The sequence below is a fragment of the Amblyraja radiata genome, chromosome 2 (genome assembly GCF_010909765.2).
Source record: "Amblyraja radiata isolate CabotCenter1 chromosome 2, sAmbRad1.1.pri, whole genome shotgun sequence".
Taxonomy (NCBI): domain Eukaryota; kingdom Metazoa; phylum Chordata; class Chondrichthyes; order Rajiformes; family Rajidae; genus Amblyraja; species Amblyraja radiata.
The window spans coordinates 37,405,003-37,476,603 of NC_045957.1; the positions used below are offsets into that span (position 1 = coordinate 37,405,003).

General features: G+C 50.9%; 1 protein-coding gene across 1 annotated transcript; it reads right to left on the minus strand.

Annotated features, from left to right (window-relative positions):
• Positions 1–1,251: 1,251 nt before the first annotated feature.
• tonsl (tonsoku like, DNA repair protein) lies at positions 1,252–35,898 on the minus strand. The gene is made up of 26 exons (XM_033039307.1): positions 35,831–35,898; positions 35,167–35,262; positions 31,471–31,613; positions 28,982–29,165; positions 27,763–27,892; positions 26,007–26,178; positions 24,688–24,802; positions 24,101–24,246; positions 23,314–23,466; positions 22,256–22,381; positions 19,240–19,420; positions 18,037–18,095; positions 16,745–16,834; positions 15,718–15,790; positions 15,107–15,270; positions 14,284–14,417; positions 13,375–14,236; positions 12,023–12,129; positions 11,199–11,355; positions 9,907–9,985; positions 8,883–9,190; positions 6,541–6,712; positions 4,559–4,734; positions 4,376–4,449; positions 2,923–3,056; positions 1,252–1,755 (listed from the first exon to the last, which is right to left on the minus strand). Exons 1-26 carry the CDS (start codon positions 35,859–35,861, stop codon positions 1,556–1,558), a joined length of 4,266 nt encoding a protein of 1,421 aa, XP_032895198.1. The 5' UTR covers positions 35,862–35,898; the 3' UTR covers positions 1,252–1,555.
• Between the last annotated feature and the right edge of the window lie 35,703 nt (positions 35,899–71,601).

Sequence of the window (71,601 nt, forward strand, 5' to 3'; positions counted from 1 at the left end):
CCAACCAGGAGCATAGCTCCAGACGGCATCGCTCTCAGGATCTCAGGACCACACAAGCTTCTCCACCACGTCAAGGTGACAATCCACGGAGAACCAACCAATCTTAATGTTTATCTAATTCTGCAGTCTCCCGCCTTACTACATTGGCGTGGCCCCTCTGCTCCGGCTGTAGATTCATTGGACAGTGAAGGAAATTATCAAGAATTTACTGCTGGGCAAGTGTGCCAAGGAATGACAAATGGCGCTTAATTCAGTCAAGTGTGAGGTGCCGCATTTTGGGAAGTCAAACCAAGGCCATGAACACTACATAACACTAAACTGTGGGAACTATGGACTGTTATTGGTCGCACTACTTTTTACACAGGTACTTAAAAAAAAAAAATTTACTGGATTTTAAAATGTTGATCATATGTTATGGATGCGTAATGTGTTTACAGGCGTGTTATGCTGCTGCAAGATATTCACTGTTCCATTGTCCGTGGAAATGACAATGAAACACTCTTGGCTATGGAAAGGCAAGGCCCTGGGAGTGAAGAGAAAAGGGATCCAGGAACACAAATACATAGTACAATGAAAGTGGCATCACTGGTGGACAAGGTGATGAAGAAAGGATTTTGGACACTCTGGCCTTTGTTAGACAAGGATTTAAATATAGAAGTTGAGATGTTCTTACATTGGCATAGACGTCGGTGAGGCTGTGTTTGGAGTAATGTGTTCTGTTTTGGTCACTCTGCAAAAGGAAGGGTGTCATTTCTTTTCAGGGTACAGAGAAGGTTTACGAGGATACTGCCAGGACTCGAGGCCTCAAACTATGGTGAGAGGTTGGGCAGACTCGGATTTTATTCCTTGGGATAAGGGGTGATCTTATAGAGGTGTATAAAATCATGAGGAGAATGTATAGGATAAATGCTGTCTTTTTTCTAGGGTACGGGAATCAAGAACTCACGGGCATTGGTTAAGGAGGGGAAAGATTTAATAGGAACCCGACGGGCAATCTTATCACAAAGGGTGGTGGGTATACAGAACAAGCTGCCAGAAGAGGTAGTTGAGGCAGGCACAATAACAACATTTTAAAGACAGATATATGGATAGGAAAGGTTTGGAGGGATAAGGGCCAAACACAGGCAAATGGGCCAAGCGTAGATGGGGCATCTTGGTTGACACGACAAATTGGGTCAAAGGGCCTGCTTTCGTGCTGTATGAGGTGGATGGGACCCACACGGGTAAACTAAAGATGACAGTAGACAGATCGGTTGTAATGTCTGGTTTAATATACAAAGTACAAGCAGTTACAGGAGCAGCACTGGTGAAAAGCAACGGTAAACAGACAGGAGGGGTGGGAGTGGGAGAGAACGGGGGAGATGCAGGAAGGAAGGACCAGAGTGGTGGAAGAGGGGAGTGGGAGGTGGGGAGTGAGGGACTGAGTGGGAGGGAAGGAGTTGAAGAGGGAGGTAGGGGGTGAAGGGAGAGCAAGGGGGTGGGTGAATGGTTGGAGGATTTGATGGGGAGACTGGGTGAAGGGGAGGGGGGAGGGTAGGGAGTGGGCGGGGAGGGGTTAGCTCTGACCACTGGGCACTGCCCGTAGCAGGCACTTGTGCAGACGACACAGGGCCCTGCCCCGGCCCCCCAGGGCACTGCGCCAGCTCCCCGCCAGCCTCTCCATCTCCCCCTTGTGCAGCCCCGTGCTGCACAGCTGCAGCTCCCCCACCCGGGGGGCCGTACCCTCCGCCATGGACCACTCCTGGACAGAGGCACCTGCAATCGAGGGAGAGAGGGGGACGGTCAGAGAGCAGCACTAACCCCAACCCCGTCCTACAACCCCGACCCCATCCTCGTCCTTCAACCCCGTCCCCATCCTACACCCCCGACCCCTTCAACCCCATCCTTCAGCCCCGACCCCGTCCTACTCCCCGACCCCTTCAACCCCATCCTTCAGCCCCGACCCGTCCTACTCCCCGACCCCTTCAACCCCATCCTTCAGCCCCGACCCCGTCCTACTCCCCGACCCCTTCAACCCCATCCTTCAGCCCCGACCCCGTCCTACTCCCCGACCCCTTCAACCCCAACCTTCAACCCCGACCTACAACCCCGACCCCTTCAACCCCATCCTTCACCCCCGACCCCTTCAACCCCATCCTTCAGCCCCGACCCCGTCCTACTCCCCGACCCCTTCAACCCCATCCTTCAGCCCCGACCCCGTCCTACTCCCCGACCCCTTCAACCCCATCCTTCACCCCCGACCCCTTCAACCCCATCCTTCAGCCCAGACCCCGTCCTATTCCCCGACCCCTTCAACCCCATCCTTCAGCCCCGACCCCATCCTACACCCCCGACCCATTCAACCCCAACCTTCAACCCCGACCCCGTCCTACTCCCTGACCCCTTCAGCCCCGACCCCATCCTACACATACGACCCCATCCTACACCCCCGACCCCGTCCTACAACCCTGACCCTCACCCCCAACCTTTAACCTGATCCCGTCCCTCACCCCCCAACCCCGTCTTAGATCCCCGACCCCATCCTTCAACCCCGACCTCGTCCTACACCCCCGACCCCGTTAAACCAGACCCTCAACCCTGACCTTCAACGCAGCCCCCCTGAACCCCAGGCAGGGAAGGGAGGGAGCAGGGTAGGAAGGGGGGAGGGAGGGAGAGGTGCAGAGGGAATGGAGGGAGAAAGGCCGAAGAGGGCCAGAGAGGGAGACGGAAGGTGGCGGATTGAAAGTAAGGAGAGTGGCAGGTGGAAATGAGGGAGGAAGGTGGGTGGAGGAGAGGGACAGAGGGAAAGGCGAGTGGGAGAGAGGGATGATGAGAGGGAAGGATGGGGATGGTTTGCTGTTAGACAGCTGGGATCCTGACTCTCCACACCCCCACCTGGCCCTGTCCTGGCAGCCCCCTGGTCCCCACCGCGCCCCAGTGTACCTGCCAGGCTGAGGAATTGCAGCCCAGAGCTGCGCACCCGCACTGCTCCCAGCAGCAGGTCCAGGCCTGCGGTGGTGAGTCCAGGGTTGGCGGAGAGATCCAGGGCCTCCAGGGAGCGGCAGAGGAGCAAACACCTGCACATCACAGAGACAGTGTCACCCTCTGCCCAACTCAGACCCCGCGGCCCCCGTCACCATCCTTCCCCCACATGGTGTGGGCCAGTCACAGGCCCTTCCACCCAACTCGTCTAGGCCGACCAAGATGTCCCATCTAAGCAAACCTCACCTACCCACCTTTGGCCCATAACCCTCCAAACCTTTCAATCCATGTACCCGTCCAAGTGTCTATTAAATGTAGTGATAGTACCTGCCTCAACTACTTACTCTGGCAGCTCATTCCATACACCCACCACCCTCCATTTGAAAGGTTGTCCTTCAAGTTCCTATTACATTTTTCCCCTCACCTTAAACTTGTGCCCTCTGATTCTTGCTTCCCCCACCCTGGAGAAAAAACTAATTCACCTTATGTATTCCTCTCATGATCTTATACACATCTATAACATCACCCCTCAGCCTTATGTGCTCCAAGGAATAAAGTCCTAGCCTGCCCAGCCTCTCCCTGGAGCTCCGGCCCTTGAGTCCTGGCAACATAAATATTCTCTACACTCTTTCCAGCTTAATGGCATCTTTCCTGTAACAGTTGACCAAAACCGAACACAATGTTCTAACTGCAGCTTCCCCTCCCTCATCTGGTACGCCTGTTGAAGGCTCGTGTGATAAAGGCTGTCTGCACCACCGTGTCTATCTGCAGTGCCATTTTCAGGTACTTGTACTCCTAGATCACTCCTGGACTGTAGTAAATGTGTGCGGAATGAAGTTGAGCTGTCGGCGTTGGAGAGAAATGCGAGAGCCACGGTAAGATGAGTCTTGGGGTGATGAGGGTGTGAGGGGAGAGGAGCTGAGACACACTGACGCTGGATGATGCTAAAGTTGCCCCTCAAATCTTCTTTAAATCTTGCTCCTCTCACTACACTATGCACTCTAGTTTTATACTCCCATACCCTGGGAAAAACACAATCCATCCATCTTACCCACAGCCCCTCATGATCTTGTACGCCTCAATCAGCTCACCCCTCAGCCTTCCCACTCTGTCCTGTCTTTCCAATCTCTCCCTATAACATAAGCCTTGGACTTTGTCAATGGAACTGGTACGCTACAGTGCTGAGAACTATATTCTGCACACTGCATCTTCCCCTTTGCGCTGCCTATAGTACTTGATTGTATTTATCTAATCTGCTTGCATAGCAGGCAAAAACAAAGCTTTTCACTATTCTGAGACTTAAACCTAAACATCCAGACACCCTGCACCCTCTGCAGCGTAATGACATCCTTCCTCTAGCTGGGCGATTAGTAAAGCACACTGTAGTGTGCATGGTATTGAAGAGGGAGGTTACCTGGAGAGATCATGGAGAGAGTCGTCCGTCAGGCGGTTGGCCGAGAGCTTCAGGTGGGTCAGGCAGCATCCATCCTGGCGAAGGGGAGAGGGAGAGAGACAAATTCCATTAACGGGTCACCAACTGCTGAATATCATTCCTGTTTTCGGGAGGCTGGATCCCGATGAAGGTTCTTCCACTCACCTGTGACAGGTACCTGACGAAGTGCTCGACGCGGAGGGTGTCACCGCCTGCCCCCCCCACTGCCGACAGGTCCAGGTGAGTGAGGGAGCGGTGGGGGAGGCTCTGCAGGATCAGCTCCACCCCCTGCCCTCCCAGCGCATTGTGTGACAGGCACAGTGTCTTCAGATGCAGGGAACCTGTGGGGAACAGGAGCAAGGGGGGGGGGGTCACTGGCGACAACACTCTCACACCCACTGACCACTCACATTCCCACGGACCACTCACACCCACCCCTCACACACAGCTACGGTCCACTCTAAACCATCATCATCATCATCAGCGATCACTCGAAACAAGTAGGACTGTCCTTTAGGACGCCTGTGCGTGACTTTGTTTAACGTGGGGAGACTGGTGCACACAGCCACCACACGGTCCTCGACAGATCTGGGCCAACCGGACGACCGGAGACCCTTTTCTGCTGCAGTCTTCATCTGCCTTCCCAGCCGTTGTGACGCTCCATTAAGGTCAGCCATCATCCTCCGCCTGTTCCATCGTTCAGGTCTTGGTTGGATTGCTCTTTGTCAGAGACCTCCCCCTCGACCTTACCGCCATGGGTGACCCAACCAGGAGCATAGCTCCAGACGGAATCGCTCTCAGGATCACACAAGCTTCTCCACCACGTCAAGGTGACAATCCACGGAGAACCAACCAATCTAAACCAATCTTTACAACACAGAACAGACAGGGATGTCCGTGTTGAACATGATGCCGTTAAACTAATCTCCTCTGCCTACACGTGATCTATATCCCTCCATCTCCTGCATATCCATGTGCCTGTCTAAAAGCCTCTGAAACACCACCATCCTATCTGCCTCCACCACCATCTCTGGCATAATGTTCCAGGTACCCACCACCCTCTGTGTAAAAAACATTGCCCCACACATCTTCTTTAAACTTTCCCTCTCAAAGCTTTGCCCTCTGGTATTTCCCATTGCCTTCCTGGGGAGAAGGTTCTAACTCACACGGCTCCCAGATCACCAAGGCATCGATTTTATCAACCTCACAAGGTCCCGACTTGAAACATTGACCACTGGGTCCACACTGACCATCGATCACCCGTTCACACTAGTTCTATGTTATCCCATTTTCTCACCAACTCCACGCACACTAGGGGCAATTTAGATGACCAATTAACCTACAGAACCGAACATCTTGGGAAGTGGGAGGAAACCAGAGCACTTGGAGGAAATCTGCGCAGTCACCGGGAGAACGCGCAAACAGATACTACTAGATGTCAGGATATAATCCGAGTCTGCTGCTATGAGGCAACAGGTCTCCCAGCTGTGCCTCCCTCTAATCTGGTCCACACATGCAGCAAATGATCCTGACCTTGGGTGCTGTCTGTATGGAATTTGTACGTTCGACCAAAGACTGTGTGCATTTCCTCCCACATCCCAAAATCATGTGGGTTTGTAGAATAATTGCCCATAAGCTCTGCTACTGCCCAATTCATCTCTATCCCTATATTCTGCACTCCGTATCAAAGACCTATCCCACCCCGGTCATTCCTTCTTCTCTCTGCTCCTGTCCAGCAGAAGATACTGAAGCATGAAAGTGCGCACCACCAGACTCAGGAACACCTTCCCCTCTGTTGTCAGGCTTCTGAACAGTCCTTTCATAAGCTGGGGTACCATCTGATTCACCCCTTAAATCAATTTGACTTTGTGTGTCCATTTGTGATGCGCTACAATGCTGAGAACTATATTCTGCACCCAGCATCTTCCCCTTTGCTCTACCTACTGTACTTGAGTTTGGCTTGATTCTGTTTATGTATAGTTTATCTGATCTGTTGGGGTAGCGAGCAAAACAAAACATCACTGTACCATGGTGCACATGACATGAATTAAATGAAACGTAAACCCTCTATTTTGCATGGTTGTGATAAATATGTCACACACACACACAACCCCCTCCCCTCAGTAATGCAACAAGCCAGCCCTCACCTTTCATGGCCTCTGCAAGCTGGTGGCGATGCTGCTGCAGGGAGCTAGTGGTCAGCCCGCAGGCCTGGAGTCTGAGTGTGGTCAGCACGGGACAGCACTCCAGCAGCACAGCCAGGCTCTGCCAGCTGCCCTCCCCCAGCGGGTTGAGGCTCAGGTTCAACTCCCGCAGACTCTGCAACAGCGAGAGGCAGCTCAATGTCAATACTGTGAGAGGGGCGGTACTGAGGGGGGGGGCAGTGCTGAGGGGGGAGCCCAGTGCTGAGGGGGGGGGGGGGGGGGGGGGGGAGTACTGGGGGGGGGCAGTGCTGAGGGGGGGGGAGGTGAGGGGGGGCAATGCTGATGGAGCGCCACACTTTTTAAAATTTATTCAATTATTATTAAAAATATTTATTAAACCAAAATAGTCGTAACACACCCACCACCATAATACACAGTCACCAAATTATCTAAATACTAAATTTTCAAATAACTATTACAATCCTTATTGAGGATACATTCCATCTCCACCCCCCCCCCCCAGGGAGCCCGTGGGCAGCGCGTAGTCCCTCTCTTATACCATCCGGGCGCGGACGTAACCCCGGAAAAGGGGCAGGCAGCTGGCTCGGGCGGAGCCCTCCACCGCCTGGCGCCGTGACTCACGGACGGCCAGCTTGGCCAGGCCCAGGAGCAACCCTACCAGGACATCTTCGGCCCTACCCTCTCCCCTACGCAGTGTGTCCAAAGATGAGGATGGTGGGTGAGAAGTGCAGCAAGAAGACAAGGAGCAGCCCCTTTAGATATTGGAACAGGGGCTGCAGCCTCACACACTCCATATACACGTGGAAGACAGACTCTTCCAGCCCAAAAAAGTGGCAGGCGGCTGGCGAGTCTGTGAACCTGAATAAAACCAGGTTGCTCGGGACTCCTAAGTGTAGTACTCTCCACCCCAGGTCCCCGATGTAGAGGGGCAGATATCATAATCTTCTGGACATCGGAGTGCCCAAGGTGCCATGCCTGCAGCGACGTGGGTGCATATTTGGAGGTATTGCCCCAAATCCCAGACATGGCCTCCGTCTCCGATGCCACTAACCCCCCTGCCATTCCGACTGTAGTTGAGTCGGGGAACCCTGGGGTTGTGCAGAGTTCCTCAGGCTGAAAATAAAGGAGATGTCTCTCCAGGGGAGAGAGGAAGGGGGAAAAAAACAAGGAATCTTCCAGGGCGGGGAGGGGAGTACTGTGGTGGGGGAAGGCTCCCACCCTCTGGTTCAGGCCCTGGTCTCATGCCCTGGAGAGGATTCTTGGGTGGACGGTGATTGGGACCACTTGGGCGCAATGGTGCAAGGGAGATTCTTGTTGGGAAGGGAGTCCCTTGCAACGCCTCCGAGAAAGCCCAGGAGCAACCCACCCAGGACATGACACAGAGCACGCCTGCGGAGTTAGGGACAGTGGGTGGGGAGGGGGTAGGGGAAACCAGCCCTTCTCTCCCTCAGGACCTGGCTCCAGAGGGACTTTGTTGATAAAGTTGGCGTTATATTAATTTAATGATCGTTTGTTGGTAAACCGTCAACATAGGCAGTCTTTGATTGTGTTAATACTCTGTATGTTTATTTTTATTTTTTTATATAATAAATAAATATAATATAATTTAAAAAAAAATTAAAAACAGGGTCTTCTCTGGGCCCAACCTGTGGAGAGCTAGACGGCCCTTCTGCGCACCCAACCGATGGTCTAGACTCCCCGGGTACATCTAGGGAATGCCCCTCTGCTACTGACCCCAGGGTTGGGACTGAGGTGGAGGAGATACCTGTGGGTGGGGAAGAGACAACCGCTGCACAGTGTGGGGCGGGTGAATCAAGCACCGAGGGTGTGTCCGGGGGTGGGGATTCCATTGTCAGTGAGATGGTGATTGGGACCACTTGGGCGCAAGGGATTCCATTGTCAGTGAATGGCACTCCTCGGATAGCGAGTTTATGGATGTTCTCGCTCCCCCCCCCCCCCCCCCCCCCCGACGCCACTCCACTCATTCCCATGGAGGAATTATGCAAGTTTATCGTAAAAACTGAAGGTGCCACACATCGTCCCAAACTGACCTCCCTCCGGGGGTCAAACGTGCCCGGGCTAATGAGGACCCTGCGCCATATGCTCAAAAGAGCGGGAAGGGCACGGTGGTGAAGGGGAACAACCAGCTTCAACTCAATACCTTTCTGGACGACCTAGAAAAGGACATCGAGGTCCAGTGCAGCGTTGTTCCTGCTGAAGGTAGTGGGGCCAGTAGACACTAAACCTCTCTGACGGGAGTTAAGAGTCAAGAGCGTCTAATTTTAAATCGTACAGATACAGGAAAATATGGGTCTGGCACTCACTGGGAAGGGGGGTTGGGCGGACTGGCGTGCTCCCTCGCTGAGCTCCCTCAGGCCGGGGCCATTGATGAGGTTGTCGGAGAGGTCAAGTAGGGTGAGGTTGGGTAGGGTGAGCAGGGTGGCGAGTAACTCCCCTAGGGCGGGCAGTGCCAGCTGTGTGTCTGCCAGTCGCAGCTCCCGGGTGGCCATGTGTAGGCGGAGGGAGCGCAGGAGGGGGACCAGGCCCTTCGTGCCCAGCGGGAGCCCACTCAGCCGGAAGCAGGAGCCGCCTCCCTGCACCTCGCACGCCCTCAGCACCAGGCTGTCCTCAGCTGGTGCGAGAGAGAGAGACAGCAAGATCAACAACCACTGCATTCACACCGAGCCTTAGGCACCATCCAGCTTGCCTCGCCCCTTTCCCCTCGTTCACACTACAGAAGTTCTGTAGGTCTACAAGGGAATTTCACCAACTTCCACAGAACCACTGTGGAAAGTATCACAGCTTGCATTGGGAACCAATTGCAGAGTTGTGGATGTAGCCCAATCCGTCACACAGACCAGACTCCACACCACCGACTCCATCTGGAGCCCACTTCAAGCTGCCTCCAGAAAGCAGCCAACATAATCAAAAGACGTGTCCCACCCCAGCCATTCCTTCTTCTCTCTGCTCCCATCCAGCAGAAGGTACAGAAGCGCAAATCACCGGACTCGGGAACGGCTTCTTCCCTTTAGTTATCAGGCTTCTAAATGGTCCTCCAATCAGCTAGGGTACCGTCTCATTCATCTCTACCCCATTGTCGACATTGGACTTTGTCTGTGGAACTGATGCGCTACAATGCTGAGAACTATATTCTGCACTCTGTATCTTCCCCATTATCCTACCTATTGTACTTGAGTGTGACTTGATTGTATTTATTTATGTATAATATATCTGATCTGTGTGTATAGCATGTAAAATAAAGCTTTTCACTGTACCTCAGTACACGTGACAATAATAAATCTATACCTATATATATTCCGGTGAATAATAAGTGCAGACACTCCTTACCCAGTCCCAGGCTGTGACAGGCTTTCTTGTATCTGTCAGAGAGGGGAGGCAGGTCCCAGGACAAGACAACGGCCAGCACCTGCAAAGCAATCGCATCGTACAACGAGTGAGCCACAGTACAACGCCAGCGGCAGAGAGCGGCTGGTGTATATGGGCGCTGTGCCAGCCATGTATGAATCTATGACTATAAAGAATTGAGGGGGAACTGGCATACAAGAGTGGAAGCTAGCAGAGATATATTGAATGGTGGGGCCGAGTGGTCTGCTCCTGCTATCTGACGGTGGGCGAGTCTGTCCACTTCCTTCACTGCCACTGCCCACGGAACAAAGGCCACCAGACCTCTCCACACTCAGACCCAGTTAGTTCTCAGAACAGTACAGGAACAGGCCCTTCAGCCCACAATGCCTGCTGAACATGATACCGAGTTAAACAAATCCCCTTTGCCTGCACCTGATCAATATTCTTCCATTCCCTGCATGTGGCCATCCAAATGTCTCTTGTGGGTCACTATCATATCTTCACCGCCCCGGCAGCACATTCCACAACCTTTCATAGGTTTGTCGTAACAAGCTGCAAAGAAGCTTCGAGATTTATGAAGATATTGCCAGGAGTTGAGGGCCTGAGCGAGAAGGAGAGGTTGGCTAGGAAGGAGGGTTATTCCTTGGAGCTCTGCAGGATGAGGGGCGATCTTATAGGGGCGTATAAAATCACGATGGGAATGCGGTTGAATACGCAGTCTTTTACCCAGGGTAGGGGAATCAAGAACCAGGGAGCAAAAGTTTATGGTGAGAGGAGAAAGATTTAATAGGAACCTGAAAGGCAACCTTTTCATAGAAACATAGAAAATAGGTGCAGGAGTAGGCCATTCGGCCCTTCGAGCCTGCACTGCCATTCAATATGATCGTGGCTGATCATCCAACTCAGTATCCTGTACCTGCCTTCTCTCCATACCCCTTGATCCCTTTAGCCACAAGGGCTACATCTAACTCCAAGACACAGAGAATGGAATTAGCTGCCAGGAGGTAGATGAAGCATGTATAATTACACTTGAAAGACTTTTGGACAGATATGTGGATCAGAAAGATTTAGATGGATATGGGCCAAACAGGGACAATTAGGACTAGCTTTGATGGGGCATCTTTGGACAATGTAGAGGGAGCTTCACTCTGTGTCTGATCCCGGGAGCATGTGATGGGATAGAGGGAACTTCACTCTGTGACTGACCCTGTGACTGGGTGATGGGGCAGTGCGGTGCGGAGGGATCTGCGCTGAGCGGAGACCCTGGATCTTACCTCCTCGTCACTCTGCAGGACGTGGGTGATGGGATCCAGTGGGTCCAGCAAGGCTCCTTCCTTCTTCAGGCTGAGCTTGGGCCTTAGACCACAGGTCTGGTAATAGCGCTGGCTGGCCTGTTCAGCCAGCCAGGACACTGTGTGCACCTCACCGCTGCTGTGGAGGAGGAGAGAGAGAGAGAGCAGGTTAAACTCACCCAACATCAGCGCCCCCTGACCGCCTGCTCCAATCCGTCAGCAGGCCCGCCCCTCTCATTGCCGGGGACAGGTCTTCACCGCTCCCCACCACATCTTGTCTATGGAATCGAATGTCTTTTACTCAGGGTAGGAGAATCAAAATCAAGAGGACATATGTTTAAGGTGAGAGGGGAAAGATTTAATGCACACCCAAGGGGCAATTTATTATACAGAGGGCAGTTGGTACATGGAATGAGCTGCCATAGGAGGTAGTTGAGATAGGAACAAAAACAACATTTCATAAATTCATAAGTTTTAAGAGCAGAATTAGGCCAATCGGCTCACTGAGTTTACTCCGCCATTCAATCATGGCTGATCGATCTTTCCCTCTCAACCCCATTCTCCTGCTTTGTCCCCATAACCTTTGACACCCATAATAATAAAAACATTAAAAGACCCTTGCCGCTAGCAGCGTGTTCCGGGCACCCACCACTCGCTATGTAAAAACTTGCCCTGCACATCTTCTTTAAACTTTGCCCCTCTCACCTTAAAGCTGTGACGTTTCCACCCTGGGGAAAGGTTCTGACCGTCTCTCATGTCTGTGGGTCCCCATCCCACCGTGCACAAGGAATAATTAAAGGACACACCTGTGTGGAACTGGGATCAGAAAGATGGTCTCTTGCACTGTGACCTTCACTCTAATTAAATGAGGCACTGCGGTGTTGGCGGTCTGTGTAATCGGCAGGGCTGGACTCTGGGGAGAGACAGAGAGCACAGGGCTGGTGACTGGAGACAGGGTAACTGTAGAATTACTAGAGCAGATCAGAGGGCGACTGACTGGAGACCAGGTAACTATCATTACTCAAGCTGATTGGTGAGTTAAGGACCTGTCCCACTTGGCCGTCATTTGCGCGCCATTTACACGACCTGCTAGCGTGTGGGTAGCATGGGACGGGCGCATGGAGTGGTGCGGAGGAGTGTGGACTTCGTCCTGCACAAAATCTTCGCGCGCCACCGGCCTGTCGCGTAACTGACGGCCAAAGTGGGACAGGCCAAAGACCCTGGCGCGGCGCAACATCTCACCTCCAACAGCAGCAGAAACAGGCAAACGATCGCCGAGCTCGGCCTGGGGATCCGGATCCGCCCCCAATCCTACTCCCAGAGCGGGGCCAAGACGATTGGAGATAGACACAAACTGCTGGAGTAACTCAGCGGGACCGGCAGCATCTCTGGAGAGAAGGAATGGGTGACGTTTCGGGTCGAGACCTTTCTTTCAGACTGAAGAAGAGCCTCGACCCGAAACATCATCCATTCCTTCTCTCCAGAGATGCTGCCGGTCCCGCTGAGTTACTCCAGTAGTTTGTGACTATCTTCAAATGACGTCACGCGCTCCAGACGGCTGTGAAGACGCATGGTGACGCACGCGACAGTCGCGTGTCAGTCACTACTGGTCTGTAGCGTAAATGACGGCCAAGTGGGACAGGCCCTTTAGCAACTGGACATTGGGTAACTACAGAATTACCACAGCAGATTAGAGGGCTAGTGATTGTATGCTGGGTATTATCTACTATATAGTATTATCTACTATAATTGACATAATTATAGTAGATTGATAAATCAGTGACTGGAGGCCAGATAACTAGTGAACTACTAGTGGTAATGACGATGTAACAGGCCTGACTAAGATGGCAGTAACGGAGGAAAAGTTGCATTGTCTGGAGTCAGAAGGTGGGGCTTGCTGGAGGAAGGGGGGTAGGGAGGGAGTAGTACAGAGGGAGGGGGTAATTGGAGGGAGGGAGGTAATGCGGAGGGGGGGGTAATGCGGAGGGGGGGATAGTGTGGAGGGAGGGAGGAAGAGGGTTAGTATGGAGGGGAGTAGCAGGCAGTGAGAGGGGTAGTGTGGAGGGCTGGGGGTAGTGCGGGTGGAGGGAGGGGGTAGTGCGGAGGGTGGGAGAGATTAGTTGGGAGGGAGGGGTGAGGTGGAGCGGGCGTGCATTACCTGTGAGATGGAGATATTAGGTGCGGTGGACCAGAGCTCTGGGGTGAGATGATCGGAGTTGCCCAAGGCAGCCCCTCCCTGTCTGGAGCGCCCTGCCGTCCTCCCCACCACCGTCCTCTCCACGATCTGGGTCATCCGCATCTGCCGCGGCCTCTTCCTGGGCAGGGGAAGCCTGGGGGAGTTGGTGGGGTTGGGGGCAGGTCTGGCAGCAGGGTCAGTTTCTGGGACCACTCCGCCCCTCTCCCGCGGCCTCTTCCTGTGCCGTCCATCCCACAGGTCGTCCTCCAGCCAGTCCTCCTCCAGGCACTCAGCGTCTGGGATCAGGGCAGACCGGGTTAGGGCTGGGGTTGGGGCTGGGGCCGGCTCAGCCAGGGTCTGGCACAGGAACCGGGACTGGGCGCTTCCCAGGCTCCTTATGGCACTCAGGTAGGTGGAGGTGGCAGCGCAGGGATCGTGCGATTCCCGCTCCCGCTCCGGGCGGAGAGACCCCCGGCCGCCTGCCGTCCCATCACTGACACTGAGGGTCACCGGGTCCCCCTCGCCGTCTCCCGCCGACCGCTGCCGCTTCCTGAATGGCCGGAAACACTCCAGCGGGAGGTCATCCTCATCCTCGTCCGACCAATCCAGACGGCTCCTTGTTGTCACCTGGGTGGTGGGGGGCTCCTCTACCCACCTCTGGGAGCAGTACCCCACGCCGTCCCCGCCCGAGATCCGGCTGCCTCTCCCTCGCCGATCCTCCACTCCCAGGGCCCTCGAACCGGCCTCAGTGGTGTGTGAGAGCTGGGAACTCTCAGAGTCAAACAGCTCGCTCTCTGCCACGGGGCCTGTGAATGGGCACAGAACAGTCAGCACCTTGCGCACACTCGGGAGTGAAGCTCCCTCCCCAACACTCCCATCACATGAACTTACGCACCGGTGTTGCCTCGGTCATGGGACCCCGTCAGTATCCTCTCCAGGTGCCTGCACTGCTGCCGGGTTTCTTGATCGAGGTCCCTGCGGTAGAGGTGCTGCCATTCCCGCAGCCCATCGAGGGGAGTCAGCCCCTGAGAACGGCAGACAACAGCTCACTGTGAGACCGTCACTCACACCCAAGGGAACAGGAGAGAGCGGTGACCGCCTGGCGGGAGCGGGGGTTGGGAGCCGGTACACACAGTCGGTCCCCATTCCCAAGCTCCCCAATGAAGCAGAGATGATAGAACACAGAACAGTGCAGCACAGGAGCAGGCCCTTCAGCCCAACATGACGCCACTTTAAATTAATCTCCTCTGCCAGCATGTGATCCATATCCCTCCATTCCCTGCATATCCATGTGTCTATCTAAAAGCCTCAGAAACATCAATCACCAATTGTATCTGCCTCCACCACCACTCCTGGCAGCGCATCCCAGGCACCCACTAGCTCGGTGTAAAAAACATGCACCACACATCTCTTTACCTCTCTCATGTTAAAGCTATGCCCTCTAGTTTTTGGCATTTATACCCTTGGAAAGAGTTTCTGACTGTCTACGCTATTTATGCCTCTCATAATTTTTATATCCTTCTACCACCAACCCTGGCATCCCCTCTCCTCCCTCCACCGACCCCGGCGTTCTCTCTCCTCCCCTCACTGACCCTGACGTTCCCTCTCCTCCCCTCACTGATGTTCCCTCTCCCCCTCACTGAACCTGGTGTTCCTCCCTCCCTACTCTAACATTCACACACCCCCACCCACCCCCCCCACCACCATCACCGACCTTGGCATTCCGCACAGACACCGACGCTCCTTTCTGGACCAGCAGCTCGGCGACGGAGAAGTTCCCGCAGGCGATGGCGTCGTGCAGTGGGGTGATGCCCTCGCAGTGCGGCCCCCCGGCATCGTTGACATTGGCCTGGTGGTCCAGCAGGAAGCGCACGATCTCTGGACCACACAACGCACACACGGGCATCAGTGGCACAGTGCCAGCCCTCTCACCCTCACCCCGCTCATCCCCCACCGTACATCCTGCCCCTCACATGCCCACTGTACGCCCCCTGCCCCTCTCCTCACCCCCTCGCTCATGCCCACAGTAAACCCCCTGCCCCTCACACGCCCACTGTACACACCCTGACCCTCTCCCCACCCCCTCGCTCATGCCCACTGTACACACCCTGACCCTCTCCCCACCCCCTCGCTCATGCCCACCGTACACCCCCCACCCATCCTCCTCACTCAAGCCAACCATATACTCCCTGCCCCTCTCAGGCCAACCGTACACTCTCCACTCGTCCCCCCCTCGTTCTCTTCTGCACCCGTTCCAACTTTAGATCTCCAGTTGCTGTTTAGTTTTAGAATCCTGTCGACCTTGTGCCATTAGCAGAGACTCACCCAGGTACCCATGGTTGCAGGCTTCGTGAAGTGGTGTCCAGCCACAGTTATCTCGCGGGTTCAATGGGTGTCCCTGGAATGTAGGTGATGATCAGGGTTAATCAGGAACAAGCAACCGATACCTTGAGTGCGGAAGGTGTGAGCGGTTCCTCGCGCAGTGGTTGTGGTTGTGGGAGGTACACTCCACTCTGTCCCATGCCAACCACTCATCACTTCATACAACACAGGAACAGGCCCATTGGCCCACCTTGCCAATGCTGAGTAAGGTTAGTTGATCCCATTATCTGCATTTGCCCATACATTTTGAAACACTCATCAGGGATCCAAACTCAACCGACCCAGGAACAGACCAACCTCTGCCCCATCTCACCAGCACCCACTGGCTTCCACCCAACACATCTCTAATGGGTAGGAAAGGTTTGGAGGGACACAGGCCAAACGCTGGCAGCTGAGGGGGTGAGAAGGAAGAGGAACCATATTGTAACTTCGTTGGCACTCTATAGAGTCATAGACAGAGTGATACAGCATGGAAACAGGCCCTTCAGCCCAACTTGCCCACACTGGCCAACATGTCCCAGCTACACTAGTCACACCTGCCTGCACTTGGTCCATATCCGATTGGGTTAGATTCAATAGGAATCCAAGGGGTAACTTTTTCATGCAAAGGGTGGGAGGTGTATGGAACGAGCTGCCAGAGGAGGTAGTTGAGGCAGGTATTATTGCAACGTTTAAGAGGCATTTAGCCAAGTACATGGATAGGACAGGTTTAGAAGGATATGGGCCAAACACAGAGAGGTGGGACTAGTGTAGCTGGGACATGTTGGCCGCTATTGGCAAAGTGGGTCGAAGGGTCTGTTTCCTGTAAGACTCTGTTGGTGAGATTCCTTGGTGACATGCTGAACTTCTTCTGAGGAGGCGAGGGTGATTTCCTGTGCAGAGTAACATGGCATGCAGGAACAAGAGTGCACCTTCCTTCCCCCCCCCCCCCCCCCCCCCCTCCTGAGGTGGGTCAGCTCCAGTCTCTTACCTTCTCCACCAGACTCTGGACGTGCTTCAGGTTGTCATCGATGCAGGCTCGGTGTAACACCGTCTCCCCCTTCTCGTTTCTGCGGTTCCACTGTGGACAACAACACGTGTCAGCCCTCAGCAGGGAATGCACCCGCCGCTCAGACTCCCAGCAAGTGTTATAATGCACAGTTCACAACTGCTGTCATACATTTCACCAATTTAGGGCGACACGGTGGTGCAGCTGTAGAGTTGCTGCCTTACAGCGCCAAGAACCTGGGTTCAATCTTGACTACGGGTGCTGTCTGTACGGAGTTTGTACGTTTTCCGTGTGTCCACCGGGTGTTCCGGTTTCCTCCCACACTTTCACAAAAGTTTAGTTTCGAGCGACAGCGTGGAAACAGGCCCTTCGGCCCACTAGGTCGATGCCGACCAGCGACCACCCACTTATACTGGTTCTATATTATTCCACTTGCTGATCTCTGGGGGTCATTTGCAGAGGCCAATTAATCAACAATCCCGCAAGTCTTTGGGATGTGTGAGGAAACCCACGCGGTCACAGGGAGAATGTGCAAACTCCACACAGACAGCACCCGTGGTCAGGATTGAACCCATGTCTATGGTGCTGTAAAGCAGCAGTTCTATCAGCTGCTCCACTGAGCTGCCCTGATATGCAGACATAGGAGTTTCAGGAAGGAATTCACAGCAAAGGACTTTGGCTTTGCATTATTACGGTTAACTCGTAAACAGTTATTCATTTATTGTATTACATAATAATATACAAGTAGACATAAAATATATTGTTATATTTGCTATATTGTTATTTGCTATATTGCTCTTGCTATATTTAAGAGGGAGTTAGATGTGGCCCTTGTGGCTAAAGGGATCAGGGGGTATGGAGAGAAGGCAGGTACGGGATACTGAGTTGGATGATCAGCCATGATCATATTGAATGGCGGTGCAGGCTCGAAGGGCCGAATAGCCTACTCCTGCACCTATTTTCTATGTTTCTATATGTTTATATAAAAATATATATCTGTGTGTTATTGGATAAGCAGGCCCGTTAGGCTGCAGCATGCATTTCATTGTTCTATTCTTGCTGCATATGACAATTAAACTGACTAGGGTTCTCTCTGGTGTTGGGTTCATTCAAACCAGAGATTGGGAACTGAGGCATTTGAGGACATTGCAGGAAAGTGGCCATGAGGCAGCACAGGCTCAAGGGGCAGAGCGGCCCATTGCTGCGTCTGTCTGTTGCGATGCAACAGTGAACCACTGCAGGGGGAATGTAGAGGAGGGTTTAGAATTACTCACTTGATTTATCTTCCTCCGTCCCGAGACAGGCTTATCATAACCTTCAATGTCTTCGTCATCTGAAAGTAGAACACAGCTGATATATCCACACCGACCAACATCACCTCCCCATCTGGCTCCACCCAACACCAACCAGTCTCTATCCCCACCCCTCCCACCTGCTGCAATACTTTGCCTTCCCTCTCATGATCATGTTGTAGGAGCAGAATTACGCCATTCGGCCCATCATGTCTACGCCACCATTCAATCATGGCTGATCTATCTTTCCCTCTCAACCCCATTCTCCTGCCTTCTCCCCAGAACCTTTGACACCCTTCCTAATAAAACAAAAACAAAAGACACTTGGACTGCTACATGAATAGGAAAGGTTGAGAGGGATATGGCAGGTAAGACTAGCTTAGATGGGGCATGTTGGTCAACATGGACAAGTTGGGCCGTAAGGCCTGTTTCCGTGCTGGATGACTCGAACTGATGCGCTGCAATGGTGAGAACTATATTCTGCACTCTCTTCTCCTTTACTCTACCAATTGTGCTTGATTTTGACTCAATTGTATTTATTATTATACAAATAATATGTAATATCTGATCTGTTTGGAGAGCATGCAAAACGGAGCTTTGTACTATATCTCGGTACACGTGACATAAGATCTCCATTGACAGTCTTAGGAATTTCTTTAGTCAGAGGGTGGTGAACCTGTGGAATTCATTACCATAGGCTGTAGAGGCCAAGTCATTGCGCATTTTTAAGGTAGAGATTGATAGATTCTTGATTAGTACAGGTGTGAAGGATTATGGGGAGAAGGGTTAGGAGAGAAAGTTCAGCCATGATTGAACGGCGGAGTACATTTGACGGGCCGAATGGCCTAATTCTTCTCTTGTTACATGACTTATGGTGGAGGCAAATAAAATATGATAATGGCATTTAAGAGTCTTTTAGCTAGCCAGATGGATATGCAGAGTGGGGGGGGGATGTGGATCATGTGAAGGCAGAGGAGATTAGTTTAACGGCATCAAATTCGGCAGGGACATTGTGGGCCAAAGGGCCAGTTCCTGTGCTGTTCTACAGAAATGCCTGAGGCATGGGAACACGTCCTGCCCAACACAACTTGCTCCTGCTCATACATCCGTGCGTAAGAGGTACAGCCAAGCCCTGGGATGGAGGGGACCTGCACTCAGCACGGCGCCGCGCTGGACTGCTCGTACCGCTCTCTGAGAGCTCCAGCTCACTGTCCTCCAGGGGCTCGCTGTTCTCCACCTCCTCCGCCTCGCTCTCCTCCCCGCTCTCGCCGCTCTGCTGCAGCTCCTGTAGCTGGGCCAGGGTGGCGCCGGCCTCGGGGTGACCTCCCTTCTGCTGCACCGAATGAAGAAGCTTCAGCACCTGAGCCTGTGGGCAGGAGGAGATAACGTTACACCCTGAGCACGACAAGGTGTGGCATCTGCAACGTCAACCCATGCAGGACCTTCACAGTGGATGGCAGGGCTCTGGGGAGTGTTAAGAGCAGAGGGATCTAAGAGTGTAGGTACACAGTGAATGGCAGGACTCTGGGAGAGTGTGGTGGAGCAGAGGGATCTGGGAGAGCAGGAACACAGTTCCCGGAAAATGGCGTCACATAGGCTGGTAAAGGCTTTCGCTACATTGGCCTTTGGTCAGGGAGCTGAATTTTTAAGCTGGGATGTTGTTACAGTTGTGCAAGGTGCGGGCAAGCCTCGTTTGGAGTATTATATTTAGTATTTGTCACCCTGCTATAGGAAGGATGCCGTTAAGCTGGAAAAGGTGCAGAGATTTACTAGGATGTTGCCAGAACTTATGGGCCGAGCTAAAGGGAGAGGTTGGGCACGCTAGGACTTTATATATTCAGGAGGCTGAGGAGTGATCTTACAGAGGTGTATAAAATCACGGTGGGGAATAGATAGGGTGAATGGACAAGATCTTTTTCCCAGGGTTGGGGAATCAAGAACCAGAGGGCTTCGGGCCATCCGCATAAACACATTGGTTCAAAAAGCTGGTCAGAGAGTGGGGATCCTGTGAGGAGCTACTAAAACCTCGGACACTCCAAGAACCCTCCACCATAAACACGCTATGACTCAGGAGTGCGATGGGACATTCTCCACTTAACTGTGTGAGCAGCTCCAACAACACTTGAGAAGCTCGACACCGACCCTGACAAAGCATCGGCTGGATCACCCTTCCCCCCCCAAACTCCCAATCCACCCCCCCAACTCCCCATCCATCCTCCTCCACACCCCCCCTTCCCACTCCCCACCCACCCTCCTCAACACTGACACACAGTGGCTACAGAACACAATGCGGTTACTCACCCAGGCTACGCTGACAGCACCTCTCAAATCCACCACCCCTCACGGCCCAGACACCACCACCTGGAGGTTCCCTCCGCCTCACGAGCCGTACTGAGTTGGTCTATCCCCGTTCCTGCATTGCCACCGGGTCTAAATCCTAGAATTCCCTCCCCATCAGCACCACAGGGCCCCCCACCGCAGGATAGCAGCGGTTCAAGGCAACACCTCAACTTCTCACAGGGAAGGCAGTGATGTGATAAATGCAAGATGTTCACTGTTCAAAAAACAGAATCATACAGCATCGAGACATGCACTTCATTCCAAATTCATGCAGACCTGGATGCACTAGTCCTACTGGCCTATCTTCCTCTAAACCTTTTCCAATGCTTGTCCAAGTGCCTTTTAAATATTGTTATAGTACCTGCCTCAAACTCCTCTTCTGGCAATTCATTCCATCCACCCACCACCCTGTGTGAAAACATTGGCCCTCAGTTCCTATTATATCTTCCCCCTCTCACCTTAAATCTAAGCCCTCTGGTTCTTGATTCCCCTACCCTGGGTAAAATACACTGTGCATTCACCCTATCTATTCCCCTATTGATTTTATACATCTCTATAAGATCACCCCTCATCCTCCTGTGCTCAAGGAATATAGTCCTAGCCTGCCCGGCCTTTCCCTATAGCTCAGGGCCTCAAGGCCTGGCAACACCCTTGTAAATCTTCTCCGCACCCTTTCCAGCTAAATGGCATCTTTCGTACAGCAGGGTGATCTAAACTGAACACAATACTCCAAATGCAGCCTCACCTATGTCTTGTACATCTGTAACATAACATCCAAACTTCGAAACTCAAAAGCTTTTTCAACTAGCCTATCAACCTGCGAGGCCATTTTCAGGGAAATATGTACCTCTGCTCATAGTTAAATGAGTTAACTATTACCAGCATCCTGGGATCTTGCTGAAAGGTCAGCAAGGAGGAGGGTCAGCTGCTGTGCACAGAGGGTAGGTTGGGTAGACATAAAAGGCTGGAGTAACTCAGCAGGACAGGCAGCATCTCTGGAGAGAAGGAACCGGTGACGTTTCATAAGGGCATAAAGATAGGAGCAGAATTAGGCCATTCAGCCTATCTACTCTGCCATTCATTCATGACTGATCCATATCTCCCTCCTAATCCCATTCTCCTCATGTCTCGGATGTTTGGATGTTATGTTATGTCTTCTCCCCATAACCCCCGAAACACATACTAAAGGGCCGTGTCTCACAAATCAGAGCTTTTCAAAGAGGTCACCAAGAGGATTGTCGAGGGCAGGGTAGTGGATGATGTCTATGAACTTCAGCAAGGCCTTTGACAAGGTCCTGCATGGTGGCTAGTATGTGATCTAACCCGCATGGAAGGTTAGATCACATGGGATCCAGGGAGAGTTGCCAATTTGATGTAGAATAAGTCTGATAGTAGAATTAGATAGTAGAATTAGGCCATTCTGCCCATCAAGTCTGCACCGCCATTCAATCATGGCCAATCTATCTCTCTCTTTTAACCCCATTCTCCTGTCTTCTCCCCATAACCTCTGACACCTACGCCTATCAAGAATCTATCAATCTCCACCTTAAAATAATCCATTGACTTGACCCCCACAGCCTTCTGTGGCAAAGGATCCCACAGATTCACCATCCTCTGACTAAAGAAATTTAGTCCTTTAATTCTGAGGCTATGACCTCTAGTCCTAGATTCTCCCAGTAGTGGAAACATCCTCTCCACACCCATTCTATCCAAGCCTTTCACCATTCAGTCAGCTTCAATGAGGTCCCATCTCACTCTTCTAAACCTTCGGGTCGAGACCCTTCTTCAGACTGTAGGTTGCATATCAGTTGAGTGTGAAGTGGGCTGTGTCAGAGCTGGGGTGGCCGGAGCAGCATCTTACCTGTAGTGAGGTGATGCGAGCCTGCTCAGCGCACTGCAGTGCCTTGCCGTAGCACTCCTCCAGCTCAGTGTAGGGGCAGCCACACTCTTCCTTGACCATCGCCACGTTCAACCAGGTCTTGCACTCCTGTAACCACGGACAATGTTAGGCAGTCCGCGCTCAGCATGTGCAAAGACAAAACACCCCCAACTCTGTTAATTCTCACCAATCTTGCTCCCACCAACTTGTACAGATGCACTGGGCTACATCCACAACTTATGGAAGGACCGTTCAGAAGCCGGATAACAGAGAGGAAGAAGCTGTTCCTGTGTCTGTTCCAAGCTTCTGTGCCTTCAGACGGAAGGGAGCATCCTATCGGGACGCATCACAGGTTGCTTTGGGAATTATTTTTTATCTGCACTCTTTCGGTAACAGAAAAAATATATTCTGCACTTTCATTTCTCTTTTTCCACTACCTGTTGCTCTCATGTATAGGAAGGAACTACAGATGTTGGTTTAAACCGAAGATAAGCACAAAATGTATCGTATGATTTGACTGGACAGCACACATAATTTTTGACTGCAACTCCGTACACGTGTCAATAATAAACCCAAACCAGACCTGACATCATGTTTACAGAAGTTCCCCTTCTCACTGTATCCCATATTATTTGACCGGGAAAAACTGGTTTATTATCGTGTACTGAGATCACTTGGTTTTGCGTGCCATCGAGGCAAATCATACTGGTCTATTCCAACGGGAACCCCCAGGAGACACTGTCTACAACAGCGGGAATCCTTGGAGACACTGGCTATCCCAGCGGAAACTCCCAGAGACACTATCTACGGGAACCCCTGGAGACTGTCTACTCCAGCGGGAATCATTGGACACTCTGTCTACCCCAGTGGGAACCCCCGGAGACGATGTCTACACCAGTAGGAATCATTGGAGACGTTGTCTACCCCAGCGGGAATCATTGGACACTCTGTCTACTCTAGCAATGACCTCTACAGAATGTCTACACATAATGAGCGGTGAATAGCTGGAGACCCCCACCCCCCCCAGTGCGGAGCCTCACCTCCTTGGGGCTTCCACGCCGCAGAGCCAGCTCAGCCTGGTAGTGTTTCAAAGAGAGCTCGTACTCATTGAGGTCAGTAAAAGTGGTAGCCAGCGAGACGTGGATGACCCCCAGCTCCCGCTCCGGCTTCTGCAGCTCTTCCGCGTGGCTGAGCTAATGGAGGGAAGGCAGAGGAATCAGCAACAAGTGTGAGGGAAACGGGGCTCGAGTGGGGAGCAGAGAGCGTGTGACGGTGTGCGAGAGGGACGAAGGGAACGGCAGGGTGGGGGCACGAATGGGTGATGGAGCGCAATCAAGGGGGGGGGGGGAAATCAGGGGGATGGGGACAGTGACACGGGGGGGGGGGGGGGGGGGGAAGAGGGTTGAAGGGGACAGCAGAAAATGGAAAGAAGGCGGGGGTGGTGGTGTAAGGTTTGGGTGGTGGGGGGCATAAAGAAGACCGCAGAGGGAGCACGAAGGGGACGTTAGCTGCGGGGAGGGGGGGTGGGAAGGGGGTACGGCATGGAGGGGACGGCAAGTGGTTTAGCGCAATGGGGGGGACGGCAGGGGGGGGGCGGGAGTGGAGAGACTCCAGTGCTCCTTTGGGCACGTGGTCTATGGCAGCAGCTCACTCAGGGCTTGTTTCTGTTCTGCACAGCTCGATAACTGTGAATGATAGAACAGGGGTGAGAGGAAGAATGGTGGAATCTTGCTCTACATCGATGTATCGCCCCCCCCTCCCCCCCATGTGCTGACGTTCTGCTCTGGGGACTTACGGCCGGGTTGATCCAGACCCCGTCCCACGTACCTGCATCTGGTAGTAGTCGATGGCTTTTCTGTAGCTGTTCACCTTACAACACAAGTCGCCGAGTTGCTCGCACAGGCCCAGTGCATCCTGCTGCCCCTCCTCACCCAGCTCGGACAAGGCCTCCTCCAGCCGGCATCCCGACACAGCTGCAGTCAGGGCAGGGATGGGTTAGAGTAGGGGAATGTCCGGGGACTTGGCGCGCGCCATGGGGGGAGGCCGGGTGACCCAGTGAGGGACTTGGTTCTCAAGGTTGGGGAGGGAGCATGATCTGATAGCAGACTCTTTTATCAAAGAGTCACATTACTGAGTGCGTCGCTCCCTCACCGCCACTCCCACAGTGCTGCGTTCCCGCAGTACCACCACTCCCACAGTGCAGCACTCACTCTGTTCCGCCCCTCCACAGTGCGGCACTCCCTCACCCCCCCCCCCCCCCACAGTACGGCACTCCCTCAGTTCCACGCCTCCACAGTGCGGTGCTCCCTCAGTACCACACCTCCCTCCACGGAGCCGTCTCACTGCTGCAGCTCCAATCCCCTCAACACCGCCCTTCTCCACTCACTTTGACACCCAAGCAGGGAGCCACTCACCATTCTTGAGATTCCTCCTCACAATGTCGTGATCCGTCTGGTGTTGAGATCCCAGCTTAAACGCCTTCCTCAGTGAGCGTTTGGCAGCCACAAAATCTCCAAGGGTCAGTAAAGCCTGGCACAGGGGAGAGACAAGATAGGCTGCGTAACTAATAGAATAGTGCGGCACAGGAATAGGCCATTCAGCCCACAATGTCTATGTTCAAACATGATGCCAGATTAATCTAATGTCCTCTGCCAGCGCATGATCCATATCCCTCCATATCCATGTGCATATGTAAAAGTCTCTTAAACACCACTATCGTATCTGCATCCACACCGCCACTGGAGCATGATCCAGGCACACAACCATCCTCTGTGCAAGAACCAGAGAGGAGGATAAAGGGAGTCAGTGACAGAGGTCATGAAAGCAAGGGCCTGTACGAGTGTGAATCGGGGTTTTACCTTCCGTGCCCTGAGTGTTGGCTACTCGAGGCAACCCGGGGCACACAGGCTGAAGGTAGCGGGGCGATGACAGGAACGATGGATCGCTGGACGGTTTCAGACAGAGACGATGGCTGGAGACCCTGCAGCAGCCTGGAGCTCGCCTGGATCGGCTCTGCTACAGAAGGCCAAGCATGTGGACTGGGCTGGACTTTGAAAATGGCACCAAAATTCAGCGACTCTTACATTTGGTCTCAGGGAAAAGGTCCATGTAGCCTTGCAGGTCAGTCGCCCAAGGAAGGACCTAGGCTAAAACAGAAGGGAGATTGTCCTGGCCAGAAAATGTGAGCAGCAGCGGGAGACAGCAGCAGGGATAACGACAGGGTTTGTAATAAGTAGCCTGTGACTGGTTGGTCGGTGCTGGGCTGCAGTATTCGGATTGTATAATGGGATGACAAGCCTCGTGTCCTGAGTGTAGGTGGTACTGACACTCAGCCGTGCCTCTCTCCCACACCACCCTGACCATGAGAGGGAAAATAGATCGCCCATGATCGAATGGCGGAGTAGAATCGATGGGTTGGATGGCCTAATTCTGCTCCAATGTCTTATGATCACTGATGCCATCGGGAAAAATGTCTGAAAATTGTGACCTCCAGGTTCTGTGCTAGCTTTCCCCCCCCCCCCAACAACTATCAGGTTCTTAAAAACTACAAACACCAACTAGGCCACAAAATGCTTTGGTCACACAAGGATTTGGTTTTGTTTAAGACATATATTTTTTTATATCATGAACTTTCTTTTTGTTTATCGTGTTACCCATGAGCACTGTGTATACAGACCTCTAAGCTGCTGCAATTAACAATGTGTTGACAATTAAACACTTGACACTCACTCACCTGCCCGATGCTGCTGAAACACTCGCTCTCCATCAACTTCTCCTTCATCTTCCTGGCACAATCCTTGGCTGCTTCGAAGCAGCGCATGGCCCTGGTGTGCTCACCATTGCGACAGTGGATGCTGCCCAGATTGAAGTTGGCCCGGTATAGATCCTCGTACAGTTTGTTCTGCCTGGAGGACAACACGAGCATGTTTAACAGCAAGCGGAATGGTCTCTTTCTGTGCCGCAACCCAACATTATCTGGGCTGGAAACAAAACCAATACCAGAAACAGGTGGACAGGGTGATGAAGGCAGCCTTAGGCATGCTTGTCTTCAGTGGGAAAGAGAATGATTATAACAGTTGGAACATCATGATGTAGCTGTTGGTGAGACCACACTTGCAGAACTCTGTGCAGTTCTGGTCGCCCAGCTACAGGAAGGATGCCATCAGTTGGAAAGGGTGCAGAAGAGATGCATCAGGATGTTGCCTGGGCTTGTGGGATCAAGTTATAGGGAGAGGGTGGGACTTTTTTACTTTCAAGTGTAGGGGTGACCTTATTGAGGTGTACAAAATCATAAGGGGACATGGTGGATAAAGTCAACCTCAGTTTTTCCCAGGGTAGAAGATTTTAAAACTAGAGGATATAGGCTTAAAGGGCCTATGCCCACTGTACGAGGTAATTCAAGAGTTCTCTCGAGTTTCCTCCGATCCGAACTCGGAGAATTATGGTAATAGCCGTTCGTAGGTACTCGGGGCTCTCGTGGACATTTTTCACACTGTTGAAAAAAACTTCACGAGCTTACCGCGTTTCCCGAGTACCTGCCGTTAGCGTTACGAGCCGCTAAGAGACGTCCCAAGCTCCGATGTACCCGCTACGTACATTCTACGTGCTTACCACTAGCTCGATTTTTTTTTAAAAACTCGGGAGAGCTCTTGTGTAAACTCGTATAGTGGGACAGGCCCTTAAGGTGAGAAGGGAGAGATTTAAGAGGGAGCTCATGGCAACTGTTTCACTCAGAGGGTAATCCATATCTGAAATGAGCTGCCAGTGGAAGCAGTAGAAACGGATACAATTACGATTTTAAGAAGTTTAGACCAATACATGGATAGGAAGGGTTTACAGGGACATGGACCATAATGCAGGGAAATAGGACTAGCCCAGCATGCTAACTTGGTCAGCATGGACGAGGTGGACCTATGGGCCTGTTCCTTGTTGTACTTTTCTATGAGTTACCTAGTCAATCCCCGACAGTGCATTGTGCCAGGGATAAGCTGGGTAACTCATAGAACATAGAACAGGACAGCACAGAAACAGTGCTTTTGGCCCACCATGTCTGTGCCGAACATTATGCCATATGTTACTGATCCTTGGAGAATTTGCAGATGGTCTGACATGCAAATGGTTGTGATGAAAAGTCGCCGTGGAGACATTGACCCTGCTTCTCCACACATGCCGTCCAACCTGCCCAGTTCTCCGTAAACCACCACGGGAGCCAGAGTGGTAATCCTGCTGGGGAGAGGTGAAGGGAGTTTGGGGCGGGATCTGCTCACATTTCCGGGAACTACCGGATTTTGTATCGGGATGGTGTTGCCACCTGATGGGATGGATGGGAGGGAGGTGGACCTTGTACAACTCGGCGAAGGTGCAGATGGTCAGACGCGGTTAGCTCGGGCAAACGCATGAGGTGTGAGCGGCGGGAGGGATGGCGTTCACCGCGCCACACACACACGCACACACACGAGCCCAGCCCAGGGTCCATGCCCACAACTTACTCGGCGATGTAGATGCTCTTACGGATGTAGCGGTCGCATCTGAGTGGGTCCTTTGTGATGTCGAAGAGGAAGCCCAAGTTGAGGTAGAGCCTGGCTCGCATCTCGCTTAGCTCATGCTGGGAGACCTTGCCTGTTGGGGAGAGAACAAGAGCAACACAGATGGACAGGCGGTAAGGAGTATGGACTGCATTCTTGCCCTCAGCGGTCGGGGTAACCAACATTACAGTCGGGATGTGACGATGCAGCTGCCTAAAGCTTTGGTCAGTCCACATTAGCTGCAACACAAAGAGGAAAATGCAAGCTTTGGAGAGGGTGCAGAATAGTCTCACCAGGTAACATCCTCTAACCTCATCTACTGCATTTGCTGTCGCGATGTGATCTCCTCTAAAACGCACACACTAAATGTCAATACCGTGAGTGATGAAGGCTAATGAACCAAAGGTTAAGAATGCTTTCAGTTCATTGGCCATCAGTCAAACTAATGAGTATAGAAATTGGGATGTTGTGTTGCAGTCGTCAACATTGGTGAGGTTGCATTTGGAGTATTGTGTTGAGTTTTAGTCACCTTGATATAGGAAGGATGTCTTGAAGCTGGGGTATGGATTATGCCCAGAAAGACAAGAGATGGTCTTGGCTTCATGTTCGGCATAGAAATTGTGGCCCAAAGATCCTGTTTTAATCTCGTATTGTTCGAAGAAAATGGGTAATGAGGATTTGAGGGTTGGGTATCAAATAAGGAGTAAAATGGGAAGGCTGGAGGGGGATCAGACAGAGAGTTGTGGGAGCACTGGGAGTGTGTGGGTTACCTGAAACTGGAGAAATCTTGCTGTTGGGTTGAAAAACTACGAGGCAGAATATGACGTGAAAGTCCAGACCCAAAATGTTGCCTGACCCACTCAGTTACATCAGCACATTTTGTGTTTTGCTCAAGATTTCAGCACCTTGTGGCTCAGAGCTGCATCTCCAGTTTGTGTTGGGCTTCACGCCGGCAGTGGAGAAGGATAGGTGCGTGTGGGAATGGGATACAGCAAGAAGCTTGGGGTAGGTTTTACAGACAGACATCAGGAGCACCACAAAATGTAGAGGGAATGGAAAGACGGCATTTCGGGTTGGGACACTTATTCAGGGTCCATTTGACTATGATTTGATTGAGTAGCACAAAATAACAGCTTTACACAGTGTCTCGGTACACGTGACAATAATTAAACAACACCAATACCTTGCAATTTGTTCTCGACAATAGCCATGCTTTTCCGGAAAGCATTCTCTGCCTCCTGCAGCGACTCATTTGACTGGTTGGTTTCATAGCTGAAGAGGTAGGTCCGGCCAATGGTAGCCCAGGCTCGCTGTTCCTCTACGTGATTGGCCACAGAGCGGGCCAACTGCAGGTGCTTGCGCTGGTGCTGTGGAGAAGAGTGGAGATTTCACGCATGCTGTCAGCGGCCACACTAAATGCCAGCACCATCGCTCGAGCAGGTGATCCACTCTCTGCTCCCTCCCTTCAGCCGCTGAAGGGACAGTGCAATGGAATTGGAGCTTCTACTGACGGGGGAGTCTACCTGGGGCAAATGCCTAAAATTATAGCCCAATGGGCTTAGGCTGTTCACAAAACACTTATTCCACAGCTATCCCTCTACATCTTTCCTATCCATGTACCTGCCCAAATGTATTTTAAATGTATCTGCCTCAACTATCTCCTACAGCAGCTCATTCCATATACCCACCACCATTTGTGAAAAAGTTGCTCCTTGGGTTCCTATTAAATCTTTCCCCTCTCACATTACACCTATGCCCTCTATTTCTAGATTCTCCTATTCTGGGAAAAGGACTGACCTTATATATGCCCTCATGATTTAATGAACCTCTACAAAGTCACCCCTCAGCCTCCTGCACTCCAGGGATTACAGTCCCAGTCTATCCAGTCTCATCCTGTAGCTCAAGCCGTCCAGGCCTGTTATCATCATTGTGCATCTTTTCTGTGACCGCGCAGAGGAGCGCGATGAATAGGCCATTCTTGCATCTGCCGATTGCAACAAAGGCAGAGCTCAGGTACGGACTGAGTATATTGAATGGCGGGCAGTGTGCCAATGTCCCCGGCCAGCAGCTTTCTGAGAACAGAGCCTGGCACCACCTGTGGCAAAAGTCAGTGCCAATGCCCAGATACCGTATTGGGATAGTTACATAGTACATCACAGCACAGGAACAGGTCTTTTCGCACACATATGTCCATGCCAAACATGTAGCCAAGTAAAAAACAAAACCTGTGGTCCAAGTCCACAGTTCTCTGAAAATGACAACATAGGTAGATAGAGTGGTAAAGCCGGTAACAGTATGCTTGCCTCCATCAGTCATGGCATTGAATATAGGTCAGGAAGTCATGTTGCACCTTTACAAAACTTTGGTGAGGCTGCATTTGGCGTAGTGTGTGCTGAACATGATGCCGTTAAGACTAATCTCCTCTTGCTTCACGTGATCTATATCCCTCCTTTCCCTGTACATCCGTATACCTATCTTCTAAAAGCCTCTTAAACACCACTATAGTATCTGCCTCCATCACCACCCCGGGCTGTGAATTCCAGGCACCCACCACTCTGTAAAAAAAAATTTAACCTGCGCATTATTTTTAAACTTTGTTCTTGCCTTAAAACTATGGCCTTTAGTCTTTTGACATTTCCACCATGGGAGTAAGGTTCTGTGTTGAGCCTATCCTGTTCCTCATAATTTTGTAAAGGTCTCCCCTCAGTCTCTGACGTTCCTGAGCAAACAAAGTTTGCTACCCTATCCTTATAGCTAATACCCCCTCGACAGCATCCCGATAAACCTCCTCTGCACCCTCTCCAAACTCCACATCCTTCCTGTAAAGGGACAACCAGAACTGTACACAATACTCCATGTCACCTCATCAATATCTTATAGAGCTGCGTCATGTCTTCCTGACTCTTATACTTAATGCCCTGACTGATGAAAGCAAGCAGGCCATACACCTCTTTACACACTATCTACTTTTGTAGCCACTTTCAGGCAGTGATAGACCCAAAGATCCCTCAATACATCAATGCTGTTAAGGGTCTTGGTATTAAATGTACTTTATCCTCCTACCTTTGACCTCCCAAGATGCAACACCTCACATTTTCCCAGTTTTGAACTTCACCTGCCATTTCTCTGACCATATCTGTCATCGACCTATAACCCACTGTATAATTTGAGTCTGAAGAAGGGTTTCGGCCCGAAACGTTGCCTATTTCCTTCGCTCCATAGATGCTGCCTCACCCGCTGAGTTTCTCCAGCACCTTTGTCTACCTTCGTATAACTTGACAGCCTTCCTCACTGTCTGCAGCTCCACCAATTGGCAACCTGCACTTTTCCACCATTACCCTCCTACAGGGTAAACCATTTCTGAATCCAAACCACCTAGTGCAAAAGATATTTGGATTTGCCTTGCAGAGCTTGGATTTCCAGGATGGCAGGGTCCAGGGAGCTGTACATGTGGCCCTATCCCAGCAGGAGTGGGCAACAGAGACATCTGGTGCGCAACTCCAAGGCACTTCCAGCCATCACACCCAGCCCAGTCTGTGTGTCTGAAAGGTCCATCGGTGCTCTCCACAGCCGCTGCCCGGTGTGTTGAGGATTTTCCCAGATTTCCATATTTACTGCAGACCCTTTCCCCCAGAACGTCCGTGACGCAGGGCAATCCCCCCACCCTCGTACCTCCAGTGCCGCCGGGTAGCACCCCATCTCCGCATGGCACTCTCCGATCCTCCGGTTGGCAACTGCGCAGCCAATCACATCTTTCAGTACTTCTGACAGCTGTAGCTCCTGCCGGTGCTCCTCAATGGCCTTCTGGAACTGACCTGGTGAGAGTGAACGGGTTACAGGGCAGGAGGGAAGTGGAGACAGCAGGGTCAAGCAATCTGTCTGCTCAAAGGTAATTATAGTCTTAAAGCAGAAATGAGCCCTGTTATGGTCCACATTGACCAGTTCCACAGCACAGGTTAAACCGTTCTCCACTCCACAGTCAAACAAAATAGTATCAGAGCAAGGAGAAGGCACTGATCAAAAATTGCCACTGGCAGAGGTGGTGGTGGAGGCAAGATCAGATAGTGGCATTTAAAAGGCTTTTAAATAGGCACATGGATATGCAGGGAATCGACCATAAGACATAAAAGCAGCATTAGGCCACTCAGCGCATTGCAATAATTTCCACCATATAATCATGACTGATCTATTTTTCCCTCTCAACCCCATTTACCTGTCTTTTCTCCGTAAATGTTGACACCCTTAATAATCAAGAATCTATCAAGCTCTGCTTTAAAAATACTCAATGATTTGGCCTCCACAGGTATCAGTGGCAATGATTTCCACAGTCACCAATCCTGGCTAAAGAAATTCCTCCTCATGTCCATTCTGTGCCCTCTGGTTCTGGAAACTCCCACTACTGGAAACATCCTTTCCACGTCCATTCGTTATCCAGTAGGTTTCAATGAGACCCACCCCCCCAACCTTCTAAACTCCAGGAAAGATATGGACCAAGTGCAGGCAGAGGAGATTCATTTAACTTGGCATGTTTGGCACATATATTGTGGGTTGAAGGCCTGTTCCTATGCTGTGCTGTTCTATAAAAGATTCTGGAGGAGCTCAGTGGAGGAACCCTGTGTAGCGGATGGATAGATGTTTCAGGTTGATACACTTCTTCGTCTTATGGAGTGGTGGGGGGGGGGGGGGGGGGGGGGAGGAAAGATGGAAAAGAGGGTTGGGGGCAATAGCTGGCAAATGATCTGTGGACCCAGGTGGGACGAGTGATTGACAGATGGGTAAAGGCGCGAAGAAGACAAAAGGGCGTCAGATAAAGAGAGGAGTGAAATGTAAAGCCGCAGGGAGGGGAAGGATATGGGTGGAAGGGAAAGGGGGGTGGTTTGGAGTGGGAAGATGGTGAATAAAAGGAAATAGGGTACTTAGTAATGGGAGATTAATGTATATAGGAGTGGAAAGGAGCAGAATGACAGGTGTGGTGATGGATGTTGGGGGAAATGTGATGGACATGGGGGGAATATGAGGGCATTGTTTGAAATTTGGAGAAGCCAATAACCATAGTTGTGTTGTTTTGTACTATGTTGCGTTGTAAGCTACCTAAGAAAGCACTGTTAGGCCTCTCACGTTTGCCTTTAAGTCATCAATTTCTTTAGGCCCGCACTCAGTCAATTCAGCCTTATAAGGAGACGAGTTATAAGGAGAAACTGGAAAGGCTGGGGGTGTTTTCACCAAATGGGTTGGAGGGGTGATCTTATAGAGATTTTAAAAATCATGAGGGGTATAACTAAGGTGGATGGTCAGATTTTCCCCCAGAGTAGTCCAGTCTAAAACTACAGGGCATAGGCTTCAGGTGAGAGAGAAAGATTTAAAGGGGACCTGAGCGTCAACTTTTTTGAACAGAGGGTGGTGGATATGACACGATCTGTCAGAGAAAGCTGTAGAGTCAGGTACAAATATAATTTTTCAAAGACATGTGTACAAATAAATGGACAGCATAGAGGTTTATGGGCTAAATGGGACTTGTCCAGTTTGGCAGCTTGTTCAGCATGGGCAGGTGGGCCAAGGGCTACGACAAAGGGCTGTACAGCTCTAGGACAATTAGAGTTTAAATGACAATTGGACAGGCATGGATTGGAAAGATTTAGAGGGATTTGAGCCAAATGTTGTTAAAACTCAGGAAATCACTTTGGTCAGCATAGGTTGATTTCACGAAAGGTCACTGGAGCGTAAATCCCCACTCACGTGACCGAAAATTTTAACTGGGGGACAAGCGTCACTTCCGGTACATGTTAGTGGATGGGAAAACACGCACTTTCACACCCGTTAAAAACATCGAAAACGGCCAGTTTTTGAGCTGCAATTAAATGAGCCAGTCGGGGTGACCGTGAGGAACAGCTACCTAAATTTACAGTCCAAAAAAAAGATAGAAACTAAGGTAAATACAAGAGCGAGCTGAAGGTGTAAAAAAGGCGGAAGTGCTAGCGGACTTTTTTCTTGGAGATTTAAAGATCCAAAATATCGGGAATTATCGCGTTTGCTCGCTGCATTTCATCAAAAGTGGCATTATTGACTTTTTATCTTTATTCATTTGTTATATGAAAAGTATTAAAAGTTAGAAACCAGTCAGTAAAATTGCAAAATCGCCCATGGTTCTCGGGTGGGTTTTAACATGCAAAATGAAAACGCTTCTGAAGCTCCATTTACCATTTAAATAATCGTAAGCTTGCATCTCAGTAAAATTTATTTCAAAACGCATTGATAGTTTACGATTATTTAAATGGTAAATGGAGCTTCAGAAGCGTTTTCATTTTGCATGTTAAAACCCATCCGAGAACCATGGGCGATTTTGCAATTTTACTGACGGGTTTCTAACTTTTAATACTTTTCATATAACAAATGAATAAAGATAAAAAGTCAATAATGCCACTTTTGATGAAATGCAGCGAGCAAACGCGATAATTCCCGATATTTTGGATCTTTAAATCTCCAAGAAAAAAGTCCGCTAGCACTTCCGCCTTTTTACACCTTCAGCTCGCTCTTGTATTTACCTTAGTTTCTATCTTTTTTTTGGACTGTAAATTTAGGTAGCTGTTCCTCACGGTCACCCCGACTGGCTCACTTAATTGCAGCTCAAAAACTGGCCTTTTTCGATGTTTTTAACGGGTGTGAAAGTGCGTGTTTTCCCATCCACTAACATGTACCGGAAGTGACGCTTGTCCCCCAGTTTAAATTTTCGGTCACGTGAGTGGGGATTTATGCTCCAGTGACCTTTCGTGAAATCACCCTATACATGAGTTGGGCTGAAGGGTCTGATTCTATCTTGTATAACTCTGGCAGATTCTGAGCCAAGACCAGGACAACTCACGAGATCCCAAAATCCGAGCCCCACATACACAGCCCAGCCTGGGCCCCCTATATCTCCCAGTGCAACCATCCCAGCACACCGCTCCAGACCAATGAACCATCTGCTCCCACCCCCTTCATTACCCTATTGACCCCCCTCCCATCACCCCCATCGTCCCCCTCTGTAACCCACCTCCTCTCTCGTCCCCATTGCCTGCCCCCTCTCATGCCCCATTGCCCTGCCGCTTGCTCCATCTAACCAAATCACCCATCCCAGTGACGCCGTCGCCCTGCCCCCTCTCCTGGCCCATTGCCCATCCCTGCTCTTGCTTCATCGACTATCTCCCCTTTCTTCCCATCTCCCATTGCCTCTCTCACTCCATCGTTAACCCCCCGATGACCCCCATCGCCAATCTCCCCCACTGTCACCCCGTTGCCCTGCGCCCCACTCTCGTCCTTCCCCCACTCTTGCCGTGTGCCAGACTCATACCCCCATCGCCCTTCCCCCACCCCCTGGTCTCCAGCACCCACCTTGTTTTGCCAGCACCTCGCCCAGTTGGTTGCACAGACTTGCCTCCTCCTTCAGGTTGTTGCTCTTCTGGGCCTTTAACTTGGCCTTTTCCAGGTCTGCAACACAGGCACATGGTGAGGAGGCCATTCTGCCCATCAAATCCCTGCTGGCTCTCCACACCACAACCTAAACCCACCACTCTAACCTCAGAATACATTTCATTCAACCCACAGGGACAAATGCACAGGGGACATTTGTCCCATTGAATCCATGCTGGCTCTCCATTTAAGTAAGTAAGTAAGTTTATTGGCCAAGTATTCACATACAAGGAATTTGCCTTGGTAACATGACATATAGTGACAGTTACGAAGGACTCAGAAAACACTAAACATTAATAATAATAAAACATCTCTCTGAATGCTCCTTCCTTTCCAACCCTCCCACTCCTGATGCCTCACAACTCCACTGTCTGCATAGAGTGGTACAGCATGGAATCAGGCCATTCAGCCCAACTCATCCATGCAACCTCTCTGCCTCCTCCCACCATCGCTTTGCCAGCTTGCCCAGGATCCCACAGAGGTGGGCATTACTGAGGGAGGGAGCGCCGCACTGTGGGAGGGGCGGTATTGAGGGAGCGCCGCGGTGAGGTGAGGCAGGGAGCGGGTGCGCACTGGGTCCACTCACGTTTCAGCTCCCGCTCCCGCTCTCCGCTCATCCTTGACCGCCCGGAGAACGAGGCCGCGCCGCCGCTGCCGCTGGGTGAGGGAGTGAGGGAGTGAGGGAGTGAGGGAGCGAGGGAGCGAGGGAGCGAGTGAGCGAGCGCGCGCCGCTGTTCAAAGTTTATAGAGGCGCTCTGCTATAGGATCTTTGCCTCTGGTCATCCGAGCCCGCGCTCCGCCGTCTCCGCCGCTCCCATTGGTTGACCGCGGGACAGACAGACAGACGGAGCTGCGGTCCCGCCCCCAGGCAGCGCGCGCGTCGGCGGTTGTGGAGGAAGCGCGCGCCCCCCTCTCCCCTCTCCCTCACTCTCTCCCCTCCCTCTCTCTCTCCCCTCTCCCCTCTCCCCTCTCCCCTCTCCCCTCTCCCCTCTCCCCTCTCCCCTCTCCCCTCCCTCTCCCCTCTCCCCTCTCCCCTCTCCCCTCTCCCCTCTCCCCTCTCCCCTCTCCCCTCTCCCCCCCCCCACTCTATCCCCTCCCCCCTCCCTCTCCCCTCTCCCCTCTCCCCTCTCCCCTCTCCCCTCTCCCCTCTCCCCTCTCCCCTCTCCCCTCTCCCCTCTCCCCTCTCCCCTCTCTCCCCCCTCCCCTCTCCCCTCTCCCCCCCCACTCTATCCCCTCCCCCCCTCCCCCTCCCTCTCCCCTCTCCCCTCTCCCCTCCCCCTCCCCCTCCCTCTCCCTCACTCTCTCCCCTCACTCTCATCCCCTCCCCCCCCTCTCCCCTCCCTCTCGTCCCCCCCCACCTCTATCCCTCTCCCCCCCTCCCCCTCCCCCTCTCCCCCCGTCACTCTCGCCCTCCACCCTCTCCCCTCCTCTCTCGACCCTCCCCCCCTCCCTCTCCACTCCCCTCCCCCTCTCCCCTCACTCTCTCCCTCCCCCCCTCCCTCTCCCCTCACCTCTCCCCCCTCCCCCCCTCTCCCCCTCCCCCTCCCCTCTCCCCTCCCACTCCCCCTCCCCTCTCCCCCCCTCTCCCCTCCCCCTCCCCCTCTCTCCCCTCTCCCCTCCCCCTCTCCCCTCGCCCCCCTCCCCCTCCTCTCCTCTCTCGCTCCTCCCCCTCCCCCCTCTCCCCTCTCCCCCTCCCTCTCCCCCCTCCCCCTCTCTCCCCTCCCCCCTCTCCCCCTCCTCTCTCTCCTCCCCTCCCCTCCCCCTCTCTCCCTCCTTCTCCCCTCCCCCTCTCCGTCCTCCCACTCTCTCTCCCCTCCCCCTCTCCCCTCCCCCTCTCCCCTCCTTCTCTCCCTCCCCTCTCTCTTTCTACCTCTTCCCCTCCCTCTCCCCCCTCTCTATCTTTCCTCTCTCTTTCTCCTCTATCTCTTTTCTCTCTTTCCTCCCTCTCGCTCTTTCCCATCTCTTTCCCCCTCTTTCTCCTCTCTCTCTCACTCTCACTCTCACTCTCACTCTCTCTCTCTCTCTCTCTCTTTCTCCTCTCCCTCTTTTATTTCCTCCTCTTTCCCCTCTCTTTCCCCTCTCTCTCTCTTTCCTCTCTCTTTCCTCTCCCTTTTCTCTCTCTCTCCCTTTCCTCTCTCTCCCTTTCCTCTCTCTCCCTTTCCTCTCTCTCCCTTTCCTCTCCCTTTCCTCTCTCTCTCTCCCTTTCCTCTCTCTCTCTCCCTTTCCTCTCTCGTTTTCCTTTATCTTTTCCCTTTATCTTTTCTCTCTCTCACGCCCCCCCCCCCCCCCCCCCCCCCCCCCCCTCCTCTCCCTCTCAGGCCCTCGTCCTGGCAACATCTTCATGTTCTTATGGTCACGTACAAGTAGTTCAGAACTCCTCACCCACAACTGACATAGAAAGGACTCTCTGTCTGCTGCTGACCCTAACCCTCGTCCCTGTAGAAGGGTACTGATCAAAGATCCTCTTTGGTACTGACCCAAAACATTGCCTGTCCATTCTCTCCACAAATGCAGCCTGACCCGCTGAGTTCCTCCAACTCTTTGTGTATTACTTTGTGTATTCCCTGCAACTAACCTGGCAAGGATCACCTTGCTCGATGACTCACTTCCATTTCAAACCGTCATTCCTTCTCCTCCCCTTAATCTTCAACAATTCATGGACGGTCAGGTGGATTTCTCTTGAAGTCGCATATTTGTAACAGGGTTGATCAATAAAGCCATAGGTTTGGACCATGTCCATCATGCACAGTGCCAACCACAGAGTGGGTGGGTGTGTCGAGGGAACTGGAAAGCAGTCAACACATTGTGAAAGATCATGCACAACTGACACGGAGTCAACAAGGCTGGTACAGGATGCTTCACAAAAGGTAAAAATATCTATAGCGGAAACGCTCTGAGGAAAGGACAATAGGAATCGCTGCAAATATTTCAATGAGTTAAACAAGGATGTTTTCCCAGAATTAGTGGAAGGATAGGGATGTCGTGGGTAATCTTTGACGGACAAATATTGAAGGAATATAGCAAGACTTCAATGGTTTCTTTATTGTCAGTTGTACATAGTGAAATGCTTCTGCATGTTATCCTTCAAATCAAGAGATTCAAGAGAGTTTATTGGCATGTCCCAGATAGGACAATGACATTTTTGCTTTGCTTCAGCACAACAGAATATAGCAGGCATAAATAAATAAATATAGAACAGATCAGTGTGACCATATACCATTGAATATATATATACATAAATAAGCAGATAAAGTGCAGTGGGCTTTTAATGTTCAGAGTTTTGTTTGAGTTGAGTTTAATAGCCTGATGGCTGTGGGGAAGTATCTATTCCTGAACCTGGATGTTGCGGATTTCAGGCTACTGTACCTTCTACCTGAAGGTAGCGGGGAGATGAGTGAGTGGCCAGGATGGTGTGGACCTTGATGATGCTAGCAGCCTTTTTGAGGCAGCGACTGCGATAGATCCCCTCGATGGTAGGGAGGTCAGAGCTGATGATGGACTGGGCAGTGTTTGCAACTTTTTGCAGTCTTTTCCGCTCCTGGGCGCTCAAGTTGCCGAACCAAGCCACGATGCAACCGGTCAAAGTGGTAATTGCACACAATAGTACAATAGATCCTCTTCTGAAATAGAGAGTTGCCTCGTTCTGGCGACATCTTGCAACTTCCAAGTCTTTGAAACGTCTGATATTGCCCCAAGGAGACTTCCTACATAATATTGTTTATTATGATGTCAGGGCAGAGGTTTGATAAGATGGCTGGGAAACTAGATTATAGGTCGAGAGGTGATGTCAGACAAAACGCTGGTGGACTTTGGAATAGAAGGCTGGTTGTTTAGGACTGATTAGCAGCATGCTTTGCCCTTGTGGGATGTGATCATTTGGGATTCACTGCCCCCGATGGTTGGTCGTTGAGCTCATTCAACTGAGAGGTGGGTAGATTTTCAAATATTCTTTTTTTTAAATATTTTTATTAGAAGTGATGTACAATAATATGAGACATAAATAACATATTACATTTCATGTACAACTTCTTATTTTAAATTTAATAGTAGAGGAAAAAAAGAGTAAGAAAAGCAAGAAATATAGAAATAGAGAATATTATATAGCTCGAAAAAGGAGAGAAGAAGGTGATGTGAAATAAGCAGAAAGAGAAAGAATAGAGAAGAGAGAAAGAAAAGGAAATAAAAAGAGAGAAATTGAAAGGGATATGCCTCCTTCGTATCTTTACCCACCCTTCACCCAGTTATGACACAATTAATGTCCACGTTTGTGTTGCACCACATGCTTGTAATAAGTCGATAAATGGAGACCAAATCTTTAAGAATTGGTCTGATTTGCCTGATAGGAGGAATCTCATATCTTCAAAATGTAACATTTCCGACATGTTTGAAATCCACATTTTGTGGGTCGGTGTGGGTGCATTTTTGCAGAATTTAAGTATACATTTTTTTGCCGTTATTAAGTCATAATTAAGTAGGATTTTCAAATATTCAAGGTATTGGTAGGGAATGCTGAGATCGAAGTCATTGGCATGATCTTGATCAAAGGTGGAGCAGTTTCCTTTGGCCAATTGTCTCCTGCAAGTGGTGCTGAATAACCACATTGTGAAAGATCATGCACCACTGACACAGCGAACAAGGGGAAACTGGTCGGGCAGGAGAACCTGGTATAAAGTTGTGAGAGTCTGTGGTGTACTGTAGACGATGGAATGGCTAATCGTGAAGTAGCTCGGTGAACATGGTTCCGTTGACAATAGTGAACATACTGTAGGTCCATTGACAATGATGAAGATGGGTCCATTGACAATGGTGAAAACAGTTGCATTGGCAATGGTGAATATGGATCAATTGACAAAGGTGAACACTGTGCCATTAAGTTCAAGTTCACATTTATTGCCACATGCACCAATTAAGGTACAGTGGAATTTGATTTACCATGCAGCCACACAATCAAAAAGAACACAATACACGATAGAATATAACATGAACATCCACCACAGTGGAATCAACATTCTTCACATCCATGGTGGAAGGCAATAACGTTCAGTCAGTCCTCCTCCTTTGTTCATCCGTGGTCGGGGCCATGGACCCTCCGCAGTTGCCGCTACGGACGGCCCGATGTACAGGCCCTCTCGTCGGGATGCTCGAAACTCCGACGTTGGGACGGAGGGACTCTCCGCGGCGTGGAGGTCTCGAATCGGCCGCTTCCTACTGGAGGCTGCAGCTTCACGATGTTATAGGCCACAGGCCACAGGCCGGAGCTCTTCTCCGGCGATCCCCTGCAAGGGATCCCAGACTCCACAATAGAAAGTCCATGCCGCGCCCGCGGCTAGAAGCTCTGCAGTCTGCAGTTAAAGTCTGCAGGCAAGCGATCGGAGCACTTCTGGCAATCCCCGGCAAGGGATTGCCTGGCTCCTCGATGGAAAGTCCACACTGCGCCCGCTGCTGAAGCTCTGGGCCCGACTCCGGGAGAGGCCGCACCAATCCAAGCCGCAAGGTAGGGCAAAAATGCGACTAGGAGAAAAGTCGCATTCAACCGAGGTAAGTGACTGAAAAAGAGTTTCCCCCTTGCCCGCCACCACCCCCCCACACTAAAACACACTTTTAGACATACTAAAAACAAAAAAAAGTCAAAAGGACGAACAGCTGCTGGCGAGGCTGCCGACTCGCGGTGCCACCCAGTGGTCCATTGAAAATTATGAATGGGGTCCATTGATAATTGTGAAGATGGGTCAGTTGGCAATGGTGAGCAGGGGTTGGAACGAAAGCCACATCTTCAGAACAACTATTTTGTTGCTTCTATCATTCTAGAATATGCTACCTTTCTGTGTCAATAGTGCAAAGTGTATGCGGGGATAGTTCTGTGTTCTGAGACACCCTGTACCATACTGTATTGATCTTGTTGACTTTAAGGGGTACTGTGATGACTGGGCTAAGGAAATTTTTATACAAAGCCCCAGCACACCAAGTCTACCTCGGTGTCAATAAAGGTTGTGAGCAATTTGTACTTGATCGTGTGCCAACTGAGTTGTCCCCAGGAAAATTAGAGGAAGTCTCTGTGATGCAATCTACTGCAATTGATCTCTGAAGCTCAGGACAATGAGAGGTGGTGAGTTCTCACTTGTTTCTGAAGTTTTCTCTGGCCGTTATCAAGTCGAACTAAGCCATTTGGCTCAACAATTTGGTTGTTCTCGTCAATCCCATAGGTGTCCCCTCTGTTTCCCTGTATTGATTGTTTTTCTGTGTTTCTGATGTACTCATTAACCTGCACCGCTCCCACTCTTCCGATTCCCAATTCACCCCCTGAACGTGAACTTACAGTGATTAATCAACTCGACAATCAAGTGGTCTTTTGGAGATGTGGGAACACGCGATCAGAGTTGAATTGTATTTACCCAATATCACCACCATCAACTCTCTCACCAATTAAAGAATACGTCCCTTTTACATCCCCAAAGTGGATGATGTTAAGAGTCAAGTGTATAATTGTCATGTGTACTGACAGCAGTAGAATGAAATTATTACTTTGTGGTGCGTAGGTCTCGAAACGAAAGGGAGGAGTCAGGTATTTCGAGAGGCACCTTTATTTGTGTTCCTCCCGGTTGTAGGGAAGTCCACACGAGAGAAAGATGGCACCCAAACCCCTGCCTTTAAACCCTCTGGTTAAGGGCCGCCTCCGGACTGAACCACTCCTGTGTCGAGGGGTTCGACAGTTAGGATGGCCCGACCCTTGGGAGCCACCACAGGACCCCCCCCCCCCAGAACCCGAGGCACGAAACGCACCGGCGGGCGCACAACCCGGCCGGCCTGCATGCGGATGTCAGCTAATCGTGGGGCTGGCGGAGGCATAGGTCGAGGGATAGGTCGAGGGACTGGCGGGAGGACAGGTGGAGGGACAGGCGGAGGGAGCCGTGAAGGGGGGTGCCCTCGAGGCCGAGGTTGGGCAACCAGCTGGTCAATGTCCAGGTGTGCCGGCTTCAACCAGTCAATCGACACGGCCTCCGGCCGACCTTCCATGTCCAGCACAAAGGTCGTCTGCCCGTGTTCCAGCACCCGGAACGGGCCCTCGTACGGCCTCTGGAGTGGCGTCCAGTGGGCATCACGGCACAGGAAAACGTATGGGCAGTCCCGGAGGGCTGATGGCACATGCGGGCGAAATGTCCCATGTCGGGACGGGTGCGAGCCTGCCAACTCGCTCGCGAAGGCGCTTTAAGGTGGACGAGGGCGTTCCCTGCTGCCCCAGCGCCGACGGCACAAACTCCCCGGGCACCGTGAGTAGCGACCCGTACACGAGCTCCGCTGATGATGAGGTCAAGTCCTCTTTAGGAGCAGTCTGAATGCCCAGCATGACCCACGGCAACTCGTCCATCAAGTCCGTGCCGGAGAGTCGTGCCTTCAGCGCTGCCTTGAGCTGCCGGTGAAACCTCTCCACCAGACCGTTAGCTTGCGGGTGATAAGCCGTGGTGTGCTGCAGCCGCACCCTGAGCAAGCGAGCCATGGCCGACCACAGCTCAGAGGTGAACTGTGGCCCCCGGTCCGAGGAGATGTGCGCTGGCACCCCGAAGCGAGCAATCCAGTGAGCGGACAACGCACGAGCGCACGTAGCTGTTGAAGTGTCGGCCAGCGGAATGGCCTCCGGCCACCGCGTGAAGCGGTCCACCACCATGAGGAGGTGGGTGATGCCCTGGGACGGCGGAAGAGGCCCCACCATGTCCATGTGGAGGTGGTCGAATCGCCGGTGAGGTAGACCGAACTCCTGGAGAGGCGCACGGACATGGCGCTGGATCTTCGCCGTCTGGCACGGAATGCAGGTGCGAGCCCAGTGGCCAACCTGCTTGCGCAGACCGTGCCACGTGAAACGAGCAGCCACTAGTGCCGTTGTTGCCCGGATTGATGGGTGAGAGAGTCCGTGGATCACCTCGAAAACCCACCGACGCCAGGTGGCAGGGACGATGGGGTGCGGCTGACTGGACGATACATCACACAGGATCGTCGCTCCTCCAGGACCGAGAGGGACATCCTCGAGGCGGAGGCCGGAAATGGCAGTCCGGTAGACGGGCATCTCACCGTCAGTGAGCTGTGCCTCCGCCAGGGCAGAATAGTCAATTCTGGGCGCCACCTTGAAAATGGTGTCGATAGCGGGGCGGGACAATGCGTCGGCCACCCGGTTCTCTTTCCCCTCGACGTAGCGGATGGATGTGGTATATTCCGAAATGTAGGCCAATTGCCGTTGCTGTTGTGTAGACCAGGGGTCGGAAACCTTCGCCAGGGCGAAAGTGAGCGGCTTGTGGTCCGTGTAGGCGGTGAACGGGCAGCCCTCCAGGAAGTAGCGGAAGTGGCGCACTGCGAGGTACACAGCCAGGAGCTCGCAATCGAACGCGCTGTATTTGGTCTACTCGTGGTTGAGGTGCCGGCTGAAGAAGGCCAGGGGCCGCCAACCTCCATCCGTCAGTTGCTCCAGCACGGCACCAACCGCCGACTCCGAGGCGTCCACCGTAAGAGCAGTCGGGGCATCTTCCCGCGGGTGCACCAGCAGTACAGCCCGAGCAAGGGCCTCCTTCGCGCCGCCAAATGCTGCCACTGCCTCGTGGGTCCATTCGACGTTCTTGTTCTGCCCACCTGCCAGAAGTTGATACAGCGGCCGCATGATGTGGGCCGCGGATGGCACGAAACGATGGTAAAACGCCACCATCCCGACAAATCCTGCAGGCCGCGCACCGTGCGTGGGCGGGGAAACCGACGGATGGCGTCATCCCTGCCCGGCAGGGGAACCGTGCCTTGCGGAGTCACGCGGTGGCCGAGGAAGTCGATCTCAGTTACCCCAAAACGGCACTTGGCGAGGTTGATAGCCAAACCATGCTCGCTGAGCCGCTGACAGAGCTGCCGGAGGTGGGCGCAGTGCTCCTGCTGCGAGCGGCTGGTCACCAGGATGTCGTCTAGGTAAACAAAGACAAAATCGAGGTCGCGACACACCCCGTCCATTAAGCGTTGAAAAGCCTGCCCAGCGTTCTTGAGTCCGAACGGCATCCGCGTGAACTCATAAAGTCCGAACGGCGTGAGGATCGCCGTCTTGGATACATCCTCCGGGTGGACCGGGATCTGGTTATAACCCCGTACCAGATCCACTTTTGAAAATATTGTAGCCCCTGCCAAATGGGCGGTGAAATCCTGGATGTGGGGTACGGGGTATCGATCCGCGGTTGTTGCGGCATTCAGCCGCCGGTAATCCCCGCAAGGTTGCCAGCCCCCGCTTGCCTTAGGGACCATGTGGAGTGGGGACGCCCATGGGCTGCTTGAAGGGCGAACGTGCCGTGCCAGACGCAGTTTATCCGGCGGCAGTTGGCGTGCTCGTGCGTGGATAGGTGGGCCGGTAGTTTGTATAAAATGTACCACTCCGTGACTGGGGGTCGATGACCGAAACTGGGGTCAGGATATCCGGGAACGCGGCCAAGATCCGAGCGAAGTGGGAATCCACGGACGACAGGGGGCGTCCCACCGGCTGATCCAAACGCAACGTGATCGGCTCCATCGTAGCGGCGTTGACCAAGAGTTGACGCCTGACGTCCACCAGGAGGGAATGCGCCCGGAGGAAGTTGGCCCCGAGCAACGGCTGGGAGATATCAGCAATGGTGAACCGCCACGAGAAATGGCAGGTCGAGGTCGCGACACGATCGGGACCATGCCCGCTCCATACGTGCGGATGGGGCTGCCATTCGCCGCCGTGAGGACGGGCCCCCGCTTACCGGAACGAATGTCGGCCAGCGAAGGGGGCAGGACGCTGAGCTCCGCTCCAGTATCAACGAGGAAGCGGGTCCCGGAGAGTCCCAGGCGAAGAGGCGGTGAATTTGGCCGGCTGCCGTGGAAACTATTGACAGCCGGCCCAGGCATTTCCCGGGAACGTGCATGGCTGGCGGCATTGTCCTGCTGCAGCATCCCAGCGCTGATGGTAGTAGCACCAGCGCCTCATGTTGGTGGTACTTGGCGCATGCCGGCTCCTGTTGGTGGCACTTGCAGCTTGCTGGCACTGGACTGCAGGTGCAGTACCCGACACGGCCGCGGGAGGGGGGGCGATCATACGGGCCGTCGAGCTGGAGCTGTCACTCCTTCCACAGCTCCCCCGCATCACCGGAGAAAATCGGGAGCTGCCGGGGTGACGTCATCGGTGCGCCTGTGCGTTGACGTAATCAGGGCGCGCCATCCACAGCGCGTCGGCGCGCCTACCGAGGGCCCTGATGTCGGCGAAGGAGGCGTCCGTGAGCTGAAGACAGATGTAGTCCGGCAGCAGACGGAGGTAAGTATACTCAAATAGCAGGCACGGCGTGTGCCCATCCAGGAGAGCAACCATCTCCTTTAGGAGGCTTGATGGCCGTCGGTCGCCCAGGCCCTCCATATGAAGGAGCCTGGAAGCATGCTCCATCCTGCTGAGTCAATAAATCTGGAGCAGGAGCTCCTTAAGGCCGAGGTATTTATCGGTGGTTGGGGGTCTGCGAGGAAGTCCGTGACCTCTTCAACCGTGTCCTGGTCAAGGGCCCCCACCAGGTAATAGAAGCGGGTGGCATCGCCTGATGCCCCCAGGTTGAATTGGGCCTCCGCCTGCTGGAACCAGATGTGCGGCCGGGTGGTCCAGAAGGTGGGCAATTTTACTGAGACCGCGTCCAGAGACAGGGCCAGGTCGGCCTGTGAGTTGGTAGGGCTTTCTGCTTTCTCCATCATGACGACAATGGAGCGTCGGAGTCATCAATGTGGTGCGTAGGTCTCGAAACGAAAGAGAGGAGTCAGGTATTTCGAGAGGCACCTTTATTTGTGTTCCTCCCGGTTGTAGGGAAGTCCACACGATAGAAATATGGCACCCAAACCCCTGCCTTTAAACTCTCTGGTTAAACCCTCCGGACTGAACCACTCCCGTGTCGAGGGGTTCGACAGTTAGGATGGCCCGACCCTTGGGAGCCGCCACAACTTAAGTGTAAAAACTTAATATGTCCCCGTTTTGTGCAATCCATCATACTTTGTTGACTCACTTAACCTGTCCATCTATTTAAACCTCTTTAGATCAACTTCACTGTTCACAATCCATCCCCACAAAGGTTTGTCTGATCAACAAGCGTGGAATTATGCTTTTGGCCCTCTGATGTTTCTTAAGATGACGGGGTATTAGGGGCAGGGGGTTACGGGGATATTTGTTACAGGAAATGGTTGGACAGATTTGGATTGTTTTCTCTGGATTGCCGGAGATTGCAGAGAGACCTGAAGAAGTACATATAATTATTAGAGACATAGACAGGGTAGATAGTATGAACCTTTGTGCCAGGATGGAAAAGTCTAAATCTAATGGGCATCCTTTTAAGATGACAGGGGCCATGTTTAACAGAGTGGTGCAGGGCACCTTTTTTACATAGTGGGTGGAGAATACCTGGTGGTGTTGATGGTTGCGGGAGATAAGATAGTGGCACTTAAAATACTTGGGTAGGCATATGGATATTCAGGATATGGATTATACGCAGGCAGATAAGAGTTGGCATTCTTCTTTGTACAGACATTGTTGGCAGAAATTTCTGCACTGTGCTCTATATGTTCCATGTAAATATCGGGCACAAATATTAATTTGCTAATCTAAATTATCACTTCCTGCAGACGAGTGGCAAAATAATTGAAGCTTTGTTGCGGGGCATGTAAGAGAGAATACATTGCAAATATGGGCGAGACACTGGCAGAGATGAATCTGTGCAGGGTTATAGATAGGCATATGGATACGCAGGGAATGGAGGGATATGGATGACGTGCAACAGAGGAGGTTAATTTAACTTAGCATCATGTTCAGCACACAATACTCCAAAAATGAATGTTAATCAAAGTCCTTTAATGTTGTAACATGATTTCCTTACTCTTGTATCAATGCACCAATCAATGAAGGCAAGCAAACCATAAGCCTTTTTTATCACTCTCTCTACTTGTATTGCACTTTCAGGAAGCTATTGACTTGAACCCCAAGCTCTCACTGTACATCAATTATGTTTAGGATCTTGCCAGTAATTGTGTACTGTTCCCTTGCGTTCAACCTTCCAAGGTGCAACACCTCACATTTGCTTGGATTAAACTCCGTCTGCCTTTTAACCACCCAATTCTGACTGATCTATATCCCGCTGAGATCTGGAGGAGAGCTCCAACTTGGTGTGGGAAAAGGAAGAATCATTCGTTTCAAGGTTCTCAGTCAGCAATGACAGATGGCCTTAGCAATTAGCCTTATAGCATGGAAACATGCTCTACGGCCTACCTTGTCTTTGCTGACAATTGTGGTTGCCCCATTTGCACATTGTGGTTGTCCCATTTGCCTGAATTTTGCCCATATCCCTTTAAACCCTTCCTATCCATATATCTGCCAAAATATCTTTTAAATATTGTAATTATATCGGCTACTACAGCTTCCACGGGCAGCTCATTCCAGGTACTGAGTGGAAAAAGTTGATTCTAAGATCCCTCTTAAATCTCTTCTCACCTTAAACCTAAGGGCAGCACGGTGGCACAGCAGTAGAGTTGCTGCCTTACAGCATTTGCAGCACCGGAGACCTGGGTTCAATCCCAACTATGGGTGCTGTCTGTACGGAGTTTGTACGTTCTCCCCGTGAGTTTTCTCCGAGATGTTCGTTTTCCTCTCACACTCCCAAGACGTGCAGGTTTGTAGGTCAATTAGCTAGGTAAAATTATAAATTGTTCCTCGTGTGTAGGAGAGTGTAAATTGTCCCCAGTGAGTGTTAGGTGGTGTTAATGTGCAGGGATCACTGGCTGGTGCGGACTCAGTGGGCCTGTTTCCTACATTATAAAACTATATTATGCCCTCTAGTCATAGAATCCTCTATCCTGGGAAAAACACTTTTAGGTTCCCTTTATTCAAGTCCTTCATGATCTTGTACACCTCAACAAGGTCACCCCTCAGCATGATAAAGACCATACAGGACTACAATGGAGTCATCCACAGTGTACAGATACATGATAACGGTCCGATGAATGATACAGATAATCCAAGGGTGCTCGATAATCCAAGGGTCCTTGCTCGAAGATCATAGTTAAAGTAAATATGTTGCTGTCAGAGTAGTAATTTAAAAGAGTGGAGCAATTGTAGTGTGTGATTGCAGATCTACTTGTGTGACTGTCATACAAAGAATCATCTGGGCTGGGTTTATATATCTTCTATATTACTGAAAGTCTCATCTTGACCACTATCTGTTGCACTGTATATTGATTTTAGAAAAAACGCTGCCACTTACGGCTGTGATTTTTGTACATCTTACTCGGAGTCCCCCTCCGCTGGTCAGGACAAGAGGATTTTTCCCATCGATGAAAAATAAAAGACTTATTAAGGTTTTTAAAATGTTGAGATTCTCTCCTGAAGGCCACGCCCCTTCCGGAGGGACTATAAAACCCGGAAGTGTGGAGGTGCCTCAGTTCTCTGCAAGATGGGGGAGCGAGAGGTCGCGATTCTCAGTCTGAGCTGTGAATAACACTGAACACATGTCTACTAAACTGAGTGGATTTACTGCCCTTAATGTGGTTTGAAAATGTAGTTTAAATTGCAAAAGTGTGGTTTGGTTTGAAAATGCTAAAGCTGCCTTGCCTTTGGTTTGAAAATGCTAAAGCTGCCTTGCCTTTGGTTTGAAAATGCTAAAGCTGCCTTGCCTAATTGAACAGTTGGTTTGAGAATGCTAAAGCTCCCTTGCCTAATCGAAAAGTTGGTTAGAGAATGCTAAAGTTGCCTTGCCTAATTGAAAAATTGATTTGAGAATGCTAAAGTTGCCATGCCAAATTGAAAAGTTGGTTTGATAATGCCTTTGGTTTGAAAATGCTAAAGTTGCATTGCCTTTGGTTTGAAAATGCTAAAGCTGCCTTGCCTTTGGTTTGAAAATGCTAAAGCTGCCTTGCCTATTTGAAAAATTGATTTGAGAATGCTAAAGTTGCCATGCCAAATTGAAAAGTTGGTTTGATAATGCTAAAGTTGCCTTGCCTAATTGAAAGGTTGGCTTGAAAATGAAAAAGTTGCCTTGCCGTCTATATAATTAAAATTCTAATCTTGACCACTTCCTGTTTGCGCTGTGTATTGAATTTAGGAAAAACGCTACCACGTACGGCTGTGATTATTGGCTATCTTACTCAGTCCCCCTCTGCTCATCAGGTGCCGAGGATTTTCCCATTGATGAAAAATAAAAGAGTTATTATATTAGTGTTTAATAAATGTTGAGATTCTCTCTCCTGTCAATCACGCCATGAAGGCCACGCCACTTCTGGTGGGAGGCATTATAAAACCTGGAAGTGTGGGCGTGGCTCAGTCTCTGCAAGAAGGGGAAGGGAGAGGTCACGACTCTGTCTTTAGTGGCCTTGCACCCTGCTTGGAATGGTATGAAACTGCATTTGAATTTGGTGGCCTTGCACCCTGCTTCAAATGATAGGAAACTGCACTCGAATTTGGTGGCCTTGCACCCTGCTTGAAGTGGTAGGAAACTGCACTCGAATTTGGTGGCCTTGCACCCGGCTTGAAGTGGTATGACACCACTCGAATTTGGTGGCCTTGCACCCTGCTTGAAGTGGCAAGAAACTGCACTTGAATTTGGTAGCCTTGCACCCTGCTTGAAGTGGTATGAAACTGCACTTGAATTTGGTGGCCTTGCACCCTGCTTGAAGTGGTATTTCAAGGAATAGCTGTGAGTCATCTGACAGCTCACCAGCCGTGAGTGAGTGAGCTGCCAGCACACCAGGCTTGAGTGACTGAGTTGCCAGCCCAAGAATCCATTCGGCCCACAATGTCCATAAGTCCTCTGGAAACCAGTCCCTTCAGCCCACAACACCCATATTAGCGCTCCATGAAGCCCCCCCCCCCTCCCACTGGCCACCAATATTGGAATTGGAGGAGAGGTGGAATATTGCATTGGGGACCAGCTCTCCTGTGTGAAGCTGGGACCCAACGGGTCCTATTTGGTCTAGTATATAATATTTATTGTGGCGGCTCCCAAGGGTCGGGCCATCCTAACTGTCTAACCACTCGGCACGGGAGTGGTTCAGTCCGGAGGCGGCCCTTAACCAGAGGGTTTAAAGGCATGGGTTTTGGGTGCCATCTTTCTCTCGTGTGGACTTCCCTACAACCAGGAGGAACACAAATAAAGGTGCCTCTCGAAATACCTGACTCCTCTCTTTCCTTTCGAGACCTACGCACCGCATTGGTGACCCCGACGCCCCATTGTCGTCATAATGGAGAAAGCAGAAAGCCCTACCAACTCACAGGCCGGCCCGGCCCTGTCTCTGGACGCGGTCTCAGTAAAATTGCCCACCTTCTGGACCACCCGGTCGCACATCTGATTCCAGCAGGCGAAGGCCCAATTCAACCTGCGGGGCATCACAGTCGAATCCACCCGTTTCTATTACCTGGTGGGGGCCCTCGACCAGGACACGGTTGAAGAGGTCACGGACTTCCTCGCAGCCCCCACGGCCACATAAATACCTCACCCTTAAGGAGCTCCTGCTCCAGATTTATGGACTCAGCAGGATGGAGCATGCTGCCAGGCTCCTTCATATGGAGGGCCTAGGCGACCGACGGCCGTCAAGCCTCCTAAAGGAGATGGTTACTCTCCTGGATGGGCACACGCCGTGCCTGTTGTTTGAGTATACTTACCTCCATCTGCTGCCAGCCTACATCCGTCTGCAGCTCACGGACGCCTCCTTCGCCGACATCAGGGTCCTCGGTAGGCGCGCCGACGCGCTGTGGATGACGCGCCCTGATGACGTCAACGCGCTGGCCGTCAGCAGACATGGGGACGCGCTGAGGACGACGCGCCCTGATGTCGTCAACGCACTGGCCGTCGGCAGGCGCACTGATGACGTCACCCCGGCAGCCCCCGATTTCCTCCGGTGGGGCGGGGGAGTTGTGGAAGGAGTGACAGCTCCAGCCCGGCGGCCTGTAAGATCGCCCCCCCCGCGGCCTTGTCGGGTAGTGCACCTGCAGTCCAGCAAGCTGCAAGTGCCACCAACAGGAGCCAGCAAGTTCAAAAACAGGAGGCGCTGGTGCTACTACCATCAGCACTAGGGTGCTGCAGCACGACAATGCCGCCAGCAGTGCACGTTCCCGGGAAATGCCTGGGCCGGCTGCCAATAGTCCCCGCGGCGGCTGGCCAAATTCACCGCCTCTTCGTCTGGGATCGGCGCTCCGGGACCCGCTTCCTCGTTGATACTGGAGCGGAACTCAGCGTCCTGCCCCCTTCACTGGCCGACATTCGTTCCGGTAAGCGGGGGCCCGTCCTCACCGCGGCGAATGGCAGCCCCATCCGCACGTATGGAGCGCGCATGGTCCCGATCGTGTTCGGCTCCTGCCATTTATTGTGGTGGTTCACCATTGCTGATGTCTCCCAGCCGTTGCTCGGGGCCGACTTCCTCAGAGCGCATTCCCTCCTGGTGGACGTCAGTCGGGATGGTTTGTCGGGATGGTGGCATTTCACCATCGTTTTGTGCCATCCGCGGCCCACATCATGCGGCCGCTGTATCAACTTCTGGCAGGTGGGCAGCATAAGAATGTCGTGAGGACCCACGAGGCAGTGGCAGCATTTGGCGGCGCGAAGGAGGCCCTTGCTCGGGCCGTACTGCTGGTGCACCCGCGGGAAGATGCCCCGACTGCTCTCACGGTGGATGCCTCGGTGGTTTGGTGGTTGGTGCCATGCTGGAGCAGCTGACGGACGGAGGTTGGCAGCCCCTGGCCTTCTTCAGCCGGTTCCACAACCGCGCCCTGACCAAATACAGCGCGTTCGATCGCGAGCTCCTGGCTCTGTACCTGGCAGTGCGCCACTTCCGCTACTTCCTGGAGGTCCGCCCATTCACCGCCTACACGGACCACAAGCCGCTCACTTTCGCCTTGGCGAAGGTTTCCAACCCTTGGTCAGCACGACAGCAGCGGCAATTGGCCTACATTTCTGAATATACCACATCTATCCGCTATGTCGAGGGGAAAGAGAACCGGGTGGCCGACGCATTGTCCCACCCCGCTATCGACGCCGTTTTCGAGGTGGCGCCCGGAATTGACTATTCTGCCCTGGCGGAGGCACAGCTCACGGACGGTGAGATGCCCGCCTAACGGACTGCCATCTCCGGCCTCCGCCTCGAGGATGTCCCTCTCGGTCCTGGAGGAGCGACGATCCTGTGCGATGTATCGTCCGGTCAGCCGCGCCCCATTGTCCCTGCCGCCTGGCGCCGGAGGGTTTTCGAGGTTATCCACGGACTGTCTCACCCATCAATCCGGGCGACAACTAGTGGACCCTCGTTTCATGTGGCACGGTCTGCGCAAGCAGGTTGGCCACTGGACTCGCACCTGCGTTCCGTGCCAGACGGCGAAGATCCAGCACCATGTCCGGGCGCCTCTCCAGGAGTTCGGTCTACCTCACCGGCGATTCGACCATCTCCACGTGGACATTGTGGGGCCTCTTCTGCCGTCCCGGGGCATCACCCACCTCCTCACGATGGTGGACCGCTTCATGCGGTGGCCGGAGGCCATTCCACTGGCCGACACTTCAACAGCTACATGCGCTCGTGCCTTGTCCGCGCACTGGATTGCTCGCTTTGGGGTGCCGGCGCACATCTCCTCGAACCGGGGGCCACAGTTCACCTCCGAGCTGTTGTCAGCCATGGCTCGCTTGCTCGGGGTGCGGCTGCAGCACACCACGACTTACCACCCGCAAGCTAACGGTCTGGTGGGGAGGTTCCACCGGCAGCTAAAGGCAGCACTGAAGGCGCGACTCTCCGACCCGGACTGGATGGACGAGTTGCCGTGGGTCATGCTGGGCATTCGGACTGCTCCTAAAGAGGACTTGGCCTCATCATCAGCGGAGCTCGTGTACGGGTCGCCACTCACGGTGCCCGGGGAGTTCATGCCGTCGGTACCGAGGCAGCAGGGAACGCTCTCATCCACCTTAAAGCGCCTTCGTAGGCTCGCACCCGTCCTGACGTCCCGCCATGGGATATTTCGCCCGCATGTGCCATCAGCCCTCCGGGACTGCCCATACGTTTTCCTGCGCCGTGATGCCCACCGGACGCCACTCCAGAGGCCGTACAAGGGCCCGTTCCGGGTGCTGGAACACAGGCAGATGACCTTTGTGCTGGACATGGGGGGCGGGCCAGAGGCCGTGTCGATTGACCGGTTGAAGCCGGCACACCTGGACATTGACCAGCCGGTGCTGGTTGCCCAACCTCGGCCTCGAGGGCGCCCCCCTTCACGGCTCCCTCCGCTTGTCACTCCCCCTGTCCTCCCGCCGGTCCCTCGACCTATCCTTCAACCTGTCCCTCCACATATGCTTCCGCCAGCCCCACGATCAGCTGACTTCCGCAAGCGGGCCGGCCAGGTCGTGCGCCCGCCGGTGCGTTTCGTGCCTCGGGTTCTGGGGGGGGGGGGGGTCCTGTGGCGGCTCCCAAGGGTCGGGCCATGCTAACTGTCGAACTCCTCGGCACAGGAGTCGTTCAGTCCGGAGGCTGCCCTTAACCAGAGGGTTTAAAGGCAGGGGTTTGGGTGCCATCTTTCTCTCGTGTGGACTTCCCTACAACCGGGAGGAACACAAATAAAGGTGCCTCTCGAAATACATGACTCCTCTCTTTTGTTTTGAGACCTACGCACCACAATATAATACATATGAAACCTAGCCATAAATGTAGAAGAGTTGGTGAGTAATTTTGCTGACAACACCAAATCTGGTGGAGTTGCAGATAGTGAGGAATGCTGTCAAAATATACAGCAGTATTTAGATCAGCTGAAGAAATAGGCAGAGAAATGGCAAATGGAATTTAATCCCAGCAAGGGTGACGTGTTGCATTTAGGGAGCTTGATTGTAGGGGGAGAGTATATAGTTAATAGCAAGACCCTTAACAACATTGATGTGCAGAGGGATCTTGGAGTCCCAGTTCATAGCTCACTAAAGGTGTCAACACAAGTAGATAGAGAGGTAAAGAATGTCCAACACTGGAGGGCATAGCTATCAGGTGAGAGGGGGAAAGATTTAATGGAAATGTGAAGGGCAGGTTTTTTTTACAGAAATTGATGAGGGCGTGCAATGCATTGCCTGGGTGGTGGTTGATACAGTAGTGGCGTTTAAGAGGTGTTTTGATAGGGACATGGAAGTACTGGGGATAGAGAGATATTCTCATTGCCTGTTTCCATGCCATATCAAACTATTACTCACCTTTTGTGAATCGTATATTGTGATATTCCTCCATTATTCTGCTTCATAATTCTTTAGAATCCCATTGGTTCATGTCTGAAATTTGGACATCATAATGCCTCTGATGGAAAGGCTTTTTATTCTTCTCAAATACACTATGAATTAGTGCAGCCACTCTGAAGAAACTACACTAGAACTAGAACCAGAACAGGCTCTCAGAACCAGCTCTCATAACTACAATAGAGCCATGGGAAGTTACAGAACCCTTTACCTGTACCTTCCCATATCTCTAGTGTCCTCTTCCCTGACTCTCAGTCAGATGAAGAGTGTCGACCCGAAACATCACCTATTCCTTTTCTCCAGAGATGCTGCCTGACCCGCTGAGTTACTCCAGCATTTTTGTGTTTTATCTGCTGAAGGAACTCAGCGGACAGAACACTGGAAAGGAGAAGTACGGATGGGGCAAATCCTGACAAGTAAAGGGTGGATACAAGTGAGGGGATTGGGTAACTGGCAGATGGGTGGTGTAAGTAATGAAGGGTAAAGGTGAAAAGAAGACAAAAGTGTGTCAGATAAGGAAAGACGAGGAGGAGTGGAATGTGAAGCTGGAGGAAGGCATATAGGAGGAAAGGGACAGGAGTGAGGGGAAGAAAAGGGGATGGGAGATGAGCATGCAAAGGAGGAGAAAGTGGCAAAGTGACTGGGGTGTTTGGAGATGGTGGGAGAAATGTGTATGCACTATGGTGAGGTGGGGCAGGGAAAAGTGAGGGTGGTAGGAGAAGTGTTACTTGAAATTGGAGAATTCAATGTTCTTACCTTTGGGTTACATCTATGTGGAATGTGAGGTGCTGTTCTTCCAGTCTGCGCATGGCTTCCTTTAGCTCATAGAAGTCTTAAGCTCATTAGTAACTTTAACACATGTTATGTCTGGAGCCACTAGCTTTTGCAGTCAAAATGCTGAGAGATTTTGATCCGTGGAGGCAAATGATTTCAATTTTCCTTTCTGATGGGTGTAAGAGTTCCTCATTTTATTCAAAGAAAAAAAATTGGGTCTTTTTTTAATGTTAGTCATAGATGCACAAATCAGAGTTGCAACATCCTGAGCCTTAGTGAAACTTGGCTTGATGAGTAGTTTCCAGCGCAGCCTTCAGAGGATAGCACAACAGTCCATAAATCGTTTTCTTTGATTTTTTCCCATGCAATATTAACCTAATCAGCGAGATCGGTATTTCAACAGCATCATAGGTCACTCGAGATAATCATTCTCGGCAGCTGAGCTGCTGCTTGCATACAGACCTGCGTTGCATCCATAGTCAGGATTGAACCCGGGTCTCCGGCGCTGCAAGAGCTGTTGAATTGCTACTGCAGTTAGATAATGTAGAACAGGTGCGAACGGTTGATCTCACTACCGTCCCCGTCCCCTCCTGAGTGTCCCATCCCTGTCCGGGGATGGCCGGAGATGCCCGGGGTGACAGGACACTGGCCCGGAACAGTGGCGGCCCCAGGCTCACAGCCAGCGCTAACTCCAGCTCAACTCTGCTCCAACTTCCGAGGAACCCGTTCCCCGACGGGCCGGGGGCCATCACCTGCACCTCTCACCTTATCCATTGGCTGTCTGTTAACCCCCTCGGAGAGAGAGAGCGAGAATGTCCTCCAACGTTGCCGGGAGAGGTTCTGCGGAGTGCCAGAGGGTGGGTTTGTGAAGTGAGATAGAAATAAGTTTGAATTAATGTTCATAAAAGAGCAACACCTGTCCGCTATTGCGTTGACAGAATTCTAGATTAATTAATTGGTAGAATATTTAACAATTTATACACAGTTTATACAGCCAAATGACCATTGACAAATCCCATGATTCCTTGCATTTTTCAAAATACCGAACTTGCTTATTGCTGTTTTTTAGTGTTGGTCTATCAGTGCTGCCATCTTCAGGGCAGTATAAGTAAAGTGAATAGCTACCATAGTGAATAGCTACCATAATGAATAGCTACCATAGTGAGGAAGCTGAAAGGACAATGTTTTCAGAAATAAGTAAATCCTTTCACTTAGACTAAATAAGGAAGTTCAGATGAGTAGGCCAGATTAAAATAAGTGCTTTATCGCATTTTTTCAGCAACAATGTAATCTGATTCCTGCAAAATTGTGTATAACGATAGTGTTCAGCTGCCTCTGAAAACTTTCCTTTTCCATATTTTGGTTTTCTACCGGTTGAAGTAATGATGTGCAAAATTGAAGCACCCCACATATTACAAAAAAATGTATCTTCTAACATTTTGGCTGCATTTTGAAAAGAGTGCAATTCGATTTTAAGCCTCTTTCTCTCTCTCATTAGGTGTTAACTGATGCTTCCTCCATTAAATAAATTCCACTGGGACAGGGGATTTCTGTGGGAAATCTGTTAATGAGGAACAGGAAAGGTGGCTGTGGGCTAGAAATTAGCTGAAAGCAACAACTGTAAATCAAGAAACTGAGCTTCGTCAAATGGGTGAAATCCTGAAGTATCTTTGGAGCCATTGTTATCAGCACCTCATTCTCTGCACGGAAGCACCTTCCTTTTATGTAATGAGAAAAATGATCGCAAAGAGTGTCACAAAGGTGACAGAAAATGAACATATTTTGCAAAACTATAGGTATGAGGAGGAAATGTGTAGGAAGGAACTGCAGATGCTGGTTTAAATCGAAGGTAGACAAAAAATGCTAGAGTAACTCAGTGGGACAGGCAGCATCTCCGGAGAGAAGGAATAGGTGACATTTCGGGTTGAGACCCTTCTTCAGACTGATATCAGGGAAGTGGGCGGGACAGAGTTTGAGATTATTGTCTTGCTGTAGAATGAACCGTCAGCCAATGAGTTTGGCGGCATTTGTTTGAACTTGGATAGAATGTGTCTATACACTTCAGAATTCATTTGGCTACTACTATCAGCAGTTGTATCATCAATGAAGATAAGTAAGCCAATACCTTCAGCAGCCATACATGCCCAGGCCATAACACCCCCACCACCGTGTTTCACAAATGAGGTGGTATGCTTTGGATCTCTCCTCCATACTTTGCTCTTACCATCACTCTGATATAAGTTAATCTCCATCTCATCTTTCCACAAGACCTTTTTTTCCAGAACTGTGATTGCTCTTTTAAGTACTTCTTTGCAAATTTTAACCTGGCCATCCTAATTTTGCGGCTAACCAGTGGTTTGCAACTTGCAGCGTAGTCTCTGTATTTCTGTTCATAAAGTCTTTTGTGGACAGTGATCATTAACAAATCCACACTTGACTCCTGAAGAGTGTGTCTGATCTGTTGGACAGGTGTTTGGGGATTTTTCTTTATTATAGAGAGAATCTTTCTGTCATCAGCTGTGGAGGTCTTCCTTGGCCTGCAGGTCCCTTTGCGATTAGTAAGCTCACCAGTGCTCTCTTTCTTAATGATGTTCCAAACAGTTGATTTTGGTAAGCCTAAGGTTTGGCTGATGTCTCTAACAGTTTTTTATTCTTGTTTCTCAGTCTCATAATGGCTTCTTTGACTTTCATTGACACCACTTTGGTCCTCATGTTGATAAACAGCGATAAAAGTTTCCAAAGGTGGTGGAAAGACTGGAGGGTGCTGAGAGCTCTCTTATACCTGCATTAAAGAGGCAATTAAACTCACCTGAGCTTTTACAAACGCCCGTGAAGCCAGGTGTCCCAAACATTATGGTGCCCTGAAATGGGGGGACTATATAAACAAGCTGTGATTTCTACAGCCTGGCGCCCACACAACTCCTCCCCCCGGAGTGTGCCTTGCTGGAGCAACCTCTGAATAAGGTGCTCCATTTGGGATAACCGTTCAGCAACGGTATCCCTCCCCATAAGGGACTGCTCCCGGTCCGACTCAGTTGAGTCTGAGGGCCTCGCAGACTTCTCCGTGGCCTTACGCCCGACTGGCGTTGGCTCTGTGCTTTCCAGCACCAAGTCTGCAGTCGCCCCGCTCCCTGGCGACTGTGCAGGGGTACCAGGCAGCCACTCACAGACCGCACTCCCGCGGCTCTCCATAGATTTACCTGCGGCTCGCCTCCACCCATTGGTCATTTTCTCCATGGTGCTTCCTAGCAAAACAGAAAAGAGCACGGCACCACAGCAAATGACTCCAGCCTCCAGCTAGGTTTTTCCAACTTAACTGGGTTTTAAAGTACTTGCATCTGGAGGAGCTGTGTCCTCCTGCTGGTCCGTGCACCAATGCGTCAGACGTAATGACGCACATGCGCACAGGCGGGACTTCTTCACGAAATCACTCACGTGACTCCGAAGTAAAATAAAACCTGACAATGTGCACTTTAACCACATGTGATTTTTTTTTCTATTACAAATCTCAAATTGTGGAGTACAGAGGCAAATAAATAGATGATAGGTCTGTCTCAAACATTATGGAGGGCACTGTATGAGAAGTTGTGATTGAAAGCTTGGTCAGGAGAGAAGAAAAGGTTGAGAATTTTAAGCTTCCCTCTCCCACCAGGCAAAAGGTACAGAAGTGTGAAAACGCACACCACCAGATTCGGGAACAGTTTCTTCCCAGCTGTTATCAGGCAACTGAATCATCCTCCCACAACCAGAGAACAGTCCTGAACTACTATCTACCTCATTGGTGACCCTCGGGATATCCTTGATTGGACTTGGCTGGCTTTACCTTGCACTAAACGTTATTCCCTTATCATGTATCTATACAATGTGAATGGATTGAATGTAATCATGTATTGTCTTTCCGTTGACTGGTTAGCATGCAACAAAAGCTTTTCACTGTACCTCGATACACATGACAATAAACTAAATTGAACTGAACTGAGCTGTCCTGAAGGTGGAGCTCAAGCATTCAAAGGCTTAGATGATGTTGGTGCAGCTGAAATTAAGGAGGAATAATGATGTGAACTTGAATGGTGAATGTCAGGCTAAAGGTCCTACAAAGATAGGACAAAGTGGGTCCATGAAACAATAAGAACCTCCATCTGATGTGGTGGTACAGTATGTCAGGAGCTATGGTGAGACCATGGGAAGTGAGTGACATGGTGTCACTTTTGATGTAGTACAGGTGTTTTTTGTATGCTGAAGCTTAAAGGGGTTACACTAACAAGACAATGCAGTTTCAAGGTTTTTAATAGCAAGTTATTAGTTAGGAAAGAGTTGGTTATTTGGGTCATGGAGATATTACAAGAAAGTCTACGATGTGAAGGACAGAGTGAACAATCTAACATGCGTGAATTACTAAACCAGCAAAATCGAAATCTGTCGGAAGAAGAGTCTCGACTCGAAACATCACCCATTTCTTCTTTCCAGAGATGCTGCCTGTCCCGCTGAGTAACCCCAACATTTTGTGTCTGTCTTTGGTGTAAATCAGCATCTGCAGTTCCTTCCTCCTCAAAGTCTAAATAATACTTGCAAATTATCTGGAGGATAATTTAAAGAAGATATTGCAGGAGCTCTGGCTGAGATATATGAATCAATGTTAGACACGGGTGAAGTGCCGAAGACTAGAGGGTGGCTAATGATGTGCCTCTATTAAAGAAGGGCTGCAAGAAAAAGCCTGGGTACTATAGACCAGGGAGCCGACCATCTGTGGTAGGCACGTTACAGGAGAGGATTTTGAGAGATAACCTCATGACAATTATTTCCCAGTCCTAGCACTATTCCTGACAATCTTTTCTACCTCTCTCTATCGTCACAGAGAGTTGTGAGTCTGTGGAATTCTCTGTCTCAGAGGGCGGTGGAGGCCGGTTCTCTGGATACTTTCAAGAGAGAGCCAGATAGGGCTCTTAACGATAGTGGTCAGGCGATATGGGGAGAAGGCAGGAACAGGGTACTGATTGTGGATGATCAGCCATGATCACATTGAATGGCGGTGCTGGCTCGAAGGGCCGAATAGCCTACTCTGCACCTATTGTCTATGTCATATCCCTCATGTACTGTGCAGAAAAGAATTGGTGCCTTTGGTGTCACCTAATACTTCACGCAGCTCTAGTCTGATGTCTCCACTCTTGTATTCAACTCTTCAGCCAATGAAGCTCATATTCCTTCTTGAGAACCTTATCCACCTGATCAGCACTCGTCGGGAATTTGTGGACATGCATTGACCCTTTTGTTTTCTACGCTTCTCAGCACTTGATTGCTTATTGTGCGTCCCCTTCCATACCCCTTCCACTCTCCCCAAGTGCATTCCCTCACAACTCTGGGTTACCTTTCATTTGCACCATCTGTGCCCACCCCGACCAGTTCGTGACTTTCATGGGAAAGCTAAGTGCATGATGTACAAACTGGTCAGCTCTTCCTTAGTAATGTTTTACTCAATTTGTATCCATTTCTGTGGGTGAAATTGATTGGAAAATTATGAATGGGTGAATTTTGTTGTTCATCTTGTATCTGTGGAGAAACTGATGTCTTTCCGAGGTGTTGTCACTATATTTTTTTGTAGAAAATAGGGAAGGTGTGGTGTTATGTCAGGCAGTTCACATCAGAATAAAAGGGCAGCTGTTAATCCATGGAAAGTGTGACAGAGGGGTGGGCATGGTGGTGCAGCGGTAGAGTTTCTGCCTTACAACGCTTGCAGCGGTGGCGGCCTGGGTTCCGATCCCAGGTGTTGTCTGCACGGAGTTTGTACGTTCTCTCCGTGAACACGTGGGTTTACTCGGAGATCTTCGGTTTCCTCCCACACTCCGAAGACGTACAGATTTGTAGGTTAATTGGCTTGGTATGTGCAACTTTATCCCTTGTGGGTAGGACAGTGCCAATGTGCGGGAAATCGTTGCTCGAGGTAGACTCGGTGGGCCGAAAGGCATGTTTCCCGAGGTATCTCTAAACCAGTGGTTCCCAAAGTGGGGCGTACGCCCCACAGGGGGGCAATTTGATTTTTAAGGGGGGCAATTGAGCACGACTGAGGAGGTCTGGGTCCAAATTTTCGATTTAAATTTTTTTGGATTTTCCATCAGGTAAACATATGTAGTTTATGTTTCAGATGTTATTTTGAGTAAATAATTTTTTTGGGGTAAAAAAGGTCTTTATTGTGTGGTTATTGCATAATCACCGCGCCATCGCTCTTCATGCACGTCGCACGAAGCGCGCGAGGTCATGGGAGAACCTTATTTATTGAATTGGATTTAGAAATGCGATTCAAAGAGCTTTTGCTAAGTTACCCTTATAATATCTATTTCCTCCGTTTTCTCTCAAGGGAAAGCAATCCATTTTCTGAGAATTCACAGTCCAAACAATCGTAAACAAAGAAGTTGTTTTGGTGTTTCCACGCAAGGTAATTGATACATATTTCTTTGTCTGCTCGTGCTAAAATGAGTAGTGCAAGCAAGAAGAAAGTTCGTCAGTATTCAGAGGAATATTTAAAACTTGGTTTCATACCCGCTGTCCATGATGAACGGTCACCTTTCTGCCTCTTATGCCAACAATGCTTGACCAATGAATCAATGAAACCAGGTCGTCTTGAGGCGCATTTGAAGGCGAAACATAGTGCGTATGTAAATTCAGATTTGAATTACTTCAAATCTTTAAAGGATAAGTTTGAAAAAAGATCAACAATAAAGTCTCTGTTCACTGCACAAGCTGTTACTGTCAGACATACTCTTGAGGCTAGTTTGAAATTTCTTTATTGCTAAATCTGGAAAAAATCATACTATAGGGGAGGATTTAATTAAACCATCAATATCAGCATTTCTTAAAACAGTTCTGGAAAAAGATTTCAAAGGGGAATTGTTTGAAAAGATTCATGGAACTATTTGATGAGCTTAGTGACTTTTTAAGTGACAAGCCTGAAATGAAGCACCTGCTAACCGTTGATGGAAAAGCGTTTGTGAGTTATTTAGCAGATATTTTTGAAAAACTGAATGTGTTGAATAAACAACTTCAAGGAACAAATAAAACTCTTGTTGATGCAAAGGCGAAGATATTTGGCTTTATTTCATTTATCGAGTTATGCCAAAAACATATTTCTGACAAAAATTTTGACCAGTTTCATTGGCTAAAGAAATGTGAGCCGACTGATGCTGCTGTACTTGTCATTGTGGATCATCTGAAAATATTGGCCTCTGATTTGAAAGAAAGATTTTCTGATTTAAAACAGATTGATTTTCCAACATGGGTGATGCAGCCAGTGCTAGTGGATCTATCTGATGTTTCAATGCAGTACCAAGAAGAACTCTCGGAAATACAAAATGATGAGTCAGTTAAAACTTTATTCAACATAAAAGGAGCGATGGCATGGCTTTGTGATGAGACAGAAACTAAATACCCAAATTCAACCAGCTTTGCAAGAAAACTGTTGTTACCGTTCCCATCTTCATATTTAGCTGAATGTGGCTTTAGTGCTGTAAATGATTTGCTACTGAAGAAAAGAAATCGACTGGATATCACTAAACGAGGAGATTTGAGACTGAAGCTGACTAAATTAGTGCCTAATATAAAATCTCTTTGCAGCAGGCATGAAGCACAAGGGTCTCACTAACTTTATTCTAATTATCTTGAGGTGAGCTCAAATGGTATTTTGCATTTGATAGGTACCTTTACTTTATTGTACAGTAATTAAAATGATCGAAGTATTACAGAAAAAGCTTCCATTCGAATTAGTTTGTGTTGTGGTGTATCACCACATGGGGGGGCGGGGGGGGGGGGGGCATTAGGATTTTAGAGGTGATTAGGTGGGGCATGGCCAAAAAAAGGTTGGGAACCACTGCTCTAAACTAAAGGTGAAGACTTTTGGTATGACTAGGGTTTGTGTATGGAAGCTCTCTGTGGGCCATGAACAAAAAGTCAGTGGGAGAAATAGCTGGTTTTCTGCTTTTTGTTGGTAAGGTACATTGCACTTAACATGCATCAGTGCATTGAATGAGGAAGGATGTGGTACGTGGCTCACAATGCATGTTGCTATGAACATACTGTAGTGGCTAAAACTGTTGTGGCCAGACAAGGCAGAATTGTTACTGTGTCTAGGTTAATTATTTATAGAACCATAGTATTTGTGCATTAATTTGGATAGGATTTACAATATGATAACAATTAATAAAATTTAACAATCTGAATTGGCTCATTGGGTAGAATTTTCAAACCAAATACAGGTAAGTGACCTTTGGACCACTCAGTCCATTGCGTGATTCCTTAATCTAATTTGACAATTCACTTCAGCCAGCACTTCTTCCCTGCCTTCAGATAAACAGATCCAAGTGACAGAGGAGATTCACACAAAGAGTTAGATCTTCCCTGGCAGAGACTTGCAACCTGAGGCAAAGAAGTTTTATTTCGGGGCATCCTAACATTTCCCAAGGGCCTCAAACATTTCTCAGGCAGGCCTTTTACCATCATAGATGAGGCCCTCACTCTGGTTTCCTTGGTACCCCGCAGCTCCGTCGTTCCTCTCCCTTCCCCGAGTCGCAACTGAGACAGAGTCCCCCGAGTCCTTACCTTTCACCCCATCATCTGTTGCTTACAACACATAATCCTCTGACATTTTCGCCACCTCCAACGGGATCCCAACCCTAGTCACATCTTCCCATTTTCACCCCTTTCCGCCTTCCGCAAAGACCGTTCCCTCTGCAGCTACCAGGTTAACATCCCTTCCCACCCAAACTACCCCCTCCCCAGGTACATTCCGCTCCAACCGCAGGAGATGCAACACCTGTCCCTATACCTCCTCCTTCGACTCTGTCCAGGGACCCGACAGTCCTTTCAGGTTCACTTGCACCTCCTCCAACCTCATCTACTGTATCCGTTGATCGTATACATCAGCGAGACCATACATAGACTGAGCGATCATTTCACTGAACACCTTCACTCAGTCCATCTGAACCAAAGGTACTATAGAGGAGCCTTTGGGTCTGAACCTACCTGATCTCCCGGTTGCTAAACACTTTAATTCTCCTTCTTAATTAAGACGGGGAAAATAGACTATGAAAGGAATTTAGCGAACAACATAAAAACTAATAGTAAGAGTTTTTATAGCTATATAAAAAGAAAAAGGGTGGCTAAGGTGAACGTTGGTCCATTGGAGGGTGAGACTGGAGAGTTGTTGGTGGGGAACATGGAAATGGCAAAGGCATTAAACGAGTATTTTGTATCAGTCTTCACCATAGAAGACACAAAAAATATTCCAACGCTGGATAAACAGGGGGCGGTAGGAATGGAGGAGCTAAATACTATTAAGATCACCAAGGAGGTGGTATTAGGGAAATTAATGAGACTGAAGGAGGATAAATCCCCTGGGCCTGATGGATTACATCCAAGGGTCTTGAGGGAGATAGCGGTGGGGATTGTGGATGCATTGGTGATAATTTTCCAAAACTCCCTGGAGGCAGGAACGGTCCCAGTGGATTGGAAAATGGCCAATGTAACACCTATATTTAAAAAAGGAAGTAAACAGAAGGCGGGTAACTATAGACCGGTTAGTCTAACATCGGTGGTGGGTAAAATGTTAGAGACAATTATTAAAGAAACACTAACGGGGCACTTGGATAAGCGTGACTTCATCGGACAGAACCAGCATGGTTTTGTGAAGGGGAAGTCCTGTTTAACGAATCTGCTCGAATTATTTGAGGAATTAACAACCCGGGTGGATAAAGGGGAACCGGTGGATGTGGTGTACTTGGACTTCCAAAAGGCTTTTGACAAGGTGCCACATAAGAGACTATTGCTAAAAATAAAAAATTATGGGATTGGGGGTAATATATTAGCATGGGTAGAGGATTGGCTAACAAATAGGAAGCAGAGAGTGGGGATAAATAGTTCATACTCGGGATGGCAACCGGTAACTAGCGGGGTTCCGCAAGGGTCGGTGCTGGGACCCCAATTGTTCACAATTTATATAAATGATTTGGAGGAGGGAACCAAGTGTAATATATCAAAATTTGCGGACGATACAAAAATGGGAGGAAAAGTAGGGGATGAGGAGGATAGGAAGAGTCTGCAAAAGGATATAGATAAGCTAGGTGAGTGGGCAACAACTTGGCAGATGAAATTTAATACTAATAAATGTGAAGTCATTCACTTTGGGAAAAAAAATGATAGGGCAAGTTATTTTCTAAATGAGGAGGAGCTGCGTTGTAATGCAACGCAAAGGGATCTAGGGGTATTAGTACATGAATCACTAAAAGTTAGTATGCAGGTGCAGCAAGCAATCAGGAAGGCCAATGGAGTTTTGGCCTTTATTGCTAGGGGGATTGAGTATAAAAACACGGAGGTCTTGCTGCAGCTGTACACAGTATTAGTGAGACCACATTTGGAATACTGTGTACAGTTCTGGGGTCCATACTTAAGAAAGGATGTACTAGCCCTGGAGGCAGTGCAGCGAAGGTTTACAAGATTAATTCCTGCAATGAGGGGATTGACATATGAGGAAAGGTTAAGTAGGCTGGAACTCTACTCTTTGGAGTTTAGAAGAATGAGAGGCGATCTCATTGAAACATATAAGATCGTGAGGGGCCTTGATCGGGTGGATGCACCGAGGATGTTCCCAATGATCGGGGAAACTAGAACTAGGGGACATAGTCGTAGAATAAGGGGGGGCTCTTTTAAAACTGAGATGAGGAAGAACTTCTTCACCCAGAGGGTGGTTAATTTATGGAATTCACTGCCCCAGGGAGCAGTGGAAGCAGAAACGTTAAATATATTTAAGTCTAAAATAGATGGTTTTTTAGCTGCCAAGGGGATAAGGGGCTACGGGGAGAGGGCAGGGATATGGACCTAGGTATGGTTAGTATAGTAAGACCTGAGTGATCTCCTGGACAAGTGTCGATCGCCTGGATTGGGGTCGGAGAGGAATTTCCCGGATTTTTTTCCCGAATTGGACCTGGGTTTTTATCCGGTTTTTTGCCTCCCCCAGGAGATCACGCGGTTCTTGGGGTGGAGAGGGGTGATAGCGGTATAAAGGGGAGGGTAGTGTCTTGTGTTCTGTGTCTTGTGTCTACTGTTTGTGGGTAAGTGTGTCTGTTTAGTGTTCAGCCATGAGCGAATGGCGGTGCGGGCTCGACGGACCTGGTGGTCTACTCTCGCACCTACTTTCTATGTTTCTATGTTTCCCATTCCCACACCGACCTTTCTAGCCTAGGTCTCCTCCATTGTCTGAGTGATGCTAAACGCAAATTGGGCAGCTTACAGCCCAGTATGAATATTGATTTCTCTAACTTCAAGTAACCCCGGCATTCTTTGTCCCTCCCCCACCCAAATCATGCTAGTTTCTCATTTTCACCCAACAAACAGCTAACAAAGGCCTGTTCCCTTTTTCGTCGTTACTTTTTTGCATATCTTTCATTCATTATTCTTTGTCTCTCTATATCATCGTCTGTATCTCCCGTTTCCCCTTTCTGTAACTAGTCTGAAGAAGCGTCTCGACTCAAAATGCCATGCACACATAATACGTTCAGGCTGCAATAACTTCCAAACTACATACAGGTAGACTGGGGGCATTATGGAATTTGGAAGTTATTATATCTTATTATATCTACCTATCTACCTGTAAGGAACAATGTACTTGCACTTGGTTCTCTCTGCTAAGTCAGTCATAAAAGGCTAAAAGGGGCTGTCACTCTAAACTGGAGGACGAGGAAGATGATCGGCAGTTGTGGCAGGATTTGCACGCAATTACTTCCTACAAGGTGAAACTAGGGGGCAGCTCAAGCTTTGCAGGGAGAACGCTGATGTACCTTCCCGGGTCCCCATAGTCCCTGATGGTATTACAATCTCAGTCACAGATGTCGACATCAGCAGATCCTTAAGGATGGCAAACCCTTGGAAAGCGCCTGGACCTGATCGTACACCTGCTTGTGTTCCTAAAACCCATGCAGACCAATGACCGTAGCTTTTGCAGGCATCTTCAACCTCATTTCCACCTGCTTTAGAAGGGCATCAATAATACCAGTGCCCAAGAAGAGTAAGGCAATGTGCCTCAATGACTAATGAACCCAGGAATTAGTAGGTTAACCAATGATGAACATTTGTCGGCACTGGGCTTGTACTCGCTGGAGTTCAGAAGAATGAGGGGGGGACCTCATTGAAACATACAAAATAGTGAAAGGCCTGGCTAGAGTAGATGTAAAGAGGATGTTTCCACGAGTGATAATGTCTTGGACTGGACTCTCACTAACCTTGGAATTAAAGGACGTTCTTTTAGAAAGATGAGGAGACATTTCTTTAGAGGGTGGTGAATCTGTGAAATTCTTCGCCACAGAAGGCTGTAGAGGCCAAGTCAGTAGATATTGTTAAGGCAGAGATAGATATATCTTTGATTAGTACAGGTGTCAGAGGTTATGGGGAGAAGGCAGGAGAGTGGGGTTAGGAGGGAGAGATAGATCGGCCATGATTGAATGGCGGAGTAGACTTGATGGGCCGAATGGCCTAATTCTACTATCACTTATGACCTTATGACTGGTGATACTAACGTCCGTGGTGAATAAGTACTTTGAGAGTTTCGTTATGGCACATATCAATGCCTACCTCAACAAGAACCCGGATCCACTACAATTTGCCCACCGTCACAACAGGCCAACAGAGGAAGGAATCTTACTGGACCACTTGGACAATAAAAATACATACGTCAGGCTGTTGTTCATAGACTACAGCTTGGTGTTCAACACCATCATCCCCTCCAAACTGGTTACGCGAGGAGGTGTGGTGATTAGGAGCTCCCGTCCGGACAAAAGAACTAGTGTGTTTTACATCTTTATGGAATTCGGAGGAGATACAGCGGTACCTTAAACATCTTGTTGTATCGCTGCAACGCTGCAGAGACTTGTTTTAAAGTTTTTCTGCTTGTTTTGGGACTGCGAGCAGTCTTATCAACTGACTGCGTAGCTCCCACTACGGTGGCTGGCAACCTGCCAGGAAACTGTTTTGTGTCCAAAAGAGGGGAGAAAATTATTTCTGGACTTGTACACCTGCGTCCAGAACAACCCCCTTACTGACTCGTTGACCGGTCTGGTTTTCGTGGGGTGTGGGAGGTTTTCTGCACCTCCACCATCTCGACCTTCTTTTGCGGCCTTGGAGTGTGGAGCTGACGACGAAGCCTCCTTTCTCTCGGCAAGACCGAGAGGGATAAGAGGCTTCCAACAACAAGACTGCAGGCAAGTCCCCTTTTGTTGCTGTAGGAGCGGCGAAGAACAGCTGGGATTGCCTGCGAAGGTCAGCAGCTCGCCAGGGAACGCAGGAGAGCCGAGAGTTTTCCAGCGAAGAGGTGGTGACGCAGCAGTTTTCCGGGGGAGCTGCCATTATCAGCGTTTGAGGCGACACCAATTTGCCTCCCTCTCTCGAACTTCCATTCGTTTGTTTTTTTGTTGTCTTTGGACTTGGCCTCGTGCCATTTGGACTGTCTGTCTGTTTCAGTGGTATGTTTTAAAATTGTAGCACCTGATACTATGCTGGGTCAGTGTTCAGGGGGAGCGGGGCCCTCCAGGAGCTATGCAAAGGCGGCTGCTTCAGCTGCTTCGGCTACTGCTCTGGGGGCCCGGTTCCCCATGAAGAACCTGCCATTTGAGCATGGGATAAGGTGCTACTTGCCCCCCCAGATCAACCTGGAGGACTGCTCGGCTGCCGTTGCCGTGGCGGCCAAGCCCGCAGGTGTCCTGTATGTGGGCAAAATGTTTGGGAAGGCCGTGCTCTTCCTTGAGTCTGTTGAGGGGGTGAATGCGGCCGTGAGTAAAGGGGTCACAGTGGGGGGAATGTTTTTGCAGGTTGAGCCCTTGGTGACCACTGCGCAGCGGGTGGTCCTGTCCAATGTCCCACCCTGCATCACAAATGAGGCCCTCCTTCCCCACCTTCACACCCTGGGGAAGGTACTCACGGACATCACCCCGATATCCCAGGGGTTCCGCAGGAAGGAGCTGCGGCACGTTCTTTCCCTCCGGCGCCAGCTGTCAATAATGCTGGACCAGGAGGAGGTAGTTGACGGGCTTTTCTGTGTCCAGCAGGATGGGCGTGACTTTACCATCTTCTGGACATCGGAGCGCCCAAGGTGCCATGCCTGTAAGGAAGTGGGGCATATTCGGAGGAATTGCCCCAAATCCCGGGCGGGGGCCTCCGCCTCCAGTGCCACTAACCCCCCTCTCCCCCCTGCTCCCACCCCCCATGTAGTTGAGGCAGCGAACCCTGGGGTTGCGCAGAGCGTGGGTGGGGGTGGGGAGGTCCAAAAGAAGGGGGGCAAGGTGGCAAAGAAGGTGAAGCACCTGGGGAACAAAAACCCCAAGGACAAGAGCAATCTACCCATCCCGTCACCTCCCATTAGGGAGTCCGCAAGCCCCATAATCCAGCCGGGGGCAGTGGGGATCGGGCGGGAGGAGGGGGAGCCACAGGAAAAGGCTGTTAAGGCGACACCAGAGCCTGTGAGCTCCTCCCCTGTGAAGAAAAGGAGGAGGCATCTCTCTGGGGAGGAGCAGAAGGGGGACGAACGGGAATCCTCCAGGGGGGAGGGGAGTACTGTGGTGGAGGAAGACTCCCACCCTCTGGTTCAGGCCCCGGTCCCATGTTCTGGAGGGGATTCTGGGGAGGGTGGTGATGGGGACCACTCCGGTGGTATGGAGCAGGGGGAGATTCCTGTTGGGGAGGGACTCCCGCATCAGGCACCTGAGGAAGCCCAGAAGCAACCCACCCAGGACGAGGCGCAGAGCACACCTCTGGAGTTAGAGACTGTAGATGGAGAGGGGGTTGGGGAACCCAGCCCTTCTCTGCCTCAGGACCTGGCTCCAGAGGTACTCCCTGAGTCTGATGCACCAGAGTCCTCTCTGGGCCCAACTGGGGGAGGGATAGTCACCCCCACTGCCGATGGTCTTGAATCCCCGGGTACATCTGGGAAAGGCCCCTCTACCACTGATCCCAGGGTTGGGGCTGAGGTGGAGGAGAGACCAGCGGGTGGGGCAGAGGCAACCGCTGCACAGGGTGAGGCGGGTGTTTTAAGCACAGAAGGTGTGTCCGGAGTTGGGGATGGTGACTCCATCTGCAGTGAGCAGGTGGAAGGGGACTCCTCGGGCAATGAGTCAATGGATGTTCTCGCTCCCCCTGACGCCACTCCACTCATTTCAGTGGAGGAGATCCGCGAGTTCATCACGGCCACTGAAGGAGCCCAACATCGGCCCAGACTGGCCTCCCTTCGGTGGCCGAACATAAAAGGGCACACTAGCTCGCTAAAACTCATCCTCAAAAAGAGGGTGAGGGGCAAGGGGTCAAAGGGGGTGAAGGGGAACGACCGGCGTCAGCTCAGGTCCTTTTTGGACGACCTGGAGAAGGACGCCAAGGCCGAGAGCAGCGTCGTTCCTGCTGAGGGTAGAGGGAGCCGTAGAGCGTCCCTTGTAGCCAGGATCCGGAAGGTAAAACCTACCGCCAATCCACGTAGGGTCCGGAGGGGGAGGAGCAGCTCTGCTGTCAGCGACCGGGGGACTGGTGAGGGGATCTAGTGTACTCCTGACATGGCGATCACCATAGCCAGTTACAACATAAATGGCAGCAGGAGGCCTCTCCGCAGGTTTAACCATCTCTCAACCCTGAGGGATGGGAAATATGCGGTGAGCTTCCTGCAGGAAACCCACACCACCCCAGGAGACAAGTCCACTTGGCTCCTGGAGTGGGGTGGCGAGGTCTTCATGAGCCACCTCAGCTCCATTTCCAGTGGGGTGGCCATTTTGTTGGCCCCGAATTTCCGGCCTGAGATCCTAAAGGTCCAGGAACTGGTGCCAGGCCGCTTGCTTCACTTGGCCGTGCGCCTGGATGGCGTGCCGTTGCATTTTGTCAACGTGTACGCCCCCAAGCTTGCCGTGTTGCAGACGCGCCTGTTCCGGGAGGTGTCTGCGCTGCTGAGCTCCATCGACCCTGGTGACTGCGTGATCCTCGGGGGGGATTTCAACTGTACCCTCGAGGAAGGAGACCGTTCCGGTCTCCAGCGTGGTCAGGAGTCGGTGAAGAAGTTGAAGGAGCTCGTGGGCTCCTTTGACTTGGTAGACACTTGGAGGAACCTCCACCCCGACTCTAGGGCCTTCTCCAGAAGGTCAGAGGGGGGTGGGTCTCGCATCGACCGCCTGTACATTTCTAGGGCGTACGTCTCCCGCGTCGCGGCGGCCTCCATGCTGCCGGTGCCGTGCTCGGACCACCACCTGGTGTGGGCGGAGTTTAACCCGCTGCGCACGAGGGGAGGGTCCGCGTACTGGCAGTTTAACAACCGGCTGCTGGAGGATCGCCGCTTCCGGGACTCGTT

Bases quoted from the DNA above. Each gene is read 5' to 3' on its own strand.
- tonsl (XM_033039307.1), bottom strand. From the start codon at position 35,861: ATGAGCGGAGAGCGGGAGCGGGAGCTGAAAC. The intron at 27,893-28,981 runs GTATTGGTGTTG...TCTCCCCAACAG, and splicing joins TGTCGAGAACAAATTGCAAG to GCAAGGTCTCCCAGCATGAG. The intron at 16,835-18,036 runs GTGAGTAATTCT...TGTTGTCCACAG, and splicing joins GACGGAGGAAGATAAATCAA to TGGAACCGCAGAAACGAGAA.